This window comes from Chenopodium album, chromosome 4, assembly GCF_948465745.1.
Source record: "Chenopodium album chromosome 4, dcCheAlbu1.1, whole genome shotgun sequence".
Lineage (NCBI taxonomy): Eukaryota > Viridiplantae > Streptophyta > Magnoliopsida > Caryophyllales > Amaranthaceae > Chenopodium > Chenopodium album.
In genome coordinates this window covers 11,038,337-11,099,876 of record NC_137837.1, presented here as the reverse complement: position 1 = coordinate 11,099,876, position 61,540 = coordinate 11,038,337, and the positions used below count along the sequence as shown (strand labels likewise).

The window sequence follows — 61,540 nt, the reverse complement described above, 5'->3', positions numbered from 1 at the left end:
AAACGGAGGAAGTAATAATAATGAAATCTGCTATGCTCTGCTGAGCTTCAATCTGCTCTACTGACTCTTACTCTGCTCTACCTAGAAGCTCAAAAAAACAAGATCTAAGTAAGGGTGGGTATATATATATATTTTTTAATTAGTTATCCCAATTTAATCCCCAACTCATATCAAACCATGAAATATATAATCATAGCCGATCATGATTGCATTATGTAGACTTCAACTCATATCTCACCAAAAACAATTGATCACAAAACAAACAAAAAAAAATAATAAAAAATAATCCGAAGATATGACAATGGAACTTTGAAACTGAGCCCAAATAATTCGCAACCATTTCTAATCTCATTAGGCCTCTATAACCACAATAGGCCCAAATTATTATTGTTTTTATTTTTTATTAGTTTTTGTTTTTTACCATCTCTGTTTCAAATAATACAACGATTTGTGTGAGTATAAAAATGTCTTATTGTTGTTCTCCTCAAAAAAAAAAAAAAGGTCTTATTTTTGTAAATAATTTGAAACATAAATCTTAACCTGATTTCCATAGTTGGCCCAATTCTCATTTCCTTAGCAAAAAACTAAGTTTAAATTATTAAAAAAATTCACTTTTAAAATACTTAGGGATCGATATAGGTGATGCAGCAGAGATGCAAGCAAAACATATCTAAAAAGAATGAGATATAAGCTAAACACTAATTCTTACACAAAACAGAACCCTTGCACTATTTTGATTATGTCTCTAAAAAATGATATTTGATTTGAATTACGACATTAAAACGCCACAACTTTTATTATAGATTTTATAAAACATATAAACCATATGTTTTATATAGTTTTTGTACTAAATTCAAACCCATGGTCCGATGAACTTATAAACATTATCCTTAATATTGAACAAGTAAATTCCATCACGAGTAGCATTCCAGATACAATGACGACCACCACAACGTCCATCGACAAATTTGATGCTATCCACAAATGCTATAAATTGTACCTCACCATGAAAAGGCCAATTCAAGTTACATTCGTAGTGTATAGATACAAAATAAGCAGACTTAAAAGTCCAACTATATTTAGTTTTTGGAGTAATTGGAGAAACCCCAAGATCTTTGGTTTTTGCACCATATTTTGTACAATGAACATTAAGATCAGAAGTTATTCCATTCTCAATTTCCACCGTATAATCAACCGAAAATGCACCCCAACCCATAACAAATGATTGATCGATCACCATCGAGAACAATATTAGAACTAATACACTTTTCAACATTGTTTTTGAAATGGTTGATTAAAGTTTCTTTGAGGTTTTCAAAATGATATTTTTCCCAACAAATTTTAGGAATGGTACATGCATTAACATTGATTTTAGCACTATTTGTAGTATTAACAATTAATTATCAAAACAAGCCAATAAATAGTGGTTAGATTAATTCAAACATATATCAAAAGCAATCATGCATATATGGTAGATAATCATGGGGGATTATATATGAATTGATCACTATTATTTGTAACATTAACAATAATATACAGTTGTATCCCTAATAGGATATCAAGATTTTATTTTAAATTAGCATGATTTCCTTCCATATATGCTTCTATAATATTTAATTCTATTAATGTATTATTTAAAAAAGCTCATAAATACAAGAAAATATAAAAAAGGAATATAAAGTTTATTATTACCTTGATAAACAAAATTTAATAATTAAGTGGCAACGCTGTAAATAAATCAATCGTTTGTTATTAAAATGGCCCCACATGTGTTGATACAATTGTTATGGAAACGTTGTGATAAAGCCTAGTTCACTTCACCTTATTTTTGCTGAACATAAATTATTTTTACTACGTTGAAATTATTTTTGCTGAAATTAAATCATTTTACTGAACTGAAATTAATTTTACTGAATTGAAATTATTTTTGTTGAATTGAAATTATTTTTACTGAATTTCTATTACATTTCTTCTTTAAATTTACTGATTTTTACTAAACTGGAATTATTTTTGCTGAACTGAACCTATTTTTACTGAACTGGAATTATTTTTACTGAATATTACTCCCTCCTTCCTTTAATACAAAGCATCCTTCTCTTTATTATATGAGTAATAAATGCTAGAAAGAGGCTTTGTATTAAGGGATGGAGGGAGTATTTTTTTAAGGTGAAGTAAACAGGGCATAAGTGAGCATATTTGTTGGTTTATTTACGAATTTGTTATTTGATAAACAAAGTTGTGACTTCCTCCATAAATACACACTTCGGTTGACTTTTCATTTTTAGCCCCTTTTTTTGTTCTACTTACTTTACTTATCATATTTTTAGCATATACTTCTTACCATCTTACCCTTTAAATCCCATAATAATTATATAATTTAATTTTTCTCTCTTACTTTAATTCATTTTCCTTATAGAAATCCACCTTTTTATATCTTCTTTCTTATTCTTTCTTAAGGCCTACTGTTCTTATTGACTGAACTGAGCTAAACTGAATTGAACTTATTAGATCTAAACTGAACTGAATTGAACTAAACTTATTAGAGCAGAACTGAACTGAACTTATTAGAGCTGAACTGAACTGAACTTATTAGAGCTGAACTGAACTGAACTGAAACTAATCTGATGAGAATACGCCCTTACTTTATCTTACACACATTCACATTTTTCAATATTTCGTAAAATGCGAATCAATATTAACCAAGTAGAACATAAAAGAATAAAGGCAATGTAGGCGTCGTTTGAACTTTGAAGTGCGCCTACGTTAAGCATGTGTGAATATGTTTGGCACTCATAGGAAGTGGGAATTGACATATACAATTAGGGACAAATAATTTAGGGAGCCGCCAACAAGTTTTTAAGGAACTTGTAAACCGTTCACGGATCATAAAAAACAACCACGATAAAGGGACAACGAAAGGTAACAACGATTGACCCGTGAAGGTTACATCTCATTCATAATCCATGAGATTACTAACTCCATATGGTTCGGAACCACGAAATTAAAGGAGGATCGGGGATGATGGTACGAAGTGAGTCATGGAGTCACATTCGCCCGTATTGGTCTCTACTTGATTCTTATAGTGAAAAGTATTCCTGTGATCTCAAAGGCATACAAACAAAATATTCAATTTGTTCCAAACTAACATTAGGCTAAATTGGTTGAATATTAATGCAATACATAATTCTAAAATATCGTGATCACTTCAATTAACAACTAGATTAAAGAGGAACCTAAAACGGTCGTTCAAATTATCTTATTAGGCGTGATTTTCAATTACATATTTCCTTTAAACATGCGATATGGTGATCATAAATATAATAAAATCAACATTAATATTGGAAGCAATTCAACAATAATCCAACAATTAATATATGACAAGCATAATAATCGTTAGAAAAATAATAGAAATAAAAGGAACATGATTCCTTACTTTGATTGTGTTTGCTTGCAACTATAAAATAATAAACGCATTAGTAACTTCAAGGAAATCAATAAAACAATAATTGAAATTAAATTAAATAGAGTTGATTTGGGGCCAAACCCTCAAACAGTTCTACCTTTTACGCCTTGGTTTAAGGATGGAACCTCGGGTAAAGTATGGACTCCTTGAAGTGCTTAGGGGAAGTAGTGTGAGATAATAAGGTTAGCTAGTGTTTAGGCTAGAGCATAGAAGAGAGAATAGAGATTACTTGATGCCCCGAATTGCATAAATGAGGGTCGTATTTATAGAGGAAATGAGTAGAGGAAACACACGAAACCCTAAAAAGATAAAAACCCTAATTTGGGGCACCATGACACGGCATGTTTGCCGCGACACGGTAACTAATTGTCGTGACACGGTGTATATTACCGTGACGCGGGACACTATTTGCCCTAAAATGATTCAGATAGATAAAACACGTGAAATAAGGTACGCGGAGAAAACACGGGGAAATCCCGTGTCACGACATGTGTATCGTGACACGGCAAAGAATGCCGCAACGTGGAAATTTCGACCGTCGCACAGCACTTGGCACCATGTCACGGTGCAGAGGATTTCCTAATTTGCCTCCAAATCATTTTTAACCTAATTACGCTCAACATTTTTAAGTGTCGTTTCATAATTTTGGGCTATTTAGGTTTATTATTCATTGATCGGGCTCAATTAATAAATAATATGAAATAGATTAAAAAGGTTCGGGCCAAAATACGAATTGGATTATGCTTTGACTAAACATTAGGACAGATTCGTTGACTATTTTGTGAACTGATTTTGACCGAACAAGATTTTTCATCATTAAGTTTGGTTTCGGGGAGACATTTTTAGGTCTCTACAGGTATCATAATGGGGAAAAAAAATATAAAAGTATATATGGAAGGAAATCATGATGATATAATAGATAATCATGATTGAATTTTGCTGATATCATATCTTGTCTCCCCAAAATATACTAATGATTGAATACATACAACTTGTTTAATTTGGTTTAATCTGATATTGATTCAAAAATATATCAATGGACCTTTAAAACCAAGTTTAAATAGGGAAGTATAATTTTCCCAAACTATACATGCATTAGAGCTGAAATGAACTGAATTGAACTGAGCTGAATTGAACTTATTAGAGGTGAACTGAACTGAATTTATTTGAGCTGAACTGAACTAAAATGAATATTTATAAGAGAAGGAAATTAGGAGTTGAACTAAACTGAACTGAACTAAACTAAACTAAACTAAACTTATTAGAGCTGAATTGAACTGAACTGAAAATAATCGTATGAGAACAAACCCTAATTTAATACATTTTGACTAATATACATTGCTGGATGGTTTGATCAAGATCAATGTTTTATTTATATTTATTGTTGACAACTATTCTTCTTGTAGTATTTTTTTTTTCTTTTTTTAAGGGTACATTCTTTTCATATCTGTACACTTTTAAAATATATATTTGAGAAACAGTCCTTCATCTAATCTTCTCTGATACTCAATTAACCTTTTCGTTGCTACATTCAAATTTAATTATCCCTTATCGGTTAGCTCCTTAGCCTTAATTATGTAGAACCGAGTACATTATTAGCGGTTTTATACTAGTAGAAATTTAGAAAATATCAAACCTTAAAATTGAGCTTACATATACAAAATTGTGAGAAATACATAATTGTTTTTAAACCGAATTACGGGTCTATTCTCATTGATTGAAATGAGATGAACTGAACTAAACTGAATTGAAATGAATATTTTATAAGAGAAGGAAATTAAGAGCTAAATTGAACTAAACTATTAGAGTCGAAATGAAAATAATCGTATGAGAACATGCCCTATGTATATAAGAAAATTAGTTTGCATTTTAGCATTATCTAGCAAAATTGCTCATAGAAAAATGGAAAATTGTTCTAAAAAAAGTGGAAAATGACATGGGCTTTTAAGAAAACAGTGATAATAGGGTCCACTACCACTGCAGAATTTAACTTCTCCCTTTCTCGGCCCATAAAATTGATGACGCAACTACAGTAAATTAATAAACACTTAAAAAAAAAAACATTTTCTCACTAATTTCGTAAATAAAATAAATAAATTAAAAAAAAAAAAAAAAACACAATTCAGTGTTGAGTACACTTAAAAGAGTGGGGGATGATGGTGGAGCTTGCTACCCAATCAGATTCTCTCTCCTCACAATTTCTCGCCGTATTTTAGAGATTCTCTTTTCTGCTTCCGTCAATTTCATTTCATTTCTTCCCCAATTTTTTAGGGTTTTCGATTTTTTCTTCTTCCAATCTAACCCTAAAATTCTCTTTTCTATTGTCCTAATTTTTCCGCCGATTTTTTTGGGAATTGTGACGTTTCTCACAATGTGGTTTACCTTCTCCAATTTCACTCACTGAAGTTTGATCTCATCATCAGGTATGAAATTCCAGAATTCTGATTTAATCGCTTACGTTGTTTTTAGCGATGATTAAAATTTTTAATTTTTTCTGAAATTTAGAATTTATTTAGGGATTAAACATTATCGCTTCTGCAATTCGCTACTTTAATGTTTAAAATTTCGATAATTTTTTTTTTAAAAAAAAAAAAACAGTCAGTCTTATTAAATGAGTATAAATTGAATGTTTCTGAAATTTGATTTTATCTCATCTGCAAATTTTTTATTACAATTTTTTTTTTCTTAATTTTGGGTTTTTTTGATGAAAAAAAAAAGCCAAGGAGGTGTTTTTCTGTACTGTATTGCAATTTAATTTTAAAAAAAATATTTTCAATATTTTTAATAAAAAATTGATGGGTTTTGATTGTACTTTTGGAGATGAAAAAATAAAGTAGAAATGAAAACAAAAAAAATTAGAGAAAAGGCGGCACTTGTGAGAATCTCCACTGATGAAATAAACTTGCTTTTTTTTTTTTCATTTATTTTTCACACCTAACAGTAGCTATTAATATGGTACTATATATCCCCACTTTATATTATATTTTTATTATATAACTAGGTACTGTTTTTCTTGCTCATTGATTTTCAGTGTTGTTGTTGGGGTTTCTGTTAAAAAAATAAGAGGAGAGAGAAAGTTATGGGAACCTGTGAAGAAATCAGTTCATCTATTGAAATCCAGAATGAAATTAAATTAGGGATTTCTCCAAGTGGGACCCACTGGGATGAACAAGTTACTGAGGAAGAGCTTCTTGCACAGCAGTTTGAGAGTGTAGTTTTGCAAGGAAATGGGGTTGATGTGAAGATTGAAGGTGGAGAAAATGAACAAGATGAAGAAGAGGGGAAATTACATTTATACCCTTTGAGGTCTTATGCTGCTGATTGCACCTTTTATCTGAAGACGGGTACTTGCAAATTTGGACAAAATTGTAGATTTAATCACCCTCCCGAGAAGGGTTTTAAGGTATATTAGATTTGGGGTTTTTTGTTTCGGGTTTCGATTATTCGTTTTTATGATGTTGATTTCTTTTGTTATGTTGTTTTTAGGTTGCTCTGGACCAGGAGAAAGGAATTGAGGAGAACAATGGAACATTTGTTGATCCTGGGAAGATTGATTGCAAGGTTGTTGCTTTTTATATACATTATTTTAAGAATGCTTAGTATTTTATTATCCCGTAGATTTCGTTTAGAATAAAAAAGATGTTTAATTTGACTTTGACCTCTTACCATGTGTTCTTGATAGGAGAAGTTTTGTTCATGATTTGTTTAAGTATGCTTGAATGTTTTTATTTTTTGCATAAACTTTATCAATTGTTATGTTATAATAGTTGCATTGCCAGAGCAACTACTCTAACTAAGTATTATCCGGAGTTAAGTTGTGGGGCCTACAGTTCGCTTAAAATAATGTTTCTAGGAAAATTGTCTGAAAGCGAACCTCTTAATGTCTGTTTTTGGGAAATGTTTTTTTTTTGGGGAGTAATTTAAGATTGTTAGTAATGTTAATGTCATAAGCAAGCTGGTATTTTCAAGGAATATATAGTTTGTGTATGAGCTTGTGCGTATGTGTTTGTTTAGGGGAGACCCTGAGACAAATTATAGTGAAGTTTTAAGACAAAAGCAATGTTGTTTAGCACTATGATACAGGTCAATTCTATTCTTCGAGGGTTTGAGCTCTTGGTTATGGTTTGTCATTCTGCATAATAATGACCTTTTGTATTCATTTTCTTAATTATTATGATATGTGACTTTCAAAAGTGCAATTTGAGGAACTATAGGCTTCTTTACTCCTGCATTCTTCCTTTATCCTCTTTAAAGTTCCTTTTTTGTATTAATTCTTTCCGGAGCATTTAAACCCATGTTAGATTTACACTCTTCTCAAATCTATATCCTTATAGGGTAGATAATGAAAGAGAAAAGAGGTTAAAAAAAATGTCGAGTGACTATCCATATAATCTCAACAACTTGTGTTAGGTCCTTGAAACTTAGACATAGATATGGATGTTGGATACTTTGTTCTGGACACTACTTGGCAAGTTTAATACTTCCTCGGCTCCCCTAATATTGCAATAATTACCATTTTAGGTAGTTGTACAAATGTTGCAACATTATTATATTTGCAAAAGCTTTCCCTTTATCTCTCTCCTCATCACGTGGCCCCTATATTTATGTATCTCTATCTTTCTCCTCATCTTAAATTCTGTGTCTTGCCCTTGTTGCAATATTAGATAAGCAGAGAAAGTATGTTTTTGGTGTATACCTTTTCTATGAAAACAATATATACGTCATGGTTAGAGTGTCTTTGTTTTGTGAAACTATTTTTAAGATACATATATATTACCTAAATTCTTATATGAAGCACATTACAGATAGGAATTAGTGGAGGTTTTTTGCTAGAATTTCATTGAAGAAGAATGAGTAACTGTGTAAGTGTTTTTATTTTTAGATTAAGTAATAATGTAGTTGATGCAGTCAATTTACGATATCTTTACGCTTTAAGGCTGGACTAACTGGCTCTTGTGCAACAGAGTAATCCTCTAAATAATTAGATTTAACCTATCAATTATTAAAATCGCTAGTTTCTATTGGATAATTTAATTATTTGGATATAAATTGCTGGCTTTATACAGTCATACTAGATTGATTATTTATTAATTATTTAACATGCTTGCACTAGAAATTGCATGCTCAATAAAGCAATTTGTAAAAGTATCATCATTATTAGTGATATTGCATCCAAACCTGGAACTGGTGACTGCCTGACTGCTTGGGTAAGCAAAGAAGATGCAAATTTGAGAAATGTTATTTGACTATAGTCCATTGATGTAAAATGTATAACTAGACCTAAAGCAGTACCTTAGAGTAGATGTTATTTGAGTTTGTTATTACTCCTGTATTAATTAGGGGATTTATGTTCCTTTTATGGATAAGGAAACTTTTTATCCTTTACTGCGAAATGCACAAACCTAAAGCACCTTAGACTAGATGTGGTTTGAGTTTGTTATTACTCCGTATTAATTAGGGAATTTATGTTCCTTTTGTGGATAAGGAAACTATTTTATCCTTTACTGCAGAAATGCACAAACCTATAGCAATTGTTATCGTAAATTTTATTTTCTTATGTCCAGTTTCTCAATATAGTGCATAATAAATCACGTGTTGTAATTGTTTTCTTGACAATCACATCACTCTGAAGATGAGGCTACTGTTTTTCCCTCTAATGCAAGCATAGGTATCCCTATATGAATGTCAGTCTTGATCTTATCTGTTGAGGTTTTGATTTCGCAATCACGCCCCTTTAATTAGCAATGTTCTGAGTACTTGATGTAATAAAGCTATGTTATGCTACCTTTGATGCATTGTTCTTTAGATATTGTTTCACTATATCTTTTATTTTGTTATTATTATTTAATATAATATATATGTTTTTTATATAGTATTTCCGGACACCGGGAGGATGCAAATATGGAGATGCTTGCAGATATAATCACTCTGCACAGAAAGTTGAGAACGAAGGTCCAGAGCTTAATTTTCTAGGTTTACCAGTTAGACCGGTAAGACTATATTCTTGTTGCTATTTGGATTCCAAGTTTGCTTCCTGTGTTAAGCAATGTATACACTGCTCAGAGACTTTTAACTAAACCTCACAAACTGAGAAATTAATGGCCTTTTTTTTCCCCCCTTATAATTTACCTTAGTCGGAGCAAGAGTGCACCTTTTACTTGCGTACTGGCTCCTGTGGCTATGGAGTTAATTGCAGATTCCATCATCCTGATCCTATTGCTTCGAAAGAATCTGAGGCCAGAAACTCCTTGGGTAATGGTGTATATGCAAGAGGTGGCAACAATTTTTCAGGAATGTATGTTGGTGATCCATTGCAAACTTCTGGGGTAGCACGGGGTATCCCAGACTTGGCAAATGGCCTAAGCTCAATGAATGGTTTGCCTTATGCTGGAATGAGCTCTTATCACCAAGCATTGCCTCAAAATGCTCGTTGGAACCAAGATCAGGTGCAATCTTCTTGACCTTTCTCACATATTTTAGGCATATGAGTATTTTAAAAAATCTCTTTAACTTCTCTATGAAAGCATGGCACATCTCTTTGTTCTTAATGTACTTCAAGTATTTCACATTTGTACCAACATCTTTTACATGTTTTGATAATTAATCTTAAAACTTTGCTTTTGCAAACTGCTGAGAGGTGAAATGTATACTCAAATTTGCCCGACTACAGTCTTCTTCTCACCTCTGTTAGCTAGTCCCTGTACTTCTGTCATAGGATGCATATATGGAGTGTTCACTTCTCTCTCTCTCTCTCTCTCTCTCTCTCTTTTTTTTGGTTGTTTAAAATTAGAATATAAATCTTTGCACCATTTTTTTGATTTAAAATTACTTGGAGGCTTATTGTTTATGTTCTTTTCTGATGAGTTTAAATACTCATAATTTTTGACACTGAAATATTATGGAATACTCCGTGATTGTTCTTTTTTTATTGTGGAATAATAGAAATGCTTGAGGCCAATGTTCATTGTTATGGAGTAACATTTTCAATTCTTTGACTTCTGAAATACAATGGACTTGATTAACATGGCTTATATAATTTTCTGATCCTTTTCTTCCTAACATGAAATAATAGGTAGTTATTAACTTATTATGTATCAAGGTAAGGTTAAATCGGAAATAGTTTCTTTATCACCACATTAGGTAAGTGTTCTGCATTAATTATTACTTCTTACCTTGCCTACGGCGGTTTTCTTTGATAGTGAAACTTACCATATATTTTAAGATCTTCTGAGAAAGTGCAACTTTTCACCACACATGTGCTTTCTTTGGAGATAGGTAATGATGGCCACACATATCCTACCTCTGTCAGACCTAAATTACTTGTGATGAAACTCACGAAAGCCTCTTTACCCCCAAATTTTGATGGGCTAAGGCCCAATCACCATTAGGTCAACCCCACATGACCACATTACACCACCACAAAGGAATTTGAGTATTGGGGTTTTGACTCCTTAGTCTTTTCCCTCGAGGATATGGTTTCTTCTGTATCACGTTTATGCGCATCCTTTTTTTCCCTCTTGGTTTTCTTTTTAGGGCTGTAACTGATTTGAGTTTTTGTCATTTTGCTTCCATACTTGCTTTCAACTGAAAAAAAAAACATTATTATTGTATGGTGCTCAATTTCTTGCCAGGACACCCTCTGCTTTGGTAGTTAGTACAAACTGCAATGATTGCTGGATAGCATACAGCTACAGTAATTAAGCTACTGAGGATCAAATTGTTTTAAACACAAGATTACTGTGTTTCCTTTGTCTTATTTTGTGTTTTGAAGTTCTTAGTGATCCTGGCTTGCATTTCAATGCAAGTACTTTTTAATTTTTATTGTCTGAAGAGTGAATTAGTGGCAAATACTCTCTTGTTAGGCCAAGTAGCTTTTCATTAATTTTCGTCTACTTTTTTCTGGCCCAGGTCAACCTTTCTCTGTCAGCAAAAAAGACTCCTCTTCCGCATCAAATTGTAAACAACCTCTCTAAGAAAGCAGATCCTACAACACATTATGAGCACTTACTACAGTCGGAAGAGTTTCCTTTACGACCAGGGCAACCTGATTGTGATTTTTTCATGAAAACTGGAGACTGCAAATACAGAGCTGCTTGCAGGTATAACCATCCAGTAAGTCAGGACTCTAAGCTACGTCTGCCGCTGCTTTCCTCAAAAGGCCTCTACTCTAAATCTGTATGTCTTACTGTTTCCTTCTATACAAATATAGCTGGCTACTGTAACTTTCTTAACTTTGATACTAGATCATTGTGTCTAGTTTGCTAATGAAATTGTAATTGGTTTTTGTAGAAAAACCCTGAGCTTTCTAATTTGAATCCTGGCAATCCAAGGAAAAACGGAACATCTCATCAGCAGCAGCAGCAAATGCAGAATGGACAGTACCCAGAACGGCCTGGACAGCCAGAGTGTGAATTCTTCATGAAAACTGGCAATTGTAAATTTAAATCTGCGTGTAGATACCACCATCCAAGGGACCGAATGTCTACATCATCTCCGTGTGCTCTCAATGAGTCAGGCCTTCCTCTAAGACCTGTATGTACCCTAACTTTAACGATTATTTCTCAACATATTGCTACCTGGTGGCTTTTTTGACAGCTTCTGTTGTTGAAATGGAACTCTTAAGTGTAGATCTTTGTGCAGATATCTTTTCATAGTAGTCAATTGTATGATTGTATCAATATGTTATCAAATCTCCTTCATTAGTTCATTTTTTTCACTTAATACGTATATGTAATATCGCTCACAATTGCTTTAACTTTTGCCATCATCAGGGTAGCAAAGTTTGCCGGAACTATGAGCTGCAAGGTACATGCAAGTATGGCCGAAATTGTCTGTTTCATCATCCCGATAACAGCTCGCCTGCAATTTCAGCTGCTCTCATTCCTCCAGTTGCTGATCAAGATCACAGCTCACCCAACCCTGAAGTTGCTACTAATTTGGAATCTCCAGCCGGTGACAACGTCGAGTCAGATTGGGGTGATGGCTGGGTAATGTGATGATCTCCAATGAGCAAAACTTTGTTTTTTTGGCAACATTGCTGGCATCACTATCAAGAAAGGATGCCGTCTTCAGATTTTGCAAAGTTGCACCTACATACTTGTTAACTTGAGGAATTTGACAACTTTTTGTGGTTGCTGAATGCATAGTTGCATACCCCTATCAGCAAACAATTTATTTATATATACTGATCCCATCTATACAGATAACTGTTAATCGATGTTACATGCTTTTAAGATTTGCTGAATCAGAGTATAGTGGTGAAAATACTTCAGTTTACTCATTTCACTTTCGTCTTTTGTCAGTCGTTACAGGTTGTACTGGTCAATATTATATACCCGTAGTTGAATATGGGATGCAAGGTAAAATCAATAGGTAGATTAGAAAGAAATCTGGCTGACTTGTGATCTTGAATTGTGTGTAGATTGGCTGCTGGTCATTTTAACTCTTAACTATATAAGTATGTTCGTCGGTGTTTCATGTCATCCTGAATATAATCACTTCTTTCAAAAACAAGCTAATGTCTGCCCGATGATGAATGTAATATATCAAGCAAATAATTTGTTACCATTAATTTCGAGTTAGTTATGGACCGAGGAAGTGCTGTGTTCTGTTTTCTGAATATGAGTTCGTACTACAGTTGTAAAAAAAATTGTTCATTCTCCTGGGTAGTGGGTAACAAGACTATCATCCCAACATCGTCTCCCATTCAGCTAACTCCACCGGCCCGTTGCTCTCTGTAAGGATCGAACTGGTACCTTGATCCTTGTACTACCTTAGAATGAATTCATGTACCAAAAATGTATTGTTTGATTTCTCATAAAATTCTCATAAACAAAAACAAAAAAAGTTTCTAAGAGTAGAAGATTGTTTAAAAAGCTTCATAACTTCACAACATTTTGGTCATACAATTGCTTAAATCTTAGCAAAACAAGTATAAATCTCACATTAACAGCCACCTTCTATTACAATTGTGGAAGCAAAACCACTGCACCAACATTATTTACCAAATATGCAACTTAACCATTTATGCTTCACCTACAACCAAACAAAATAATACAATCAAATTCATAATCTACAATATGAACTAAATTACTGTATTAAGTAAATTATGATAGTACAAGTCTTACCGAAGTATGTTGTTGATTATTCTGATTTTGTTGCTGCTTTTGCTTTTGCTTGCCTTGGTTGTTCTGATTAGGACTCTGATTAGTGCCCGAAGCGCCAGCATTAGTCTTATCATTTTTCTTTTGGTCTCTGGCTGTGTTAAAGATCACTGTAAAACCTTCAGCTGATTGAGGATTGTTCACGTCCCATTCTCCGAATTTTGGCAAGGATCGGTTTCCTGTATTATTGCTTGCTTTCTACAGCATAATTTTTATACATAGCAAGATATTAGAATTATAACTAATAGTTATTCTAAACGAACAAGAGTAGAGTTATTGAAAAGCCTTCCTATAAGTTGTGCCAAGAAGCTATTAAGTTCTTCATAGTGTGTATAATCACGACTCACAAATAATGTGACAACAATTGAAGTAAGAGAGCCGAATCAGCATGGTCAATCATCATATAAGCTCATTCCAAGCCATCTCATTATTAAAAACCACATAATCACGTATATAGAACAAGTTGATTCTGGTGAGTTCTTAAATCAGCTTACAACGCACGTGTGTGAATCTCATTACGCCTATCTAGAGACTAGGTTAATTAAGACAACACACGTGTGTTAAACATGTAGGTCAAAGTAAAAGTAAAATAAAATCACAACATTTTAAATACCTTAAATGTAAATATTTAATCTTTATTGTTACAAAGTTTACATATTAGATAAGGCCATTAAAAGCCGCCTTTTACAATTAAGTTATTACAACACTCGTAGACACAACAATAATTTATGACACTATAGGTACAAGAGAACGTTTAAGGGATAAACATCGCGATCATTCAAAGTTTAGAAAAGCATGCATGGACATCAAAATTTTCCTCATAGTTATATACAAACACCTAAAACAAATTCTATAGCACAAAAACAAACGAGTATAAAACAATACTAATATATGGTTTATAGAGAAAAAGGAGAATAATCTTACCGAAGGCATGAAAGATGATTGTAGGAGCTCTAAAAAATTATGAGAAACAAATTGAAGAAGTTTTTTCTTCAAGTTATTGGAAAACTAAGAAGCTAAGACAAGAGAAATATGACAACCAAAAACAGGAAGAACAAGTTGAAGTATGAAGAAAAAAATAAACACGTACATAAGATGTGGAATGCACGTTGTAATTTGCGTAGTTGTCAAACCCAAAAATAATTATATTTTAGTTATTGACATTTTCTTAATTTTAATTGGCCGTTTGATAATTTCTTAGAATTGTCAAAGAGCCGTTTGGAATCTAGGGTAGTCCATAAAGGGATAACAATGATCATAACATAAGCCTTCAGCTTAAAAATTAACTTTGTCAATCAATAAGCCGTATAATGTTCATATTTAATAATTAATGCATGTATACTATATAGTTGATGTGAATCACGTCAAAAAAGAAATTACATATTTACATTGACTATAGACCTGTATATAGTGTATTAATTTTGGCTACTCGTTTGATACATAGGTAGTTTTAAATGATTATTCAAAAAAAAAAAAAAAAAAAAAAAAAAAAAAGTAGATTTAAATGACACACTAATGTGATGAATGAATTTAGATGTAATATTGTACATGAAATTGTCATTATTTTATTTTGGTGTGGTGAAAGCAACAAGGGAAAATATCATGAATTGAGATGTAATATTGTACATGAAATTATCATTATTTTATTGTGATGTGGAGAAAACAATAAGGGCAAATATCATGGACGGATTTGATTAAGGGCTTGTTCTCTTACGTTGAAATTCAGTTCACTTCAGTTCAGCTCTTAATTTCCTTCTCTTATAAAATATTCATTTCAGTTCAGTTCAATTCAGCTGAGTTCAGTCAATGAGAACAGACCCTAAGTCTTGAGTACCACCAATCAAGGTATCTAAATTGACACGCACCTCGGTCTTAAATGCAGTACATAATTCTAACCAAATAAAACAATTACAAATTTACGTGCAATAGTAAATCGTTTTAGTAGCTTAGTTTAGTTTCAACAATAAATATTTTAAATGTAAATTAAGGTATTTAAAAATTATTATATAATAATCATCGTATTTTGATATACTTATATATTAACCGAGTTGAGTTCATAGAAAGACCTTTTTTCTTTAGCTTTATTTATAAAAGTGAATTGAATAAGGTCATAATTAAGCTTAATCTTCTGTAGCTCATTTAATTATACTCCTTCCATCTCATAATATATACTGCTCATTTTTTTTTTTTAGAAAAACTTTAAAAACCTGACTGCAAATTCTCCAAAGTCATGATATACATTGTTAGATTCAACATCTCAATGTGTGACATTATGATATCAAATTTTATAGTTTTTGTTAATACGTAATCAATGATATTGATCAGATGGGTTGAAGACGGTACAAAATGAAATAGACAATAATATTTCCCTCCAACTAATCTTAACTACTAGCTCTTTTAATGAAGTCATTTGTTTAAATGTTTAATTATGTATAATTAGGAAAGCTATTGTTGTGAAATTCAATACTTCCTCTAATATCTTAAATTGTTATTAAGATACACATATATATACTAATTATGACCAAGATATAAATTTTTTTTTAATATATATATATATATATATATATATATATATATATATATATATATATATATATATATATATATATATATATATATATATATATATATATATAGGGGAGGGATCCGGTGAGAATAGGTTCATATGTGAGAATTCATACTTATATGAGAATTGATTTTAAATTTAGAACATGTGAGTAAAAGTTTAGAACATACGAATAAAAATTTAGAACATGTGTCTGAAATTAAAATTTAGAACATCTGAGTAATAATTTAGAACATCTATGTGAGTAATATGTTTAGAACATTTGATTTAAGAATTAGAACAAGTGATTAAAAATTTATAAAATATGCTTTATGAAATTTTAAACATATGAGTAAAATTTAGAACATCTAATTTAAGATTATGAACATGTGAATAAAAATTTAGAACAAACTGATATAGAATATAGAAAGTGTGAGTAAAAAATTTAGAACATATGAGTAAAAAAATAGAACATACGCTTTAAAATCTGGAACATATAATTAAAAATCTTATAACACACATTTTAAAATTTAGAACATATAAGTTAAAATTTTGGAACAAGTTATTTAAAATTTATGATATTAAACTTAACTAATTTATGGTTTAGAACATGTGAGTACTAAATTAGAACATTTGATTTAATTTAGAACACCTAAGGAAAAGTTTAGAACATTAGATTTAAAATTTAGAACATACGAGTAAAAATTTAGAACATAAAGAGTGTTCTCACATAAGAAAAATTTTCACGAGAGCCTCCCCCTATATATATATATATATATATATATATATATATATATATATATATATATATATATATATAATGTTTATTACGAAAATGTTTGGATTATTCAGTATATATTTTTTCAGTGTCATTGATGATTGATATATAATTCTTACGGATACTAGGTAGTTAGTTGACGCGCTCAATTTAGGCACAGATATTAAGGAGAAGAGAGAGAGTGAGATAAAATGATATATAAAGCAAGTGGGGTAGCTAGTAAATACTCCGTATAAATATGCAAGATATAAAACATACCCAAATAGGAAACATGTCAACTAAAAATAAACTTGCAAAAAAGAAATACGTGTCAACTAAAAAAACTAACGGAGGTAAGGGTCTGTTCATATTTACTTAATTTCAGTTCAGTTCAGCTCCAATCAGTTCAGTTCAGTTCAGCTCCAATCAGTTTAGTTGCTCACATTTACTTAATTTCAGTTCATTTCAGCTCCAATCAGTTTAGTTCAGTTCAGTTCAGCTCCAATCAGTTCACTTCAGTTCAGCTCTTAATTTCTCTCTCTCATAAAATATTCATTACAGCTTAGTTCAGTTCAGTTCAATTCAGCTCCAATCAGTTCAGTTCAGTTCAGCTCAGTTTAGTAAATGTGAACAGACCCTTAATTTCTCTCTCTCATAAAATATACATTTCAGCTTAGTTCAGTTTAGTTCAGTTCAGCTCCAATCAGTTCATTTTAGTTCAGCTCTAATCAGTTCAGTTTAGTAAATGTGAACAGGCCCTAAGTATATATATATACAATTTTTTTTTTTTTTTGAAAACTATATACGTTAACTATTATTTGCAACAAAGGAATATTATACATCTCACAAATAATACCTCTTTGTTGCAAATAATAGTTAACGGAGGTAGTACATTAATATTTAATGGTTAAAGTTGTGTGCTAATAATTTATGTGAAGATCAAATTGAGAATTGGAAAAAAAAATAATAAGAATAAAAAATTAATAAAAAAATTAAAGCGTAAAACAAGAAATATATATGGAAAGAAAAAAAAAAATTGAAAACAACAAATCATAGATACGTCTGTAAGAAAATTGGTTAACGCGACCCAAATAAAATCCGAACAACATATGATATGATAAGCTCATAAATTTGTAAGAAATAAGGAAATAAATCTTATACAAGCAATTAAAATCCAAAACAAAACCAAATTTCACCCTTAAAAACTTACCAAAATCGAGTTAACCGACCATAATAAAACCTTGATTGCCAAGTATTCTAAATTCTAATGTTCTATATAAATCCAACTTAACCTCATTATTGCTCATCTCAAAAAAAAACCCTACCTAATTACATTTGTTCATCTTAAACCCTAGCCTAATTACACTTACTCTCAAATAATCAGACAACAATGGCTGCTCATTACGTCGTTCTAGAAGGCGAGCACAACTGCATCAACCACGCTACCGGAGGTGACGATTACGACTTAAGCGTAGAAGAGCTTCGATTCCTTTGTCAAAAATACTACGACGAATACGACGCTGTTAGAGTAATTCTTCCTAATGAACAAGAAAAGGCTTTTTCTTACACAACCCCCGTTATTCAACCTGATCTTCCTCGACCTCCTAGTAGACGCCAACGTATATTAGGCCGAATTGTCAAGGAAGTTGTGTTGACTTCTTCGGAACAACAACAACCATGTTATAAGTCTTACTACACTACTGCTGAGGACAATCGTAATGTTGCTGTCGTCAACGACAACGACAACGACAACGACAACGATAACGATGACGATGATGATGTTAAAGAGCTTGGCGAGGAGGATATGGATGTAGATGATTATGATGATGATGATAATGGGGTGGACGAGGGCAAGGACGACGAGCGCGTCGAATCGAGTTTTGTTGTTGAATCCGTGGCTTCTAATGATTATGTTTCGGAAGATGATAGCATGGATGAAGATGATTCTGTTGCTGAATCAAAGTTCACAATATTCATTGTTAATTAGTTTATGAATTATGTTTTGGATTTTTTTTTTAATTTTGTGTGATTGAATTGTTTTACGAGGAGTTTAGGTTATTAATTTGTTACCTACTTGTTTTCTTTCCTTTGTTAAATTTGTTGCCCTAATTTTTGGGTATTGAAAATATGCTATTCAATAATTCAGCTTGCTTGATTTTTAATTGGTATATTACTTTATCAATTTCATTTTAGTTATCAATTTGTTTTAATTTCCGTTCTAATTTTGTCTGAAAATAGACTAGTTTTCAGCCTTTTAAAGATTAGTAGTAATAATAGTATTTACAATAATAAATTAAACTGTAAGAATACTAGTTCAATAATTAATAATAATGGTAGCAATTATCATTAAAGTTATAACATAATTCTTATAATTAATCTGATAAGTGATGGAAGTAAGATTTGAATTGAAAACATTTTACATTACTAAAAAATCGATCTCCAAGACTACAACTAAACAATAAGAGAAATAATTATTATCCAATATCGAAATTACTAATCACAGCTTCCTTAATAATATCTACACTTATTGTAATTTCGTTGAAAAAAGTTACGTTGCACTGCAAATTGAGGTGTGAAATTTGTTAATTAACTATATTAGAGTACGTACAAATAGCTTAACTGATAGATTATTAATGTTTAATGTCAAAAAATTTGCTAAATTTAAGATTTTCGGATTATATATACAAGTTTCAACATTGATATTATGATATGATTTGGTGAGTAATATCTTTAGGATCTGAATTAGTGAATCAAATCTTTAGGGTATTATAAGTTAAGTATTTACACGGGATGTTGTAATTTGTTAAGCATTAGGATTATTTCGTACGTGATAATTGATATACCCCAGGATATTCTAACTCGTCACTTATTTCTTATATATACACATCAGGTTTTTTTTTTTTTTTTTTTACTTCGTATATCATAGGCGGACCTAGTGGGTGGCCTACCCGGGCCTTGGCCCCCCTATGCCCAGATTTTGATACATATAAATAAAAAATATTGTGTAAATTATATAAATTTTATAGTTGGTTTAGTTGGTTAGTTAGTTGATGTAAAGATGTGGAAAGGTAAGGGTTCAATTCCCCCTTATTTTCCCATTCAAAACTACTGAAAGATTATGATCGTTGCCATTTCATTGATTAGCATGGAGTATAAATATACAAAGTATCGAGATAAACTCGGCAACCGTTAGCTGTATTCTAGGCTAGGATTATGCTAAGAGATATACACTTGCTAAACAGATTATATACAATAATACAAAGTGGAAGAATTTATTTGGAATATATTCTAACAACTACCCTATAAAAAGCCTATTTTGTGAATAATTGTATATGTCCAAAAAAATAATTGTATAAGTCGAGACGAATCTAACAAGATCTCAAATGACTATATTTTTACTTAGTTATAAATCGGTAAAGTTAATCAAAGTGCAACACATCAATAGTGTAAAAGTCAAACTGTTGCAACTTGCAACTATAAAAAAACCGGAGGAAGTACTATCGTTTTACTTATTCGTATCCGTTCGTAGAGCTCACATGTTTGTTTCTTCTGCATCGTATTATTCTTATCCCCCAACCACGATGAAATACCTAAGAACCCTTTATTGGACAATTACTCACCAAAGTCTAACATGTAATTTTTTGAGTAATTTTTGTAATTTATTTGCAATATATGGTTTTAGGGTTTTTAATTTTCTTTATTTGAAATAAAGGGTTTTTAATTTTCTTAAATTATCATAATTGGGGATTTAGGCCATGTTTTGTTCACCTTATTTCCACTTATTTTAAGGTTAATAAGTTCAAATAAGGGTTAATAAATTCATATAAGATAAGTTCAAATAAGTTGTGACAAGGATTAATCAAATTTAACCAAATTTAATTTATAACTAAAATAAGTTTTAATAAGGGCTAATAAAATAAGCTCAGATGAGTAAAAATCAGGTGAATAGAACACACGTTTAATTTAGGTATTAGGGTTTCAATTGAATTAGGGGTTTTGTATTTAGAGCTTTTGTATACAATTCATTTTTCTTTCTTTCTCTTTTTTTTCCTTTTTTTTTTTTTTTTTTTTTTTTGGCCTAATCTTGATCTGATTTTCAAAGGTAGAATATCCAATTCAATGGGTTTTTGGGTATGTAAATGCTATGATACTGCATCCGGTAGAACGGAATGTAAACTTTTCAAATGGGTTGATGAAGAAATTTTAGAATGGCATAGGGTTATTACAAATCAACTGGTGCTAAGTTAGTCAAAAGAAAGAAATTTAGAGCTGTATAATTCGCTTAGGTTTGAGGAAGATGGTGAAAAGTGAAGGAAACTGGAGTAAAATTGAATGATAAAGGAAGATAATAAAATTGAAGTAAATTGGGAATAAAACACAAATGTGGACTCCACAAACGGCAAAAATGGACAAAATTTGTAAAAGAGTAGTACTTGACAAAGTTTTGGCAATTATAGCCTTGTAGGAAGTTGTTTACGATCCAAAAAAAAAAAAAAAAAAACGAATAATTATTCACAAAATACGCCTTTTTTTAATTTTATAGGGTAGTTTGATAAAATTTCCTAAATATACTAGGTAAAAATTAAAAATAAAATAAAATCACATACTAGTACATACAAGATCTAGTTACTCGTAAGAGTCGTAACATAACTTGCATGAAGAAAATGCTTGTAAAAAGTAAAACTGTATATCAAGATCTAGACCCAAAATCTGCCTGTATTATATATACTCAGAGGTTGATGACCCAAAAGAAGTGTAAAGTACACTATTCTGGAAGCATTACACAGACAGCAACAACAGACAGTAAAAGGTTCCGAAATCTGGCGAATCGACATAATAATACCAGAAATGGCAGTTGAAGCTTTGTCTTCTCTTACAAAACCATATTCTTGGACAAACATATTCCTACAAAGTTATATGGTTGAATCATATTGACAAATGTCTCAGTCCTTGAAGAAAAGGGCATGTCAAAGAAATGTATGGTCAATAGAGTTGGAAAATTGGTCGAGTTAGCAGCTCAGCCAGACAGCAAGAGTCCCACTCAGCCATTACTCAAGGCAGTAGTTGGATACATCAAGGGCAAAGGTCCCTTTCCAAGAGCTGTTGAGCTTTTGTACTGTTACGTTCCTGCCACACATGAAACAGAGAGGATCAGTAATAAATCTATAGTGACCTCCTTGGTATCGTTACCATGGAGCTAGTCTTGGGTAAAATTGTCTCACGTTAATTTATTGTGACATGTTTAAAAGTTACAGCCCAAAATTGTATAGGTTACAACTCAAAAACAAGGGTGAAAAAATCACGCTAATTGTGAAATTGTCTTGTACAAGATTTTGCCATGAATGTCTAAAGTTTATTAGACTGGAATATACAGTGATTTCCAGTGCCAACTTCCAAGAATAACAAGGTTTCTCATGATAAGTCAATAATTATACAAGCTCATATAATGTATCAAAATCTAACTACTAATACTGCCTTAAAAAAAAAACAAGAAAAAATTTCAAGAGCATGGAGAGCATCACATAAAAAATGATGTAATGTGTTCAATTCAATACCAAATTTAAGAATGTTGAAAAAAAATACTCTTAATAATAATCCTAGTACTCAGAACAATATTATATTAGAGCTTTACTTTCAATACTTAGTGTATTACAGTGATTAAGATAGAAACCTTTCCCTGTAAAAAAAATAAGTTTTCAAAACTGGAAATATAGTGGTTCTAGTACCAAATTTCAAGATTAACAAGATTACATTAAAATAACCATCCAAGCTCTCATATATAGACCTAATTAAGAGAATATAAAACTAACAATTTACTCATCAAGCCGAGGAGTTTATATGCAAAATTTTAATGTAAGCAATTTTACAAAGGCTTCTGACTTTTGTTCTTCAAATCTTCACCTTCATTTCACCAACTTACCTCAACTTAACAGCAGACGGAGTACTGCACACTAGATGCAATTGATTTTAATGGTTCTCCATTAATTTGAACTTCTAACTTTATTGAGGAGGATGAAGATGTATGCAGTCTTTTAGTCCTACAAAGCACCGAAGCAGCAGAGTTAAAGATGGCTGAAGAATCAGAAGAACTACACATAGATCGGATTCTTTTCAATGGAAGACAATCCTGCTCCATACAAATTTATAGTAAGCCATAAGCAAACAAGCAGTACAAAGTAATGACAGCATCAACCAAGCCTGAAATTTTAGCAATAATGAAAGCAGAACCCTTCAACATATGTAGTTCAAGCAACTTGGGTAAATGCACACTTGCACAGTATCAGCAAAGGCTTCAACTAAAAGAATCTTTAACATGCCTCAGCATGTATTTCATTCATCAACACTTCTAAGATATTACAAGAAGATTAAATACTAGATATTTGTCCACTCAAATTCTACTGAACTTAGACTTCAAAACTACTTGAAACAGAGCCACTTCTGAATATATGATTCCACTATTAGCTATTTCCATCACAATTACACCTCCTTTTTGGGAATGAAATATGATTAGAATAATGAAATTTTCAGTCTGAAACCAAAGCAGATGTCATTTACATGTTCCCAATTCCCATGTATCAAAACATTGTTATCATTGGTAGACGCTTCTATAGCAAAAGTCTGATTGCAAAAACAGCATGCAAGCTATAAAACTTGATTATGCTAATTTTAGTGTACAAGGTACAAACTCCTATTGGTTGAAGTAATGTCATGAATCCAAGATCTGAGAGTCTTAAGATTATTTGAATCTCACTGATTCAGCTCTATCTGAAACCCACAAGATAACTGTGGTCAAATTGCCAAATTTATCTGGTAAATCTAAAATTACAAGGCAGTTGCAATAATTTTATTTTTTTAATAGTCAACATGTGAGAAAGTATACTAACTTCTTTTAACAATACAAGGGATGTATTAATTTTAGCATGAAGAGTCGCAAGATTAATTACACCTGATTTGTAACAAATAGATACAGGTAGAAAACTAACATTTTGGCATTTATAGGGGGGCTCATAAAAGCAGGGTAACAATAGCAATTTTATGGACCATTTTACAAACTAACTTTTGTCAGTGATAAGGGCACAATTTTCCTTAAATGTTCTCTATACTTAAGGCTGCAAACAGGCCTAACCCAGCCTCCCCTCTTTTTTTAAAGATGAGGTTGGGATTTCTCCATTCACCAGAAAAGCATACAGGATTTAAATACAAGAAAAACCATGTGGTACCAACCTACTGATGGGCAGACAGTAACAAGCAGTTTACTTATGTTAATAGCAATCCTCAAAACCTAAAGATCACTACGTAGTAAATGAACTGTTTGAAATTTCAAAATCAGAGATCAAAGGGTGTGAAGATAGACATGTCGTAGGGAATTAGAAGAAAACAAAAGGAAGATTCTCTTTGTCTAGGTATTTTCACGAAAAGAGAATCTTTGTCAAAGAAGCAAAAACAGATGGATGCTATAGCCTCCTAATTTTCACAGGATAGCCAAGTCATAAGGATTTGTAAATGACAGATGCAACTAAACACTTCATGAGCAGAAAGGGTAAATTGCAGAAGGTAAATATAAAATTCTAGAGTAAATGAAAGAATCCTTTGATGTATTGACCATTCGATAGGGATGAATATCAGCACACTATGAGAGATTCAACCCTTTAAGGCACTCCCTAATCAAACTCTATAGTCAAAATATGGAGAATCCCGCTAATTGGATAGGAGGTTATCTTGATGCCAGGTAGGCTGTCAAAGAAATAACCATATAGGCAAACAAAGTTGAATGCATAATGTTGACAGCAGCATAGAATAGTCACATGCCAAAACTATAACTATTAAAAATTTAGTATCCAGAATTAAAAGCAATACCAGGTGACAGCAAGTATTCATTCAGCTTTGATGCAGCAGACTGGGACTTGGCGCTGATCTCCACCTGTTTCCTCTTTAAACTTGTTGAACCAGGAAAGCGGCGGCAGAAGGGTCACCTAAATTAAGGAAATCGCTTCATTGTGTGGCCCACTGCCCTCAGATCAATGTCTACAAATACCATCAACTATAGTCAATAAGAATCAAAGATAATGCTACGACATCATTGCTGAATCATAGTGAGATGCTTTAATTTAAACACGAATTCTACTCAAATGGCATGTTATGATGCCCCATACATGTAAATATACAAGATGCTTATGCTTATAAAAAGCTTCTGGTGTCAACATATACCACATATTAAAAGGAGTTAGTTAAAAGATGTGAATAAGTTCCAAAACAGAAAAACATTAAAGTGACAGTAAGAATCAGTTTGAAATAAAAGGAATACAAGTTAATATTATATAATCCAAAATAACTAATACATAATAACTAACTTTTATTATGTACTTTGACCTCAATGCCAAAGGTACTCACCAAGTTCAAAACAGTAATAGTTGAACTTCTACGAAAACATGAAGCATAATTTAAATGTTAAGCCAACAAAACAGAATTCTCAGTGGAATCTATAGCTAGCATAATTTCTTGACAGGTTCTAAAAACTTATAATTTACAGTCAGCCAGTCACAGAGATATACCAATTACCTGATGCACCATAAGCTATGATCTTCCACAGTCACGAAAAACATAACCCCAGCTGCATTGTACATGTACAAGTAGAATAGCTACCAACAAGTCATGCAAATTGCAAACTATAGGATGCCACCATCACCAGACAGCCCAAAATATGACACACCAATATTGCAATGTGCCCATCCCTGCAGGAAAACAAAGTAGGTAACATTTTTTTAAAAAAAATAAAAGGCATTTGATAGAAGATAACAGCAATTTTTGTTTCTGCTAAATGAGATCAAGGATATTCCACCTTGGAATCTTCTCGCTTGAAGCTTATCTAAGAACCTGCAGAAGGAGGAGTTTATCTCTCACACACAAATCAAATGTTCACTTGATAAACTAACATGAAAGAGAAGAAGCTAACTAGACATATCACAAACAAGTGTCATGCTTTCTGTATGTGAGGCATACAGAACAAGAGATACAACTCATACAAGTATGCAACTGAGATACAATTGAAATCATCTTCATCTGATCCGCTAAAGCAGCAGAATATTGCGTAAAAACTAAAGAGAATATTGGACAGAGGAATTTACAAAGGCAACAAAAATCACTTTGATCTATTTAGTTTGTCTTCCTTTTCCACAAAAAGGATGGGAAGACAAAGGAAAACCAATTATATAAAAATTATGGTGTAGTTCCATCACAGAGAAAGGTAAATGGACACTCCCTAATGTATCTCTGTTAGCACTTAGCACTCAACAAAGAATCCTTAAATCTCACTATTCTTGCTTCCAGGCATACAAAATCAAAGAGAAACCAAGTTGGTGCGATTGAGAATCTCGAATTCTTTGCGAAGCTGACCAATGCAATACACTAGGATCACAAAGAGGTTGGCTAGCCCATATCTTCTCAGCCGAAAGACTAGTTCTGAACATAAAAACTGCACTTCCAGGGGATGTACTGAAAAGCCAATTATGCACATCCCAGAAAACTTCAACAGGGAGGCCATCAATCAGGATAGTGTGATTACCCCTGAACTTCCAACGAAGCCGCTTGACCTGCATCACATTTTTGGTATCCACACGGACAATCAAGCACGGGTCGTTAGTGCTAAAGGTATCACACTCAATCATGAGATCGTGCACAGGACCGTTTTCGCTAAACTTAGCCTTTGCATAGAATACCTTCTTCCCATAAACATGTTCCCTCTTAGCAATGAAAACAGCAGTACTAGGAACTTGTGTAGCATTAGTCTTTTTAAAAGCTTCCTTCCTCATATCTCCAAGAAGAAGAATCATTTGCTTATCACACACAATTGCCAAGTAAAAACCCTCCAAAGGCTCAGGTCCAGATCCAAATTTTGCTGATGAAAGGTCCCAATATATATCAATATTACTAGACTCAACATCTAAACTTTTAGACCCTTTTCTCTTAGAAAACAACCATGGCTTAACATCAACCTTACACAAACATTGATTGCTTGAATCATCAATTCCAACACTTAGACCTTGCCCCATCAAATTCTTACTCCATGTAACTGTAATTACACATGACCTCCCTCGAAATCGACATTGGTATACACAAGTTACCAGATTTTGAGCAGTTTTATTACCAGATGATGATGAAGAATCCGAAATTTGCACAGCATTTTCCCCAAAACAAGATGGGAAATCCCTCATTTTGATGAAAAAACTCCCTCCAAACCCCAAAATTCAAAATTCTCTCTTTTAAGCCTTTTCACAAACACTTGATGTGCCTATCAAAACCCACATCAAAAATCACCCAATTACAACTAAATTCATCACAAAAAAAAAAACACATTGAATACAATTATACAAAACTAAAGAATTCTGTACTTCAGAAACGTACCTTAGTTCATCTTGAAAACGTCACCCAGAAAAACAAAATTCAGTAAAAACCCAGAAACGCTTTCAAACAAATGAATTAATACCTCGATTAAATCATGTGTTCAGAGCAAAAATAAATGTTTTTTTTTTTTTTTTTTTTTTTTGCAGGAAACTGAAACAAATCTGGACTTTAGATGGAGTGAGTGAGAGAAAGAGAAAATGAAGAGAGAGAAAAAGAAAGGGACCAGGAAAGATTAGAGACAAATTTAGAGAATGTAATTTGTAAAAAAAAAAAATTAAAATTAAAATTGAGAATTTAAGCAGACAAAAAAACTAAAAAAGGACAGCAGTCTACTGTCGAATTTAGCTCTTGTGACTGCAAACAGTCTCACCCAAAAGGAAAGTATTACATGCCCAAGATACAATTATTTACTAAAGATAAAAAAAAAGGTAGGTCAATACTCGATATTGGACCTACGGTTTTATTGTGCTCTTTTATCGTATTATTATGTCACACCGATGTATTAAACGATTTAACGTTTGAAGTGTTTGTAAGGGTTTGGGATAATCCGACAATGTTGGGTAGGTTAATGGTAGAGTTACGGTTTTATTGTGCTCTTTTACCGTGTTATTTGTCTACTTGAAGTAATAAACGGAAGAACAATCAAAGTGATTGTGGTACAAGGGAAGGTTAAGAACGTGATTAAGGTGGTCGGTTTAATTATTTGTATTGTAATTAAAGAAAAGGATGGGTCCTTAAGGAAAAATAATGGAGAGGACTATGGATAGAATTAATATATTAAGATAGTTGAAAATGTGGAATACTAGTATTGTAGGGCAAAAAGACTAGTTAGCTGGGTATGGCTGTAAAGGCTGGCTAATGAATACTATTGTGAAAGAGAAAGTGAAAGAAGAAATGAAAGGTGTGCTTGATATTCCATTTCTTACCTAGATTCTCTCTCCTATTGGACACAACCACATGTAATAGAGCCAAGAATCCAGTTGAGAATTTGCCAATATGACTCACTTTATTAAGAAATTTAATCAAAATTACCTTTTACTTATAAATTCTCAAAAAAAAAATTGATAAAATAAATTTATAGAGAATTTTATGGAAATTTTTTTTTTTTTGTTTTCATTTTATGGTTTGTCATCATACCCAATTTAGATTTTGATATTTTTGGTTTTGCATGTTTTGTCCTATCACTTTTGAAGTATAACTATGAGATTTTCCTAAATTAATCAATTTTATTTAATTTTATGTTTTTGTATACCGACATCCAAACAAGTTAAATCTAAATACACTACATGATTATATACGGAGTATCATAGAGAGTGATGGATAGCTCAAGTGGTTAGAGCTTCCCTCCCAATTTCAGGAGATCCTGGGATCAATTCTCACCCCCGCCCTTGTGGCTCTCTAAACACCAAAAAAAAAAAAAATATACGGAGTATCATATTTATACAATTTATTTATAAATTTATTCCTTCAAGTTTTAGTTTTTGAATACACTATCAAGTATGTAACGAGTATGAATTTGACAAGGTTGGGTGTGTGAATAATAGAAGTTATTCCGATTAATTTAATTAGTCAAATATTTTTATTTTGTGTTTGGGGTAAATAAGGATTATTATTCCATATATCTTAGTATCTTAGTGGTGTTTGTGTGTCTATCCGTTTGTAAAGACCAACTGTAATTCTTATTGAGTAAAAACTCTTGATTGGAAATTTGGAATAAATGACATGCATTATCAATTATGGTGAGGAAATTAACTTGACCAATCGAAGTTACCTATCTTCAACTCTTTTGGCCTTTTGTTTGCCTAAAGCAAGCACAATTACACAAATGGCGCACAAATTATAGGGCTAGTAATGTGTTGCTTACGTACTTGTTAGCAATAAATCTAAAGTTTTAATATATTAAATAAATACTTCTTATATTACCTCCGCTCCAAATTACTCGCAACTTTGGGGTATTATTTGTGAGATATAAAATATTCCAAAGTTGCGAGTAATTTGGACCGGAAGTAGTATTATTAGTTATGATGAGTCTTACAACTTACAAGAGTTACAACCCTACAATACTTTATAATATTGTTCTTTTAACCTGAAATAAAATACTATTCAAGTCATAATATTGTTCTTTTAACCTGAAATAAAATACTATTCAAATCTGATAATTCGGATTATTAACGTTTGATTCATTTTAAAAGATTTGATTTTTTAAATAGTATAACCCATTAATATGATTCGAAGTACTAAGTATAATTTTACATTGTAAAGACGTAAATCTTTAGTTATTTTCTTCCAATATATTCATATCTATTTTAATAATACTATTTTTGTCAAGATAATACGGCCTTATACAAATATTTAAGTTATTCAAGCCCCATCATCAAGGCATACCAAAAAACCAAGAGATCGAGCAATGTTTATTGTTTACATCATCAATAGACATTAGAGGTTCAAATCTTGTTGGCGACGGCTATATTCAAGTCATAATTAGGTTCCTCGTACTAGAACATTGATTATTTTACATTACCAAACCTCTAGATTATTAATGAATAACGTGAATGCAGTGTATGGCTTCATGGTGAATTTTGTATTGTATTGGAATCATATGTCATCTAATATGACATCCCATCATATAAGATCCCATATAATAGTAACTACAATATTAATTAAATACTTCGTAGTTTATTGCATATGGTACGACGTACGTATAATTTGTTATATTAAATTATGGTTTTGGTAGGCCAAAAAATGGGGTACGATTTGGATACTTAAAGTTGTTGTACTTGTACAAGGTGTACAAATTTGGCTTCAAATCAAAAAAAATTGTTTCATTTGAATTAGCTTTTTAGCAAAAATATTTGTTCTCAAATAATTAATGTTTCTAATATGATGCTTCTTCTTCAAGTTAGATTAAAGTAGATCAAGACAATTAAACGTAAGGTACACGTACTATATTAGTAGTGACTAAAGGCCTAATAGTGTAGTAAAGTCCAATTAATTCATAGCATATGGAAATTTTTTCCAAATCATGCTTTTGACCAATTTTAGATGTTTTGTTACAATTACAACATTGCACGAAAATGTTGGCAAGGGTGAAGAGTGGGTAATGTTGTGTCAATAACTCAATACTAGCATGTTTTGTTCCAAATTCTAATAATTTTTTATTAAAGATCTGTATATCAAAACAAGTGCAATACACACAAAGTAAAGTATGTATTGCCTATTCATTTACTAATTTAAATTTAGTCATTGGACCGGGTAATACCTTGACTCATCAAATTTATAAGTTTGATCAAAATTAATTAAGAATGGTTGATGTTGAACAATATTAATAAGTGAATGAAAATATAATAATTTTTGTCATCATTCATTAATATACATAAGGCAGCTATATCAAATTTATTTAGAGGGTTATATATATGAAGAGTTTTTCAAGTAAATTAAACATTATTATAGTGAATTAAAGCTACGACAATGAATAGTTTTTATTTTAAATTTCACCAAAAAAAATGAAGAGTTTTTTTTATAGAAACTAAACATATTACTACAATTTAATGTGGTGAGAGAAGGATGATGACACATATATTGATGAGAAGGTATTGCGTCTGTTTGACTAACGAAATGTTCCGTCAGCCCGGACTGACAAAATGCGGATTTTGATATCCTCAATTAGCTTAATGATATCCTCTATTGGTTGTATGATATCATCCGCTGATATCCTCTACTGGCCGGATGATATCTTCTATTAGTTGGATGATATACTCTACTGGTTATATGATATATCATGGCTGGATGATATCATATAGCTAATAGAGAATACCATCTAGTCATGATATCATATAGCCAATAGAGGATATCATTCAGCCAATAAAGGATATCATAGACACAATCATAAAGGATATCATAGACACAATCATAAAGGATATCATATAGCCAATAGAGGATATCATCCAACCATGATATCATATAGCCAATAAAGAATATCATTCAGCCAATAGAGGATATATATCATCCAGCCAGTAGATATATAATCCAGCTAATTGAGGATATCATCTAGCCAGTAGAGGACATCATCCAGCCATTAGATATATCATCAAGCTAATTGAGGATATCATCTAGCCAGTAGAGGATATCATCCAGCCAGTAGATGATATCATCCATCCAATTAAGGATATCAAAATCCGCATTTCATTAGTCCGGACTGGCACAGTAGTTTGTACATATAGATTGATATATGGCACCAAATCATATTGAAGGAAGGGTGACACATGGCGTTAGCGCGCATGTTCCTATACTACCTCCGTTAAATGTTTTCCGCAACTTTGGGAGGGTTTGCAGTTCACAAAGCAAAATTTGATAATAGTGATTAATGTATTCTAAGGGTATGTAATTAAGGTGGAGAGAGAATATTTGGATGATTAATTAACCACCCACTACCACCCCTAAGACCAGCCAACACCACCGCGGTACCGCCTTCACCAACACCACCACCGCGGCATCGCCTTCACCAACACCACCGCTGCCTTCAACGCCGGCTTCACCACCACCACTACCATCCCCACGATACCACCACGAAACCCCCACCATTTTAGATCTGACGGAATTAACCACCACCACCATCACCATTCTCCCGAAACCCCCACGAAACCACCACCAGCCCCTAGATTTGATGGAAACCATCAAACCACCAACACCATTCTCACGAAACCACCACGAAACCCCCACAAAACCCCCACGAAACCACCATCAACCCAACGAAACCCCCACAAAACCCCCACGAAACCACCATCAACCCAACGAACCCCTCACAAAACCCCCACGACGAAACCCCCACAAAACCACCTTCAGCCCAACGAAACCCCCACAAAACCACCACCACCATTCTCACGAAAGCCCCCATAGATCGACGGAAACCCACTACGAAATAATCACCACCAATTCAACAAACCCATCAGGAATTCAATTTCTTGAAAGTTGAAGAGAGAGAGAACGAAAGAAGATCTAAAAAGATGATGAGAAATAATGATATGGAATGAGGAGAGAGAAAATATGGGGGTAGATGAAGTTGAAGATGAAGGTGGTTGGGGTAAAAATTGGGTGAGAGATTAGTGATTAATTAAATTTTGTTATAGTTAGTAAATTGTGTTTTAATTTTTTAAATGAGGGTAAAATTGACATTTGACTATTTTTTTTAACTAAAAGTGGAAAGAAATTTTTTTGTTGCACATAATGTTTAGCGGACAAAAATAGTAAAAGTTGCAGAAAACATTTAACAGAGGTAGTATATGAGTTTAGATAATATCATAGATGAACAAGATCTCGTAGTAGAATGCTAGATGTGTTAGATGCTCTAAGTTTGAAACTGGCCGGGTGAGGAGAAAAGCCCTATGCACTTCACCTTATTTTTGCTGAACTAAAGTTATTTTAACTGGATTGTTATTATTTTTGCTAAACTTAAAATATTCTTACTGAACTCAAATTAATTAATTTTATAAGATTGAAATTATTTGGGAAATTATCAATGATGACCCGGCCCTCAACTTGTGAGACACATAAATGGTGATGCTCTTAAAAATGAGTTATACGAAATGACCTTATTTAAGCATTTTATCCCACTTGTAACATTATTTTATTAAATTATTATTAAAACTAACTATGGTTATATATACATATATATAAACAAAAGAAATTAATCCACCACGAAACCAGCCACCCTCACCCTACCTCCACCATCCCCACCTGCTAGTAACTACCCCCCTTATGGTGACGCTACCCCAAGCTCCCCCCTCCCCCCCCCCCCCAGCGATGCTGCCCCAACTTCACCTCGACCACCGCCCACCCCAAACCCTAAACTCGCCCACGATGACCGTCCCTATCTCTCCTCCTCCTCAGATCACCACCAGCATCACCTCTCCCCTCTTCCTCACCTCAATCAGACACCCCCCACCCACTAAAACAAGATCCACACCACCATTAAACATAAGACCGCCTCGACCACCTCTTTTCCTCCCACCACATTCCACGAACCTCCCTTTTCTCTCTAAACCTCTCCTATGCCCAAATCTAAACTCGACCTATCCTCGACCACCACTCCTCCTCCAACCACAACCCACAACCTTCTCCCTCTCCTTTGTTCAGACCAAATTCAAACCCTGAACACCTCTCTCCTTTGATGACCTAGCCCTTCGATGTGGTACTAAAGTTTCAACTGAGGTGAGGTGGTAGGGTTAGGGTTTCGATAAGGTGGTAGCGGAGGTGGTGGTGGTTAATTTTAAAAAAAATTTAAAACAAATCTAATCATAGTTAATTTTAATTAACTATTTAATAAGGTTATAAGTAGGATAAAATTCTTAAACAATGTCATTTTGTGTAAGTCATTTTTAAAAGGGTCACCATTTCCATGTCTCACAAGTTGTGAGTCACCATTATTAATGATTCTATTTTATAGTATTTCTTATTTAAAGTTACTTATTTTTATTTTTACTAAATTAAACTTATTTTTTTCAAGGTAAAGACATGTGAATAGGGCCAAAATAAGTGATTATCTTTTATACGAGTAATATTCTTGTTATGTTAAGAGACTGTCCAAAAGCCTTTTATTGAGTTGATAAGCTGACACTATTATACAAGCAAATGCAAGTATACTCGTATTTGTACGTATGAAGTAGCGCGTGGGAGGAGTGGGACCACTAAAAAATACGAGAGGATGGAGGAGTATATAATCAATAATCAATAATCATGAAATTAGGATCTGGTGCTTGCTAATGCAAATGCTTGCTTTATGGTGTTAAGACGTGGTCTTCACGTGTAATTGTCTGTCTTCATCTGGCAAATGCCATGCGTTTTCTCCTACCAAGTTTACTATTTTTATTTTATTCCTCCACACATTTGTATCCCACTTACGAAGTATTTTTTTGCTTTGGGTGGTTTTTCAATTTTGAGTCAATTTTATGCTTAAGTTACCATAAATGGGTAGAGGTAAAATTCATTCAAATCCATCTTAAAATCTTATCTACTCATCATTAACATTTTTTAGGATAAAAGTTGATAAGTTTACACCTAAGTAAGTTTATTTTACGGCTAAAAAGTTCTACTATCGCCAAATTATTTAGTGCACCTCAGTGTATAATGTTTATGGTGTACCTAATCAAAATAACAATATATGGTTTTTGATTTTGAGCTATATGCTCTTTATGATTTTTTGAATAAAATGGATAAGTGTTTTGGGTCATATTACATGTTATTTAGGCTGTTCTTTTTAATTTTTTGAATAAAAATGAATAAGTGTTTTGGAATATGTTCCATGTTATTTGGGTTTGGATGTGGAAATTAGAAGTATTAATAGTGTTTTAAGTAAATTATGTGTGTGTGGTGGGGGGCTTTTGGCCTTTTAGGGTTGATGTCTCATTCAATTTCATGCATTTTAAGGAGAGAACATAAGAATAACTTCTAACCTAACTAATTTATCACAGTACATGTTTTGAAATTACTCATGAAGTCATGATACACAACTCATTTAATGAACTACTCATAACATATTTATAGAATATTTACGGGCTAGACCCCATAAATATTCTAGGCAAATTTGTCAAAAAAAAACCTTTTAAATGCACCATTTTGCGAGAAAAAACCTTTTAAAAGCTTTTTTGCAAAAAAAAACCTGAAGATTAATATTTTTTGTTGAAGACAACCTGTGCCTCTAATACACTTCATTAAGCTCTAATTTTTTCCTAATAACCCTCTAACTCTCACTTAATCATTTAATAATTAAATTAATTAAAAAAAATAAAAACTTAAACCACCATCCCTACCACGGTACCACCACCATCCCTACCACCAACAAAAATAAAAACTAAAACCACCATCCCTACCACCACTCCACCAGCCAACCACCATATCCCTTTCCCTTTCCCCCTCCCATGGAAGCAGCCCCCTTCCCCCCTCCCTAATCGAGCCGCCCTGAACCGCCGGCCGACCTTTCACCCTTTCCCCCTTACCAAACCCCCGCTACAACCCTCCCCCTTACCAGATCGGCGACGCGATGGAGAGGGTGAGAAAGAGGGGGGAAAGAGAGTGTGAGTCAAGGAGAACAGGGAGAAGAAGCGTGAGGCAAGTGTGCTCGGTGTTAGGGTTTAGGGAGGGGGTTGCAGCGGGGATAAGCGGGAAAGGTAGGAGGGTCGGGTGGCTGTCGAGGTGGGTCGCCGGGAGTTAGGGGTTCAAGGTGGCGGCTCGGTTGGGGGAGGGGGGCTGCTGCCATGGGAGAAGTAAAAGGAGGGAGTGGCTAGCTGGTGGTGGGGGTGGTGGTTTTTGGGTTTTTTTATTTTTATTTTTTTATTTATAAATGAAGTTAATTAATAAATGGTTAGGTGAGATTAGAGGATAATTAGAGTAATTTAGAGCTTAATTAAGTGAATTAGAGGCAAAAGATTGTCTTCAACAAAAAAATTTCACAATTGGGTTTTCTTTTGCTAAAATGTTAAAAATCGGGTTTTCTTTTGCCAAAAAGCTTTTAAAAGGTTTTTTTCCGCAAAATGTTGCATTTAAAAGGTTTTTTTTTGACAAATTTGCCAATATTCTATGTTAACATTTCTTGTTAATATAGTGGCATTTTAGAAAATAAAAGCACCTCTCTTTCTCTCTTCCATGGCCTTGCCGACCATCGATCCCCTCCCATGGCCACTCAATTTTGTCTCTCCTCCCCTCCCATGGCTTTGCCAACCATCTAACCGCCATCATATCGTGAGTCTAAACCGGTTGGTCGGCTAAACAAATTAAAAGACACCCTAGTAGGACATATATATAGTGGGCCTATACCAACCCCTTAGGGAAAGGGTGGTGCTCTTGAAGGTGCAATAGTCATCTAGTGGTACTAATGGTTGTGCAGTGGTGATTGGTTGTGGAAGTGGTCGATTGGTTGTGGTAGTGATCGTATGGTGGTTGGATGGTCATGCAAGTGGTCGTGAGATGGTCGGATGATGGTGTTAGTGGTGGTGCGATAAGGTGGTGCCAGTTGTGCTTTTGTGGTGATAGAGGAGAGATCGAGAAAGGGGGCTTTTGCTTAAGAATTTACCAAAAAAAAATCTTGATATTAACAAGTTATGTTAATATTGGATATCAACTTGAATTTTCACCATATTTTTTTACCATTAATTTTTGTCATAAATTAAATATAATAATCTACTTACTACTTTTTTGTTACTTAATATGTATATAATCTCTTACAAAATTAAATAATACGAGAAACTTTTGTACCTTACATATTTGTTTTTGAAATTGATTTCTGACAAGGTAAGGTACATAGGCCTAATAATCCCCCTATCACATGGAAGGATCATTAAAATTTAAAATCTCCCTTATCATATGAAAGATTGATAAATTAGAAGGAAAAAAAAAAAACTACAAACTACTACTACTACTACTACTAAGGGCCATAGACTGAACTCAGCTGAAATGAAATGAATTGAGTTGAGCTGAACTGAACTGAACTGAAATGACCTGAAATGAATATTTTATAAGAGAATGAAATTAGGAGCTGAACTAAACTAAGCTAAACTGAACTGAACTGAACTGAACTGAGCTGAGCCGAACGGAACTGAACTGAAGTGAAAACGTAGGAGAACAGACCCTAACAAAAATAAAAATTCTCAAGGAAGCTAAACACAACCTAAAGGAAGAAACTGAACCACCACATCTAACATCACTGATGACTCACTAGACAACCACGACCAAGATTGGCGGCATATTGTGGTTATGGAAAGTACTTAATTTTTGCATGTATCAAGAAAAAAAAGACTTAGGGCCATACGATTATTTTCAATTCAGCTCCTAATTTCCTTCTCTTATATAATATTCAGTTCAGTTCAACTCTTATAAGTTCAGTTCAGTTCAGTTCAATTTAACTCGATCAATTCAGTCAATGAGAACATGCACTTAATGAAAATATGATTTTGACAACAATGAGTAATAACATAATCGGCAATTTCATTAGGTACCTTAAGGTACTACAAAATTCACACGGTAGCCTTGTGGTTTTCAAAATTCACGAGGTACCTATATTCACAATATATCAAAATAGGCAAATTGCCTCTTACTAATCCATATACAACAACTTTTGTGTATCTTTTCATAAACTTGTATTTTCTCAAATAATGTTTAGTTAATAAACAAACGGCCTAAGCCGTACCCACCACGAGTGTCCACTTTACAAATTTAAGGAGGTTTCACCTCAAACCTACATGGCATTGCGAGCAGTAGCTCCATAATCTTATAAAATAAATATACCTTTCTCTTTTCTTCAATCACACATCCCAGATCTTTTAATACTCTTTAACATGACATAACATTTTCACTTACATGTGGGTTTATTTATGAGTTTAACACTCTCGTTCACATGAAATTATCCATAATGCTGACCCAAATCACAACTCAACTTGAATTCTGATACCCATGATAAATGGGCCTAAACCGCACCTCTACGAGGATCCATTTTACGAGTTCGGTACCGGCGTATTTTGGGCATTAATATATATTTTGGGCATTAATATATATTGGGCATTAATATTGTAATTAAAATATTTAAATTGCACTTAACTTAAAAAAAGCATTACCACTCATCACATTCTTGTCTTTCACCACTTATTCCCAAAATATCACCACAACTGATGATACTCCGTAATACGTAGTATAGCGAAACACCATGCATGTCATCAACACCGACATTGACGACAATGATAGGGCAATAGAAGAAAAGTGAATGTATGTGTATACAACTAGAAAGTCATTAATATGATAATTTCAGACAAAATCTCTCGAAAACATTTATCAAATTAATTCCTTTAAAATTAATTTAATTACACTACAATCTTTAACAAAGTACTATAACCTTTAACTTTAAGAAAATACAAACTTTTGTACAAATCAAGTTATTAAAACAACAATCACATCCACATGGTCCTATCAAAAGGCTAATAATAATTAATTTTGCCCAAAAAATACATATCCAATAGAACAACAAAAAGGAGAAAACTCATACCATAATACAAGCTAGCAAATCTCAAAGGATTTGAAATTTGTCAGAATTCTTTCAATTATAAACAAACATAATCAATAAAAGTGATAGTGATATATCTCAACTTTATTATATCTCAACTTTATTATATCTCAAAAATAATAATTATAAGCTATAATAATAATAATAATAATAATAATAATAATAATAATAATAATAATATATTTATAGTGATGACAAGGATGATGATGATGACGTATGGTATGAATTAATGTATCTCTTTCTATGAATGGGGACCTTAGCCTAAGGGGTAGTTTGGTCAAATGGAAGAAAGGAAGATGGAGTGAGATTAATGAGATAGTATGTGTCGTCTACGTACCGTGATCAATCTTGCATTATTTCTCACGCTTTAATTTGCTCTTTCCATTCCATGCATGCGTTGGGCCCACTCCCGGCCCACTATTTATTTTACTACCGCTTCGAGTTACTTGCAACAAAGTACAAGTTAGCGGAGGCCGAGGTAAAAGATTGGAGTGTGTTTAATTAAGGGGTGGGGGTAGTATTAGGAGAGATAAATTGGAGGGAAAGGAAGTGGTCCCTTATTAACTTTTTCTTAGCATGTGGGGGGAATTTTTTTAGTGGGGGTTTTTTTTCCAGAGTAGTTTCCCACTACTTTTGGGAATTTTGTTTTTCCCTCCCAAATTTTGCACGAAAATTTTAAAGGTCACCCAAATTCAAATTTTTCAATTTTTTCAATCAAAAGGACCTCTTTATAAAGAGGTCACCCCTCCTAATAAACCCATCTTTTTTCACATTCATTTCAGAGGGGTTTATTTGGGAGGGGGGGGGGGTGATAAATTCAGTTTGACAAAATCCACAGAAACCACAAGTAATCAAGTTCACAAAATACAGGCAGCCCTAGTAAATTACATTTGAACTAACATTAGTTGTTAAAAATCCTAATTCTAAGTGCTGAGTTAGTTGATGCAGCATCCATATTTACTGAATTAGGCTCCACTGAAGACCGCAAAAAAAAATCCACAGCCACCACTTCATCACCTTCACTTGCTCTGCAAAAAAAAAAAAAAAAAAAAAAAAAAAAAAAAAAAAAAAAAACCAAGGGGACTCATGGAATTCTTTGAATCTGAATTTTTTTGGCATGGATCAAATGTATGAAGATGAACAGCAGCAATGGGACTACTACAGCATGGGAGTTCATGACTCAGGGCAACATGAATCAGAAATGGAACAAGAGCAACAGAATGATGAACAAGCAGATGGTGGGTATGATGCAGATGTTGATGAGACACAAACAGAGACAGAGGGGACTCCAACTCAAGAAGGTCATGCCAGAAGGCCAAACAGAGAACTCACTTTGGAAGAAAAGAGACAACTAGTTGATGAAATTTTGGTGAACATGGAAGGGGACTCATTACCTTTTGGATTTTTATCCAAAATGGCCAGAAAACACAATGTTCACAGATCAACAACAACTAGATGGTTCCAGGTAATTAAAAAACATTTAGGGGAGGGGACTGCAATTGATGTGAGGACCAAAAAATTAGGACAGACTGGGCCTAAACCCAAACAATATTTTGATGAGTGGTTAGTGTCTGTTCCTCTGTATAAGAGGACCACTGAAAGAAGTTATGCTGTTGCCCTTCATGTTTCTTCCTCAGTGATACACAGATTAAAGAAACAAGGCAGACTTAGAACACACACATCAAGCAATCACCCAGCACTGACAGACAATCACAAAATAGCAAGACTAAAGTGGGTGTTAAGCTATGTTCACCCTGTTCCAGCTGTTGGGAACCCAACTTTCAGAGATATGAAGCACACAATTCATATTGATGAAAAGTGGTTCTACTTGAACCCAGAAACAAGAACATTTTATTTTCTACCAAATGAAGACAACCCATACAGAGCTCAACAGTCTAGGAGGTTTAAATTGAAGGCTATGTTCATGGGCATGGTTGGAAAGCCACTATATGATGAAAACAAAAATCTTTTGCATGATGGCAAGTTTGGGTTGTTTCCTTTTGTCAAGTATGACATAGCAAAGAAGACAAGCAAGAACAGAGCCAAGGGAACTTTGGAAACTAAGGTTGTCCAGTCTGTAAACAAGGATGCTATAAGGGACATGCTACTCAACCATGTCATTCCAGCTATACATGAGAAATGGCCCCCCAGCTACCAAAGGATATCCTTATACAGTGGGATAATGCTAGGCCTCACCAAGTCCTTAAGGATACAGAATTCACAGAAGCATGTCATGCAAATGGGTTCAACATTGAGTTTGTTTACCAACCAGCACAAAGTCCAGACTTAAATGTGTTGGATTTAGGTCTGTTTAGGGTAATACAGTCCATTCAGTATCAGTCTTTCCCTAAAAATCTAGATGAATTATTAGAAAAGGTGAAAGAAGCTTGGGAGGCATTTGATCCAACAGTTAACAAGTATACATGGATTACCCTTCAGTCTGTCATGCTTGAAATATAGAAAGGAAGGGCAACAACAACTTTGTTCCACCACACATGAAAAAGAGACATTTGGACAGTCTAGGCCAATTACCAGACTTGCTACAAGTAGACAGAGAGGTTCTAAACACAGTGGTGCAGTATTTGAACACAATAGAAGTGCCATCAACAAGCAACCAACAGCAAGATGCCAACATGGAGGTAGATGCAGACTAAGTAAGCAAGGGATAATTAATATGCTTTTGAGACTCATAGACTGCCACACATAACCAGGGAAGCCTAAACTAAATTTTTTTGTGTTTAAGTATTGGTTATGTGTATTTTGGTAAATACATAGTCCTCATTTTTAGGCAATCATGTATTAGGGGTCAAAGGATTATTGTCCTAACTTTTGTAAGCTTCACATGTTTTTGATTGAATGAAAATGCAAAAGAATTCCATCAGATACGGTGTTTTTCACTCAAAGCAATCTTGACAGTGGGCACCTCAACAGCAACCTCAAAAGAAGTCACTAGAGCCTCCACACTGAACAATGAGCTATCAGTTGAGTCCCTTCATCATTTGGAGAACTAAGTGTCACTGATGTAATACATAATTTGGGACTCATTGCATCTAAGGGGCCTAGTGGGGGACTCATATGCCAATACACATACATATACATATCAGGCATCAACAACAACACCAACTACAATCAACAACTATAGCACAGCCAAGTACAGATTCAACCAACATAGCCAACACAGGCAAGTTAGTGAATAACCAACAGAGGCAACTACTCCAATGATCCAACACAGTTAACAACCCCCAATGAACCAACACATCCAACTACCCTTAGAGCCAACACAACCAACAATCCAAACTAACCAACACAACCAACAATCCAAGTTAACCAACACAGCCAACAATACAAGTTAACCAACACAGCTAACAATCCAAATTAACCAACACAGCCAACAATCCAAATTAACCAACAAAGCCAAATATCAAAATTAACCAACACAGCCAACAATCCAAATTAACCAACACAGCCAACAATCCAAATTAATCAACACAGCTAAATTAATCAATAATCCAAACCAAATAATGTATTCAAACCAAGTAAAACAGGAGTATAACAATTGAAGTCCAACCAACTATCATATCACAAAAAAGGACTCAAACAACATACATAACCAATTATCACCCACAAATTGATGCAATTAACTAAAACAAAAAAATTAATTGCCAAAAAAATTAGACTTTAGGGTTTAAGAGATTACGCTGCCCATTTAGTTATGGGGTTGGAGAACTGGGGATAGTAGATCTGGTGATAAGCCGAGTAGACATCATCAGGCTCCAAACCAGCAGGTAGCCCAGACCGTATGCGCTTAGCACTAGAAGTCGGGGCATCTTCCACCACATCCAGCATGGGGTGGGACTCAGGTGGGCGGAGAACCTCCTCAGCAGTAAATTCAACGGGTTCAGACTCCCCAGTCTCAGATCCGGTGTCTGGAACCCCAGCAGCAGGTACAACGGCGACGAAGACAGCATCTCCGGCGGGTTTTTCTACAGGAAGAACCACGAAGATAGGTACAGGGTCCAGATCAACAACGGTGGAACTTGGAGCGGGCCTTTTAGATCTAGAAGCAAGCTTTACTTTCTCCTCCTCGTCGCTTGAAAACTCGGCCAATTTAGCACCCCTGATTTTCCGACGCGCAATAACAGAAGCGCGGCGAAGGGGTTTCATCACACCAGATCCCCGACGGGGGATGTAGGTGGTAGCAAAAGAAGGACGAGGGTTGGATCTTTTAGTAGCAGCAGAAAGGGACTCGTAGCCCATCAGATCTGGGTTCTCTTCATCAGAGGAAGCCATTTTTACAGAGAAAAAGAGACAGACAGAGAAGAATACGAAGAATTGAGGAGAGACAAAGGAGATAACAGAGTAGAATTAGAGAGAGAGACAGAGCGTTGGGAGAGAGAGAGAGAGAGAGAGAGAGAGAGAGAGAGAGAGAGATGGGTATATGAAGAACTAGGGTTGGGTTTGATTTCTGGAACATTCAATTCCAGAATTCAATTCGTTCAACCACACCCAACTTCAATTGAATGTTGATTCATTGAAGGAAGTAGCTGGGAATTTGTAAATGTAGGGAATAATTTCAAGCCTTTAAATCCCACTAGCTCGAACCCCACTGTGATCATACACTAAAGTACGGTGGCGTCCAAAAGGGAAGAAGATAGAGCAAAAGAGTCGCCAACAAGTTTTTAAGGAACTTGTAAACCGTTCATAGGATGAAGGTTACACCCCTTAACGATCCAAGAGATCGTCAACTCCATAAGGTCATGAACCAAATAAGGGTTTGGGGATGATGGTACAAATCCAACCTAAAAGAGATTGAACCTGCCCTAATAATAGGCCTCTACTTTATTCTGATCGTATTCATGTGCGCTTTTTGACTAACATGCAATCAATAGGTTTAACCCTAAACCTGTTTAATCTATGTTGGTTGAATATTAATGCACAAATAAACTATTATTGGCGATCACTTGAATTATAATCAAATTAACCCTAACAAGATTATTAATTATCTTATTAAGCGTGATTACAAGTACCAATTCCCTTTAAACATGCATGAAAGGTGTGATAAAGCAATAACAATAAATATAATCAAGCAACATAATAAATAATCAACATCATGAATAATAATTATAAATAAAATAATCATCATCAAAATAATAATAATAATATTCACAATCATCATAAATTATAACAATTATAATCATAAACATGTTCATGTTAATATTAAAGCATAATAAAAATAGCAAGATCCTAGGCATGATACTAACAAGATTAATAACAAACCCTAGCATGTCACTAAGCGATAAAAATCAAATCTTTAGCCCTAACATGATACTAACATGAATAAATATTAGGAAGAGAATAAAAGGCATCATAGCAATCATATTTAATATTAAAAATACCCTAGACATGATACTAGGAATATCATAATAACAATATAAACATGATATCTACATCATAAATCAATTAATCAATTAAAGTACTTACTTTGATGCCTCGTACCTCTTTCTAATAACAAAATACACACGTTAGTAACTTCAAGGAAAACAATAATAATCAAAACAATTAAATTAAATAATTGAAATAGAGATTTGGGACCAAACCCTCAGAAATTAAACCTTTCACGTCTAGGGCGAAGGCAACTTCGAATATGGCTAGGTGTTTCTAGATCTTGCAAATGCGGAATTTTGTATGAAAAAGTAAGAAAGAAAGAATGCTAAAGAATTAATGATTGTTGATGAATAACTTGCGAATGAGGAGAATTGGTGAATTAGAAACGGAGTTTTGAATACGATATTTATAGAGAAAATCAGCCAAAAAAGATAATTTAACAAAACAGAGTCTGACGATCGCAAAACAAGGCTGGCGCCAACCCTGGCTAGCTGGCGCCAGGCACCAGTGGCTAGCACCTGGCGCCAAGCCTGGTTCCAGGCGCCAAGGCCTGGGGTTGGACGTCAAACTGGATTTCAACGCGTTTTCGAAAATCCGATAGATTTACCGTACTGGAAGATAAAATAATATAATTTTCTTCGAAAATGCTATTTGATTTTGATTAAAACTCTGAAAAAGTCAACAAAGTCAACTTATCAATGCTAATTGAATTAGGAATGAAAAGAACCTTCTAGAAGATTCTAGAAGACTAAAACCATTCCTAATTGAATTAGGAATGATAAATCATATTAGGCCCTCCCCTATATCATTGGGCCGTACATAAAGCTCAAACCGGGCCCAGTTTAGTAAATTGGCCATAACTTCCTCAATATTCATCGGAATTGGGCTTATAATATGTCGTTGGAAAGGTCTTTGCAAGCCCCATCCAACTACACCACTATTGGACCCATATCATGGACCAACCAAACTTGATTGACTATTTTCTTAAAATAAAGTTTTCAAAAACAGAGAGAAGAGAAAAGAAATAAAACCTTCCGCAACACTAGACCTTTCCACACTTTCGTTTCATTCGATTATGATTCGACGTGAAAGATACTCATCACTGGGTTTGGTTTTGGGGAGACACAAATGGGTGTTTACAGTAAAGTTTTAAATAAATTGGGTAAATATGGTGGGAATGGTTAAATAAATTAATATAAGGTTAATTGTAAATAAAACAGATTAGTAGTAATAAGTTGGTTTTAAAAAATAAAGTAAGGGTAAATATGACAATTTGTAGGGTAAAACTTACTAAAATAGGAAAGAAAAAATTTTGTTGCGAGTAATGTGAAGCATCCATTTTTGGAAAGTGTTGCGAGTAACTCGAAGCGGAGGTAGTATTTAAACATTCGACCTCAAACCAAGTATTAACCATACCAAATTACCAATCACAATTTTACCCAATTTATTATCCGTGTGGTACATGGATATGGGGAGAGATCCATTTATTTTATCATGTGATGTGGGGCCAATTGACCAGATTGGTAAATAAAAAAGACCTTTAGCGACAATTTGGTAAAAAAATTCACTCCGACGACAGTATGGTAAAAAAAGCTATCAATGTGCGACAATTCGGTAAAAATAATAAACTCCGGCGACATTTTGACCAAAAAATCTATTTTTTTCCCGGCAAACTCTTTAAAAATCCTATTTTAATTTGTTTTTGTGTTCTTAAATTTATTTTTTCCATTTAAAATATTGAATTTACATGTCATCCCTTTTATTTACAACCCCTTTTTTAAAAAAATTTCGTTAATAAGGGGTATGAAACTTAAGTGAAAATTGATACTTAACGTTTTTTTTCTTCAAATTGTTATTTTCGTAAAAAAGGGTTGGTAAAATAACAAGAAAAACGAACTATATTAAGCATTCGCGAGTAATTTATCGAAATTTTTTGTATTAAGTGTCGCCTGAGATTATTTTATTTACCAAATTGTCGCTTAAGGTTAGTTTTTTTTACCAATTTGTCGCCAGAGTAAGTTTTTTTACCAAATTATCGCTAAGAGTCTTTTTTATTTACCAACCTGGTCAATTGGCTTGTGATGTGATACATGGCATGGGGAGAGATAAAGATCCAATTACTGGTTTATATTATCGTCCAACCCAATTATTAGCTTAGGGTCTATTTATATTTACTGAACTGAGTTGAACTGAGCTGATTGGAGCTGAACTGAATTAAAATGAATATTTTATAAGAGAAGAAAATTAGGAGTTGAACTAAACTGAAGTGAACTGATTGGAGCTAAACTGAACTAATTAGAGCTGAAATGAAATGAAATTAAGGTGAAGTGAATAGACCCTTAATTTTTTTGATGTAAATTTAGTATAGTACATATGTAGTACCTACAAGTTATGGTAGTCATGTAGAGGTGTCCCGGTTGGATCGGTTTTTTACATCTATACCTATGAGGTTGAGTTTATCTTAATTATCTTTGTAACTCACTTTTTATGTTTCAAATTACTTGCCAATTTAAGGGTTTGTTTGGGACAATAAATAGTTGTTTGGTTGCTCCTACTACAACTTACTTAAGAAAGTTAAAATGAGCTGAGGTTCATAAAAATATCCAATTTAATTAAGGTTTACTTTTAAATATTATACTACCTTCATTACATATTATTTGTAACTATTAGATATTTTTCTTCTTTATTTTATATCAAATCATTGCAAATAATATGTTAAAAAAAAAAAAAAAATCTATATACTATTTTTGGGCGTTTCAAAAAGATCTACCTATATTAAACATATTTTATTTATAACTTGATTTTTTTGGAATTAATTAGTTGTAGATTGATTTTTTTTTTTTTTTTTTTTTTGACACAAATTAGTTGTAGATTGATGACATGACTCTAAGTAAGGAAATTTTTACCTGAAATAATGCAATTATGACTTGTGATTTCCTAATAAAAAATCAAAAAAATCAAATAAGGTAAACTAATTATGAATTATGTTGTACTTTAATGTTAGATTCCAAATGTATATCTTTTCATATTTTATGTGATTGATTCTATATGCGATTAACATTATGAAATGGAAGGAGTATATCTCAAAAGATATTTATCATTTTTAATAGTGTGAATACAACTTTTTATTTAATTTGATACTCCGTGTAACCCTAGTTTGCCACTACCATTATTCTCTTCTCTGTCATCCATATATATATGACCCTCCTTTATAAAAATAACCCTCATTGATAAAAAAAAAAAAAAAAAAAAGAAAAGAAAAAAGAAAGAAGAATGGGAGGGGTTATCACAAACGTTGTGCGTGTTCATATGGATGCGAAGTCGTTTATGAGAAGGGTGAATCTAAACAAGTTGAATAGGTTTGAACCGCTTCATCTCATATTTACCGAGAAAGTCAGTCGGCTTGATATACAAACTATCACTGAGTTTTTTAACAATAACTTTGAGAATGTGATTGTTTTTTATGAGATGGATCCGGATATCTGGTTCAAGGAAAAGAAAAATCAATTGTTTTCTGAAGAAGGTCTAAATATAGTATATGGCTCCGTCTTGGCGGTCGTCTCAACTTTGATCGTAGGTTTCTTGCATTCGCATTCTAAATAATTTTGTTACGTAGTATTTTAGGTAATATATCATCTACTCCATTAATAATTTTCCCTCATTGATTTAGGATATTTGTGTTCTCGTCTATCTTTTTGTATCATACCAAGAACAATTATTGATTTAAATTGAATTTGGGTTTTATAAATTGAAAATTTGAAGTCGTTTAGTAGGAATTGTATGTTTCAAGATTTTGTTCAATTTCCTTGATATTTACACGCAAAAATTAGGCTGCATAACACGACATCTTAGACGGTTAGGGGAAGCTCATCTTTTGTGGCCCATTTCCTTTCAGTTTGTGTGATATATTAGAAGAAGCTCTTCAAATTTTGCAGCGTTTATTATAATTACTTTATTTTAATTTTTCTATTCCCACTACTACTAAAGGGATTTCTAGAACTTAATTAAAGAAAAAGATTGTGAGAAGGATGGAATTGTTTAGGAAGATGAAGAAGATGGCATCAACTAAAAGACATATCAATGACATGTGTCATCTCTGACGTGTCTTTAGTGTTTTTTTTTTTTTTTTTTTTTTTTTTTTTTTTTTTTTTTTTTTTTTTTTTTTTTTTATAAAATTGTATTAAAGAAACAAATCTTATACAAAAATAACTCTATAATCTTTTGCAATATAATTACTTAAAATAAAAAAGATTTAGCATATCTTTATAACTCAAATATTTATGTAGTTATATTATAAACAAATATTATTAACATATATATTTTTTTTTATCATTTTATACATAATTTTATATCTAATATATCATTTGTAACCTTTATTTTGATAAAAATTTGTCAACTATATTTTTTAGATTTTTTTCCCATAAACAACTAATCATAATGATAGTTAATAACTGTTGAGAATTACCGTGCATGCATGTCACGGGAACTAACTTAGTTTGATTTAAGTTACCCTCTATTTTTAGCTTAAGTTTAGGAGATAAAAAGACTATTTTATTAGAATAAACACAAATACAAGATACTGAATTTTGCTATTAGTCACAAATGCATGAGGTGTTAAAGTTTGGAGTAATAAGGTAGTCAAACAAGTTATGACCTTTTACAATCGGCCGGTAATACTTAAGCAAAAAATAAAAATAATTAAAGGTACTGAAGTTTGGATTTTTTTTTTTTAAACAACCCTTTCTTCTCCTTCTTCTTCCCCTTTTCTCTTCCAATTTCTCTCCAACTAAGCTAGAGAAAGAAACCCAATAAATTAATTAATAGTTGAGGGTAAAATTCAATTCTCCATTATCATTAATCCAATGTTTTCATAATTACCTATTATCTTGATCCCTACTTTTTGATTGCAATTGACAAACACCTAAAGACCCAAATCACTGTTGAGAGAATTACATATAAAGATCCGGTGTTATCTCTGATCTGGTGATGAAATCTTTTTTATTATTTTTTTTTTTCTTTTTTTGGGTGGTCTTTTAAAATAATTTTTTTTTAGCTAGTACTATCAATAAGTGGGTTATTTATAGATGGTGAAATACAAATTTGTTTATTATTTTTTAGCTAAACTTTTGACCATTATTACCAAAAAAAAAAAAGAAAAAAAAAAGTGTGCACCTGGTTGATAATAATATTATTGTGGACCTAATTTTCATACACGCGCAACTGACATCATGTTGAACATAATGACCCTAACTTTAACGTGTAGTTTGTGGGCTAATTGACCAAATTGGTAAATAAAAAAAACCTCTAGCGACAATTTGGTAAAAAAACTTACTCCGGCGACAGTTTGGTAAAAAAAGCTAACAATATGCGACAATTTGGTAAAAATAATAAACTTCTGGCGACATTTAGACCAAAAAATCTATTTTTTCCCGACAAACTCTTTAAAAATCCTAATTAATTTGTTTTTGTGTTCTTAAATTATTTTTCCCATTTGAAATTTTGAATTTACATGTCAACCCTATTTATTTCCAACTCCTTTTTAAAAAAATTTCGTTTATAAGTGGTATGAAACTTAAGTGAAATTTGATACATAACATTTTTTTTTTCTTCAAATTGTTATTTCCGTAAAAAGGGGTTGGTAAAATAACAAGAAAAACAAACTAGATTAAGCATTCGCGAGTAATTTATCGGAATGTATTTTTTGGGTTAATTGTCGCCTAAATTAATTTATTTACCAAATTGTCGCTTAAGGTTAGGATTTTTTACCAAATTGTCGCCGGAGCAATTTTTTTACCAAATTGTCGCTAAGGGTCTTTTTTATTTACCAACCTGGTCAATTGGCTTGTGATGTGGTACATGGCATGGGGAGAGATAAAGATCCAATTACTGGTTTATATTATCGTCCAACCCAATTATTAGCTTAGGGTCTATTTATATTTACTGAACTGAGTTGAACTGAGCTGATTGGAGCTGAACTGAATTAAAATGAATATTTTATAAGAGAAGAAAATTAGGAGTTGAACTAAACTGAAGTGAACTGATTGGAGCTGAACTGAACTAATTAGAGCTGAAATGAAATGAAATTAAGGTGAAGTGAATAGACCCTTAATTTTTTTGATGTAGATTTAGTATAGTACATATGTAGTACCTACAAGTTATGGTAGTCATGTAGAGGTGTCCCGGTTGGATCGGTTTTTTACATCTATACCTATGAGGTTGAGTTTATCTTAATTATCTTTGTAACTCACTTTTTATGTTTCAAATTACTTGCCAATTTAAGGGTTTGTTTGGGACAATAAATAGTTGTTTGGTTGCTCCGACTACAACTTACTTAAGAAAGTTAAAATGAGCCGAGGTTCATAAAAATATCCAATTTAATTAAGGTTTAGTTTTAAATATTATACTATCTCCGTTACATATTACTTGTAACTATTAGATATTTTTCCTCTCTATTTTATATCAAATCGTTGCAAATAATATGTTAAAAAAAAAAAAAAAAAAACCTACTACCAAATATAAGTGCTTACTTACAACAAAGACAAGACAAAAAAAAAAAAAAAAAAAAAAAAGGCTCGCTTTTAAAAAATAATTAAAGCAAGTGCACTTTTGATGAGCCTAGAGCCCGCAGACCCATATATATGATCTCCTGATATTCATAGCAATGAAAAGTTTAGTATAAAGTCAAAGTAGATGAAGATCCAACTCATTGTCCACCCATCAATGAGAAACCTATCATTAAAACCCACTGAAGAATTTAAGATCGAATTAAACAAAAGTATAACTTGGAGTGAGAAGCACAACATTATTGTCCTTCCATTCATTCAATTTAACCTTAAATGTACAAAAAGGTGTAGTATTGTCAAATTTATTGTTACAATATTAATCAAACATATTATTTCACGCATTAATGTAGCTGAGTAATAGATACGGAGTAATTAGCAAGGGAAGAGGCATTAGCTAGTTAAGTAGAAAGAAGTATTAATAATATACCCGATATCGATGTGTATATGTATATGTATATATAACATGGATGAATTTTAAACGTGTTCTAATAACTTATTGCAAATATTGAACATACAATACTCTTGTGAGTGGAAGAAAACGGATTACCGAATACATAGATGGAATAAAGAGTATGAGCCCAAAAATTAACACAAAAGCAACGAATAAATGTACCATATCACTTGGGTTCCAATGTACCATTATAACTTTATAAGAGTATCTAGATATAGTACCAACCCACTACGAAGTACAGAGTAGTATTGATACCCAATAATATTTACCTCCAATCGGTGCTACTACACTTGTAAACGTGCGAGTTTACGGGGCTCATCAGATTGCAGGAAAAGGTGCAACTCATTTAATTTGCTTTAATAGTAATATATAGTTTGTTTATTTCGTGTTTCCTTTAAAATTGATAATATTCAACCCTTACCAATTACTAACCAACTTTTAATAAGATGGGTACATATTAAGTCAAATTTAACAATTAATAACATAATTATGTTTTCTATATATATATGTATACAAAATCATATGGTTTAAGATAAAACAAAAACAAAACAAAGTATATAAACCAGCCAATTATAGCAATAAAATATCAACATCCACCATCTTAAATTATCAATACTTGTTATGGAAACCAATCCAAAAATTAGCATGGATAACTCATATACTTATAAAGTGGCTTTAGATATTGATCAATATTTACAAGATTTGGTGATTAAACTCTAAAAAGAGCAAATTGCAACATTGGAGCATAATTATCAAGGGATTCACGCGGCAAAAAAACATGATGAAAGATGGACAAAACGACCATGATGACATAGTGGAAATTTTGTAATTTTTCCAGCTTTAATTAGTGAACTTTTTGTCCTGTTAGTTATTAGGTTTTAGCTTTCATGATGGTCTATAATTTCTTAGATATTCTCCCTTTTTGGGAAAAAAATAAACTAAAATTAAAATAAATGAAAAAGTTCAACTCACAAGCTATAAACTTTGATCTTGTTTCTAGAGATGCATAGATGGAAATTAACTGGATTGTGAATGGCAGAATGGGTGTAGAAAAAGAAAATAATTGTTAAGTAGATCTCCACCACTACGTACGTCACGATTGTCCACTTTACAAGTTTAAAGAGGTTTCGTCTTAGAATTATATGTCAATAAGAGTAGTAGTTCCTTAAGCTTATAAAGTGGGCACAACATTCTTGATTCTTCGATATAATGTAGGATACACATTGATCTAACATTATTACTCTCTTTCAATGTGGGGCAACACTTGAATTCACATGTGAGTTTGATCATGCACTCAACAATAAATAAGAGAGATGAGGTGAAAGGTGGACTGAGGACATGTTCTCATTGATTGAGGGCCTGTTCACATTTACTGAACTGAACTGAAATGAATATTTTATAAGAGAAGGAAATTAGAAGTTGAACAGAACTGATTGGAGCTGAACTGAACTGAAATTCAGTAAATGTGAACAGGCCCTGAAGTTAGCTAAACTGAACTGATTAGAGTTCAACTGAACTGAAAATAATCAAATGAGAACAGACCCTGATTAATTCAAATGGAAATAAGCTAAAAGAAAGTGTAAAAAGTAAAAAATAGTGTCAAATAGAATGGATAAGATTAATGAGAAAATATTATATGAATTTGGACTCAAAATGATATGGATATAACTCGTATGGACTATAAGTTATTAGATATTTTATATATGTTTTTGAATTTCCCGACTTATCAAATTTAGATCTAGACTTTTGACATATATATACGAGTATTAGTATGAAGCATATATACCTTACATAAATAGCACCTAGGTTAAGCCAGCCCAATTACACAAGCAAACACGTACTTAATTAAAGGTAGAGGGAGAGGTAAGGAAATTTTCCTACTCTACTCCGATCCCAAGCAAATGTCATTGATAGGGCTCGAACGTGTGACCTCAAAGTCACAAATTATAAGGTGAATTCTTAATTAGCTCCGCCAAGCTTACTTAGTGAATAGAAAGTACTATTGTTTACCTGTACTCCGTATATCATAACTTCATAAACTAACAGTTATCTTTTTATGACAAAAAGTTGGACCTAAAAAAGTGAATAACTTGTTCAGCTTTATAATCAGAATTTCCAACATACAAGTATAAAGCTATCATAATAGGGTTAAGGTCAAGATCATAGAATTATAGGGTCGGTCCAATATTCCTTCTCTTTTAGGCCCATGCCAAACTTTGTGTCCAAGTATGTTAGGACGATTTACTATTATTAATGATGAATTTGTCACGCTTTTTCTAGATTATGAACTTCAAATCTTGTCCCTTGGTCTCATAAAATCACACTACTTGTTGTTTAAGCAGTTAATAAATTTATTGGCTAATTTAGCAAGTGGAGTGTACGAAATACTTTCAGACTCACGTTTGATTGGCTGCTGAGATTCTTAGAAGAATATAGAAATTGATTAAGATGGAGTATTTGGAGACACAGTTCAATTATTGTAATGAATTATGTTCTAAGATGAATTGTTTTGAAACTTTGAATGGATGGTCTTGCTTGGGTACCAAATATTTGAAATCGAAGTACTATTTAGTTCTAACGTAGTGTTTGGGATGTATCTAATGGATCTAGAGCAAATTTAGATTTGATGTTTACAAATTGTGTCTAGTCTAGACAACTGTCTAAATGTTTTAAGACCTAAATTCAGTCATATCCTTAAATTTTATATTCGCAAGCTATGTAATGGGGTTTAAGATTTTTAAGTTTCGTTGTGTTTTAAATATAAATCATGAATCATTGAGAAATAAAGGTGTATAACTTTGACCACAACATTTTCCTTGTGGTAAACAAAATTGATAGATATATTAAAGGAAATATGCTTCTTGCTTAATTTTACAATACCATGACCATATGTTCAATAACAACTCAAAAGGTAACCTCTTTTTTTTTTTTTTTTTTTTTTGAAAAGTAGTATTGTTTGTGAAAGTAACTTTTAATGGTTGTAGTGTTTCGAAAAGTTAAGTAACTTTGGAGGCATATGTGGCTTTTAGGGATAAAAAGAAGTTGTGCTAATCTAATGCTTTGATGTAATAGTTATATGCTTGAGATTTTAAGATAGCTAAAATATCTAGTTTAATCGAACATAAGTACATAACTACAATAATAGAGAAGTCAATGATCATATGGTTTTCAGTTTTCACCATAATCCTTTAATTCAATAACTTTCGTAAGTAGTTTTGATATATCTCAATATTAACACAAGTACACTCTAGATATTTTCAGAATTCGAGTATATAAATAACTTGTACAACAATTAATAACGTACACATGCTTTTGTGGAATACATTTTTTGACCTAGTTAACGTTTAGAGTCTTGAAGGTGATAACTCAAAACATAAAATCAAATCATGTACATTATACATTATAGAATGAGAAGATTACAACATCAGAAGTTTGTGACCTATAATTGGCTTTAAACTAGAAAAATCCAATGAATTCGAGTAATGATAATATTTTCCGGAACCTGTCGTTTATAGTTGGTTATGGATCCTCTTCCATTTAGTTATAAGGTTTGGGTTCTAGTATTGCTGGACCAGCCCATAAAATTCTTTTAAAATTGGGCCTTTTTAAGGTTCGGGTTGAAGGAATAAGTTGGGCTCAGGCCCAAACAAGTCAGAAATCAGAAACAATAAACAAAGGAGGGAAAAGTTTTAGAATGATCTCAGCATTGGTAAAGAAAAGAAACGTGTGATTACAAGAGCAGTCCAGTTTATCAGCTTTAAGTTAGTGAGTTATTGGCCTTGTTGTTAGTGGGATAACCACTCGCACCGTCGCACCAATGCACCATACGTTGGTTGTGTTTATACCCACCACGTAAGTCCTCCATTAATTTTTGTGGAAACAATAATACACTTCTTATTAGTTGGTTTACTTGGAGATAAATTCATCTTAAGGCATGTTCGTATTTATTAAACTGAGATGAAATAAATATTTTAAGAGAAAGGGAATTAAGAACTAAATTGAATTGAACTGATTAGAGTTGAAATTAAGTTGAAGTGAATAGACCCTTATAATGTTAAGGTCACAAGGCTAAATCATCATAATTATAGTATTTGAGGGTGTGGATCACTTATCCATTCCCGTTATTTTTAAGTGCTTAGCTAGTAATTATCCCATTGAATAGTTTATCAAAATTCAATTGTTATAATTTGTACTTATTGATAATTACATATATTGTCAATCAAAATATTGCATTAGAATACGTTCGCAAGGGAAACGTATCATTTATTTAAATATGGATGGAGTATTATTAGACCAATTCAATTCATCTAGTTTCATTGAATTATGTCCAATTTTATATAATTCGTAAGTTAAAGTATAGAATAGTAACATCGTTCTCCACCTTAGATTCTTTCGGTATATGAACCAAATATCATTGAGTTCATTTAAGTAATTTTCTTTTATCTCGTGTCTTAGGGCCTGTTCTCGACCGAATTCAGCTGAACTGAACTGAGCTGAACTGAATATTTTATAAGAGAAGGAAATTAGGAGCTGAACTGAACTGAACTGAATTTCAACGTATGATAACAGACCCTTAATACTACTATACAGTGTTATTTCCTCTGTTTTTTCTTACTTACAACACACCTTTTAGGCACGTAATTTTAGGAGATGATTATTAAAGGTAAACGAGCGGATTTATCAAAATAAAATTTAACAAGAGGATTAGAGTAGAATTAGATATCACTTATAAATATTATTTTAAATAATTTGTGCGTTCATATTATATAATCTCAACCGTAAAATGCGTGTTACAAATCTGTGTTGCAAGTAAATAAAAACGAACTCAATTAAAGTTAATGACATTGAATTTAGATACACCATGACAAAACTTCCATTTCAGGCAATTCCTCCTCTCCACTTCGCCTCCCCCACTCAAGAGATAACCAAACCCATTACACCCAAACTCTAATTTTCTCTCTCCTCCCCAACACACTCTCTTTCATGGCTGCTTTCTCCGCCTAACAAACCTCCATTTTACATTAATTTCTCTCTCCTCTATCTTCTCTAATGGCGTCTACTCTCTGTTTTCCGGCGAATTCCGCCGTAATTCGCAACCGGAATTCGGTTCCTCAGCTTAATCTTCGCCAGTGTTGGCGCATTCGCTGCTCCTTGGACTCCGATGTTTCCGATATGAGTACTAATGGTCTGATTTGATTACTTTTATCTCAATTATTGACTAATTGCGTATTTCTGAGCTTAATTGTTTGTAAAATGATTTCGTATTTTATTTACTGCGAATTGTTTGAATTATTTGGTTTAATCTTTTGCATGATTGATATGTTAGCGTGCTATTTATTCAATGAATTTAGCTTCAAATTGTGTTTTATTTTGATATAGATTGAGTGAATTTCATCTGCTTTGCCTAGTTTTTGATTTATTTAATGAATGCTGTATTATAATGTTTTGTAGCTGATATATTCAGAGAAATTAGCATGCATTTGGAAAAAATCGAAATCTGGAAAAACCAAAATTATCCTTTGTATCAGAATTTTTGTTACTTTCTAGATTATTTTTGGCAAAAATCGAAGCCGGCTATGCTGTTGTGTAGAAATATAATTTTAATTATAAAATTAATGTTTTGCTAAGTTTATCAAGAGATGTCAAATTCAATTACTCGAGTAATTAGTAATGCGCGTACAAACATACAAACATGATTTAAGGATTATGTGATTGAGCTTTGGTAAATTCATGAGATTATCTTATTATATCAATGAACAGTATCTGATGCATTTTGGATTTAGGTTATCCTGTTCTAATGTAGTGTCTCAAAGCTAAACTGGGAGTAGGCGAGTAGCAGTACTTTTTTGCTTTGTGTATTCATTTAGGTTCCTGTCTAAGGTGTATCGTTCATTCGTACGTAAGGAGAAGTTTTCCTGGTTTTTCTGAGTTGAGTGGGAGAAATTTGAATAATCTTTAGATGTATAAACTTTGAGCACATTAATGAGATCGATTGTGCTCTCAATTTAATAATACATGAATTAAGTAAAAGATCTGAGCTGAAGTTCATTCTAGATGTAGTTTTACAATGAACCTGATTGTCATGGAGATCGAAGATGTTGGATTTTTGAAATTCTGGTTTGTGGTTTATACTGTTAAGTAGAGATGAATGCTGATTTCACATATAACAATATTTCTAGACTCCAAGCTAAATTAACATCTATATTTCAGGCATGTCATCATCATACCTCTTTCAGTATTCTTATTGTGTTTGTGTATGTAACTATCTATTCCTCCATGTTACTCAAATAAAACATCACCAACTCTGTAAAATTTGCTAGAAATTGAGAATTGATTAGCTAGTTTGAAAGATATTTACTTTTTTGAGGTAAGTATAGTTGATTGTTTTTTTAAATCTACCTTGGAATGATCTTATTGGCAGCTCCAAAGGGGTTGTTTCCCCCAGAACCTGAACGCTACAAGGGCCCAAAGCTTAAGGTGGCAATTATTGGATCAGGACTTGCTGGCATGTCCACTGCAGTTGAGCTTTTGGATCAAGGGCATGAGGTATTCAGCACCAATTTTTTTCTTGTACGCTAGAGTTCCCAACCAGTTCTGGGGGACAAAATGTTTGAAGATTCACCCATAAATGAATATGGTGTTTAATGCGTTATGTCTGCATTTAACATTGTCCTTTATACAATTGGGATCTTTAGATCATTTAATAACTGGGAGTTTGTCACATGTAATGATTGGGAGCCTAAGATCATCTTTTTATATCTCTACTCATACCTCTCACCCTTATATATTATGAGGAACATATGGGGCTATTTGTAAGAAGAAAAGTCAATTAACTTGAGCAGCGCCTTTTATATGAGGGTTATCATCAAAAGAATCTATAGGAAGTGAAGAAATCTTTGTGGACTCTTCAATAATTCCCATTTAATTTAATGTACATTTATTCTTCACAGGTGGATATATATGACTCAAGGCCTTTTATAGGTGGAAAGGTGGGCTCTTTTGTTGACAAAAAGGGAAACCACATCGAAATGGGACTGCATGTCTTCTTTGGGTGCTATAACAACCTGTTCAGATTGCTGAAAAAGGTGAACATCTTGTTTTGATGTTATAATATAGTCATACTTGATTTTGTCTGTTTATTCTTTTTTTACAGAGTACTTGTTGCTGATCTGGCATAGCTGGTCAGCTGTTCGTACATTTCTTCCTTTGGAAATCATAAACATTCCTCTATATGACAATAGACATAAGATGCTTTCTGATTTTATGGCGAATTGGCGAATGTTCTCCTTCGAGAACACGTTGTTCTAGACAAAAATCTATCTTTGGTAGTAATAACTTTCTACAATTTGGTATTGGCTGGATTCATTTAGTTATCGCTACATTATGACACTGTTTTATCATGTCTGAGACGAAAACCCTAACAGAAAGTGAAAATAATTCTTAGTTTTAAAGGTGCGCCTAAGTGCAAGGCTCAATTAGTCGCAAGAGCTAGCACCTTAGCTCTGCGAGGCGCAAAGACCTACAAAAGGGGTGTGCCTATACACTTTTTTCTAGGCCGCTTGCGCCTTATGTTGTAAGGTTTCAATAGGCGATGTATAAAATCATATTTAAAATAAATACCACATGACTTTACATCAGTCAGATTTACTTTAATACTAGATGAGAGAGAAACCCCAAACCCCATATTACCCAATTATATTTGAAGAACCCTAGCAATTGATCACATGGCCCTTTCACTTTTTTCTTAGAATTCATAATTTTTGTTACCTATTTGATTGAAATTAAAATTTCTTATTATATAAATAAAGTGCGCCTCACCTACAAAAGGCGCGCCTTCACCTTGCACCCTTTAAAACTAAGAAATCAATGTAATTGGTTGTCTATAACTTTGCTGCTTTTGCTAGCATTGACTTAGTGTTTTTCATTTTTTATTTCCTACTAGGTAGGCGCAGAAAAAAATCTTCTGGTCAAGGATCATACTCATACCTTTGTGAACGAAGGAGGTGAAATTGGCGGTATGTGTTCTGTATACTTTGTTTTCTGTCCCTTTAAATTCAATAAACATATCTCTAAGATTATTTTTTGCTCAGGTTAATGAAATTAAATCAAGACTGATCCTTTATGCGGAGGCCTTTATCTATAGCTTTTTCAACATGTAGATAATCGAAATTTAGTTCAATTACATGCTTTAAAATGATACTGTAATGTTCATTATGGTAACAAACTGTCAGCTATCTTGGTGATGAGATCATTAAATCTTATGTGAGACGTCTCAAGTTTAAGACACATGGTTTTACTAATCAGTAACCACTAGTTTTATGAAGAATTTAAAGGGAAACCATAATACAAATGTCTATTGGGTCACGTTATGAGTACTTGTGAAAAGCTAAACCTTTATGTATGTAGGATATTTAGATATATAGTATTTGCTCTAAAGACATAGTGGAAAATCTTCCAATTTGTCTATTCACGTAATGATGCCTGTGAAATGTGACATACTACTCCCTGAGATGCTGCTTCTGCAACATACTGCAACTATTATTGGATTGCAACCACGATTATATCCTATGGCTCAGATGGAGCCGAGGTCTCTTTGGATATAATAGTAGAATGATACAGCAAGATGTAAACACTATATAAGTTTTGATGTTTGACTTGATTAATTTGACAGAGCTTGACTTCCGGTTTCCTGTTGGAGCTCCAATACATGGAATACGAGCATTTTTGGCAACAAATCAGCTTCAGGTAACTACTGCAATAAGGATAATTCTAGTCCTATTTCACTTTCTACAAGAGCCTTGTTCTGTCAATGGTTAACATTATGGGATGGGGTCAATAATTCGATTCACCCAAATTGTATCCTTTCTAAGTTTTGAGTATGACTTAATCATGCACTTGAAATATTTGCAGACTTATGACAAAGCCAGAAATGCATTGGCTCTTGCACTGAGTCCAGTTGTACGTGCCCTTGTGGATCCAGATGGTGCAATGCAGGATATACGGAATTTAGATTCTGTAAGCATGTAGTGTTATCTTCTGCTGCAAACTTTTTCATCAAAGACCCGTATCAGCTTTTCATACCAGATTATTTTGAAGTTATACTTTTTCCCCTTATTTGGTGTTGTCCCTTGCCCATTAGCAAATTATTTTGTCTGTTATCCTTTGCTCAACTGCAAATTCTTTTGATTGTTATTCCTTTTAATATCTAAACATCAATCTATATTCCAATATGCAGATAAGCTTCTCAGAATGGTTTTTATCGAAAGGTGGAACACGTGCAAGCATTCAGAGAATGTGGGATCCTGTTGCCTATGCTCTAGGGTTTATTGATTGTGATAATATCAGTGCGCGTTGTATGCTCACTATATTCTCATTGTTTGCCACAAAGACAGAGGCTTCATTGCTACGCATGCTCAAGGGTTCTCCTGATGTTTATCTGAGCGGACCGATTAGAAAGTATATCGAAGAGAAAGGAGGAAGGTGGTGTATCTGTGAAGTTCCATTTCATTAGTTGATTTCTGGTCATTTGATGAATTGCTAACAACTACATATATGAATTCCCATCGCCACCATGACAGGTTTCATTTAAGGTGGGGATGCAGAAAAATTCTTTATGATCGATCCCCAAATGGAGAGACATATGTAACAGGACTGGCCATGTCCAAGGTTAGTTTCCTCATATAAAAAATAATTATTATGTCATCAGGTTTGGATCCTCATGTAGGTTGGGTCTGTTACTCTGTTTTCCTGCATCCAATTAGGTGCGGCCTTGTGCTCTGAATTATGCATTTTATGCTATCCTCTCTGCAAGTCAATGTGTCATACTGTCATGATCATATAAATTTTGGCTACTTATCTACCATATACCAATCATCCTCTATGTACTGAGGCTAGCTAGAACTCAGATGTGTCATTATTAAGACCTCAATTGTGGCCTGGAGAATTGGGAGGGGAAGAGAAAGGTATTAGGGTGGAGAGAGAAAGGAAAAGGTGTGGATGAGATAGTGGGTCTCACTGTCTCAGACTGCAGGTGAGCTTCCAATTCTCAACTCCAATGGGGTTTTGAGGAAAGTGTTCTGTATCATATGTTGTTAGCTGTTGGGGAGCATTAAACTATTGCTTCTTAAAATCAACCGGTTCTTTTGTCTAGTAATTTATTACTGTTTCTTTTTGAAGAGTTGCTTGCACCTTTGTTTAATATTAGGTGTAATTGTCATGTTCATCAATCTCAGGCCACAAATAAGAAAACAGTGAGGGCTGACGCTTATGTTGCAGGTAATCCCTTGCACCCTTTTACTGTGCATTGTGCTTTACATTTATGATTTGACTTAGATTTTGATGCAAATCCTGTATCTGCGTGGCAGCTTGTGACGTTCCTGGAATAAAAAAATTGTTGCCAGCAGAGTGGAGAGATATGGAATTATTCAACAATATCTATGAGCTTGTTGGAGTGCCTGTTGTCACTGTGCAACTTAGATACAATGGATGGGTCACAGAATTGCGGGATCTACAACAATCTAGGTGATGATCTAATTGGGTCTGGTAGTATAGGGGAGTTTTTATAAATCACAGTAAGAATATAAATGAAACCAGAATCTCATAAAATCATACTCGAGCTTTTCTGGACTAAACAAGTAATGTCTTCACCTCAACAACCATCACATGTGACTTGTGAGTTCGTGACACATATGATTGGTTTTTGTATGAAACACATGTACTTTAAGACACAAGTGACCTATTTGATATATGTGAGAGTTATGGGCGGCTA

The 61,540-nt window shown here is 33.1% G+C and overlaps 4 protein-coding genes and 1 long non-coding RNA gene across 5 annotated transcripts in view; 2 read left to right on the top strand and 3 right to left on the bottom strand.

Moving 5' to 3' along the window:
* Window positions 1-853: 853 nt before the first annotated feature.
* Window positions 854-1,240, bottom strand: LOC145627639 (S-protein homolog 1-like). Its single transcript, XM_081680003.1, has one exon. The coding sequence runs from the start codon at window positions 1,238-1,240 to the stop codon at window positions 854-856; it is 387 nt and encodes a 128-aa protein (XP_081536129.1).
* Window positions 1,241-5,559: 4,319 nt separating this feature from the next.
* Window positions 5,560-12,739, top strand: LOC145628898 (zinc finger CCCH domain-containing protein 43-like). Its single transcript, XM_081681330.1, has 8 exons — window positions 5,560-5,886; window positions 6,495-6,866; window positions 6,950-7,024; window positions 9,337-9,453; window positions 9,598-9,909; window positions 11,372-11,638; window positions 11,753-11,995; window positions 12,235-12,739. The coding sequence occupies exons 2-8, from the start codon at window positions 6,543-6,545 to the stop codon at window positions 12,457-12,459; spliced, it is 1,563 nt and encodes a 520-aa protein (XP_081537456.1). The 5' UTR covers window positions 5,560-5,886; window positions 6,495-6,542; the 3' UTR covers window positions 12,460-12,739.
* A 571-nt stretch (window positions 12,740-13,310) lies between these two features.
* Window positions 13,311-14,675, bottom strand: LOC145626666 (uncharacterized). Its single transcript, XR_014111051.1, has 3 exons — window positions 14,551-14,675; window positions 13,591-13,824; window positions 13,311-13,498 (listed from the first exon to the last, which is right to left on the bottom strand). It is a non-coding gene; the product is annotated as an uncharacterized LOC145626666 (long non-coding RNA).
* An 11,322-nt stretch (window positions 14,676-25,997) lies between these two features.
* Window positions 25,998-27,707, bottom strand: LOC145628897 (uncharacterized). Its single transcript, XM_081681329.1, has 2 exons — window positions 27,330-27,707; window positions 25,998-27,216 (listed from the first exon to the last, which is right to left on the bottom strand). The coding sequence occupies exon 2, from the start codon at window positions 27,137-27,139 to the stop codon at window positions 26,240-26,242; it is 900 nt and encodes a 299-aa protein (XP_081537455.1). The 5' UTR covers window positions 27,140-27,216; window positions 27,330-27,707; the 3' UTR covers window positions 25,998-26,239.
* Window positions 27,708-55,651: 27,944 nt separating this feature from the next.
* LOC145628895 (zeta-carotene desaturase, chloroplastic/chromoplastic-like) overlaps window positions 55,652-61,540 on the top strand; it is a 7,637-nt gene continuing 1,748 nt past the window's right edge. Inside the window, exons 1-10 of the mRNA XM_081681328.1 lie at window positions 55,652-55,957; window positions 57,194-57,318; window positions 57,723-57,857; window positions 58,715-58,787; window positions 59,444-59,517; window positions 59,683-59,787; window positions 60,008-60,252; window positions 60,351-60,438; window positions 61,005-61,047; window positions 61,137-61,293. Coding sequence (XP_081537454.1) covers window positions 55,822-55,957; window positions 57,194-57,318; window positions 57,723-57,857; window positions 58,715-58,787; window positions 59,444-59,517; window positions 59,683-59,787; window positions 60,008-60,252; window positions 60,351-60,438; window positions 61,005-61,047; window positions 61,137-61,293 — 1,181 coding nt within the window. The 5' untranslated portion in view covers window positions 55,652-55,821. The remainder of the gene's footprint in view (window positions 55,958-57,193; window positions 57,319-57,722; window positions 57,858-58,714; window positions 58,788-59,443; window positions 59,518-59,682; window positions 59,788-60,007; window positions 60,253-60,350; window positions 60,439-61,004; window positions 61,048-61,136; window positions 61,294-61,540) is intronic.

What these genes read in the sequence shown, in the direction of transcription:
- LOC145627639 (XM_081680003.1), bottom strand. Translation starts at nt 1,240, where the DNA reads ATGGTGATCGATCAATCATTTGTTATGGGTTGGGGTGCATTTTCGGTT.
- LOC145628898 (XM_081681330.1), top strand. Translation starts at nt 6,543, where the DNA reads ATGGGAACCTGTGAAGAAATCAGTTCATCTATTGAAATCCAGAATGAA. An exon ending in CTCCCGAGAAGGGTTTTAAG is followed by an intron (nt 6,867 to 6,949) that starts GTATATTAGATT and finishes TGTTGTTTTTAG; the next exon opens with GTTGCTCTGGACCAGGAGAA. An exon ending in TAGGTTTACCAGTTAGACCG is followed by an intron (nt 9,454 to 9,597) that starts GTAAGACTATAT and finishes AATTTACCTTAG; the next exon opens with TCGGAGCAAGAGTGCACCTT.
- LOC145628897 (XM_081681329.1), bottom strand. Translation starts at nt 27,139, where the DNA reads ATGAGGGATTTCCCATCTTGTTTTGGGGAAAATGCTGTGCAAATTTCG.